Source organism: Humulus lupulus, chromosome 8 (genome assembly GCF_963169125.1).
Source record: "Humulus lupulus chromosome 8, drHumLupu1.1, whole genome shotgun sequence".
NCBI lineage: Eukaryota > Viridiplantae > Streptophyta > Magnoliopsida > Rosales > Cannabaceae > Humulus > Humulus lupulus.
The window spans coordinates 40,459,911-40,531,999 of NC_084800.1; the positions used below are offsets into that span (position 1 = coordinate 40,459,911).

The 72,089-nt window shown below is 37.7% G+C and overlaps 2 protein-coding genes across 2 annotated transcripts; one reads left to right on the top strand and one right to left on the bottom strand.

Annotated features, from left to right (window-relative positions):
• Nucleotides 1-12,949: 12,949 nt before the first annotated feature.
• Nucleotides 12,950-14,796, bottom strand: LOC133796931 (probable receptor-like protein kinase At5g20050). Its single transcript, XM_062234635.1, has one exon. It carries the CDS (start codon nucleotides 14,549-14,551, stop codon nucleotides 13,130-13,132), a length of 1,422 nt encoding a protein of 473 aa, XP_062090619.1. The 5' UTR covers nucleotides 14,552-14,796; the 3' UTR covers nucleotides 12,950-13,129.
• A 10,765-nt stretch (nucleotides 14,797-25,561) lies between these two features.
• Nucleotides 25,562-27,081, top strand: LOC133793727 (uncharacterized). Its single transcript, XM_062231022.1, has 2 exons — nucleotides 25,562-26,612; nucleotides 26,695-27,081. Exons 1-2 carry the CDS (start codon nucleotides 26,514-26,516, stop codon nucleotides 27,043-27,045), a joined length of 450 nt encoding a protein of 149 aa, XP_062087006.1. The 5' UTR covers nucleotides 25,562-26,513; the 3' UTR covers nucleotides 27,046-27,081.
• Nucleotides 27,082-72,089: the final 45,008 nt, after the last annotated feature.

Here is a 72,089-nt window from a genome sequence, read left to right on the forward strand (position 1 = left end):
ATCCATAAAAGCAGCAGGGGCATTAGTCAACCCAAATGACATAACTAGAAACTCATAATGCCCATACCTGGTACGAAAAGCAGTCTTCAGTATATCTCCCTCCTTGACCCTCAACTGATGATAACCAGAACGAAGGTTGAAGAGGCGACCTGGGAGCTGGAGTCAGATATGCAGAGTCAGTATCCCGAGCTGTTCAGGTAAATTTCGGGGACGAAATTTCAGTAAGGAGGGGATAGTTGTAATGCCCTGAATTCTCCGATGTATTTAACGGCGTGAACAGTAGGCCAGGAGGGCCGTACTTGCTTAATTATGTTATTAATTGATTAAATGCATGTATATGTTGATTATATTATGATATGATGTGAAATGCATGCATATGTGTCCATATTTCTTTATACAGGGGTGTGATGGTAATTTGACCCGTTGAGGGTAAATTGATTATTTATTCACATGTTGGTGATATAATTTGAGACCACATTATAATGTGGGTTTGTTCGAGCTATTTGGCATGAGACGATCAAGGAATGTTAAATATCGGTTTGGTCATAACGGGCTTAAGCTCGGGGCTCGGGGTGAGTCTCGGGGTGCTTTTAATGTTTAGAGTGTTACCGGGTATTAAAGGGTAACGGAATGTGAAATATTGGTGTTTGAGAATATTGAGATTAGCGGGAATTGGGAAGCGTTAATTATCATTGACGGTGTAGGTGGAAAATGTCAAAATTGCCCTTGAGTGGTTTTAGAGACTTTTAAAGACCTAGGGGCATTATGGTCTTTTGGTATATGGATATATATGATGTATGGAAGGCTGTAAAACAGAACCCAAAACAGAGTTCCCTTCTTGTCCTTCCCGTACCTTCTTCTTGCTTCTTCTTCCTTGTGAGTTTTGTGAACTTGTTGAAGGTTTGAGCTTGGGAGCTAAGCCTTGATACTTTGGGAGAGTGTTCCACAGTGGAAGAGCACCATAATGCCCCTAGGTCTTTAAAAGTCTCTAAAACCACTCAAGGGCAATTTTGACATTTTCCACCTACACCGTCAATGATAATTAACGCTTCCCAATTCCCGCTAATCTCAATATTCTCAAACACCAATATTTCACATTTCGTTACCCTTTAATACCCGGTAACACTCTAAACATTAAAAGCACCCCGAGACTCACCCCGAGCCCCGAGCTTAAGCCCGTTATGACCAAACCGATATTTAACATTCCTTGATCGTCTCATGCCAAATAGCTCGAACAAACCCACATTATAATGTGGTCTCAAATTATATCACCAACATGTGAATAGATAATCAATTTACCCTCAACAGATCAAATTACCATCACACCCCTGTGTAAAGAAATATGGACACATATGCATGCATTTCACATCATATCATAATATAATCAACATATACATGCATTTAATCAATTAATAACATAATTAAGCAAGTACGGCCCTCCCGGCCTACTGTTCACGCCGTTAAATACATCGGAGAATTCGGGGCATTACAACTCAATCTCCACACTGGCTCCGTCCCTGGTGCCAGTTCTATAACGAACTCAATCTCCCTGTGTGGTGGCAACCCTGGCAAATCCTCTGGAAACACATCCAGAAACTCACATACAACTCTAGTATCCTCTGGTCTCACTGGCATGACCTGAGTGGTGTCAACCACACTGGCTAAGAATCCAATGCAACCTCTCTGCAGTAGATCCCTGGCCCTCAACACAAAAATCATGGGAACACGGGGTCCATGCAAAGTACCAGCAAACACAAAAGGATCCTCACCTTCAGGCTCAAAGGTGACTGTAGCGCCCCGGATTCTCTGTTATGGTTTATGGCTGGATTAGTAGGCCGGGAGGGCCATAATTGTTTAATTATGCCATTAAATGTGTTTATGCATGTATATGTGAATTATATTATGATATGATGTTATATGCGTGCATGTGGGTCCACATTTAAATAATTATGCTATTTTGATAATTTGGCCCATTGAGGGTGAATTTGTGTGTTTGGGTGCATAACTTGATTTGTGAATGAGATCCCATTATTATGGAGATATATTCGAGCTATTCGGCATGAGACGGTCATATATAATGGATTAGCGGTTTTACCATAATGGGGTCAATTTTGGGGTAATAGAAATGTTCACTTGATGATAAATTGGGAATATTTGAGATCAGGGTGAAATTTTGGAGGTTTTGACTATAGTGTCCCCGGGGGTGTTTTCGGGACCCCGAGCACCAGGTTTTATTTGAGGTTACTTAAGCTTGAAGTAGTTGTCAGATAGAACGTACATTAAGAAAACCTCTCGTTCTTCCTTTTGTTAGCCCGTTTTACCGTTTGAGCATATTCGAGGATATCTCGTGTTCTGGGAGTCGGAATCAAGCGAGGATTGAGGCGTAGCGATCCTAGGAAAGATTAGAAGCTTCTTAACCGAAGGATTTGACGGAAAACAACCCAATCGAAGGTAATCAAGGTTTAAGTTTTGAGTTTTCTGAGTTTCTAAGCTTTGAATTGATTTTGTGAATTGTCGAGTTTCCGATTCGTTTGAACCTTGGGTTTTGATGCATGGGGAAGCTTGGGAACTTTGTTTTGATGATTGGGGAATGTTTAGGTATGATTTTGGAGGCTTTGGAGTGATAAAATCGCGGTTGTGAATGGCCCAGGGTGGAGAGCCGCGGCCCTGTTCTTGAGGTGCCGCGGCCCTTCTTTGAAGAAGCAGGTGGAGGCTTTGTGCCTGCTGGGCGCCGCGACCCTAGTTGGGGGGCACCGCGGCCCTTGCCTCTGGGAACCCTGGGGGCCGCAGCCCAAGGTGCCAGGGCCGCAGCCCTTGCCCTGTTTTCGCCCCGTTTGCTCGTTTTGACCCCGGGAACTTAGTTTTAGGCCTCGGGAGTGTTCCTACTACTTGGATTAGTTGGGATTGATCTTCCGGAGGCTAGATATTGGTGTGGGAACCTATGTTGATCATTATTATTAATGATGTCTCATGTTTGGTTTTAATTAGGTGACCGTTAAAGGATTAAAGGTTGATCGTTCTCGCGGGCCGTTCTTTTAATCTTTCTAGCTCGAATCTGAGGTAAGAAAATAGTGTATGAATACAGCTGCACCATGTATAGGTATACGACATGCATGGTTTGATATTAAGGCATGTTGATTGATATATGTGGACATGGATTGCATATTAAATGCTAGTGAACGCTAATTACCTGTTTGAGACACTGACTAGTCAGGGACCGACTCTAAAGTCGACGATCACGCATTGGATGGCTCTATGGCATTAATGCGGGACCGGCCCTAGGGTCGATGAACATATAAACGCTTGCCTGGTCTACGACCAGATGATTATAGCCAAGGTATATGACCCCGGTGACCGTTTGTCACAAGGCTAAGGGACGTTGTCCATAGATTCGACTCTAGAGTCGTGAGGAAGGTTATGTTGGTGACTAATCACCTTGCACCTGTCCTAAGAAAACTTATGAATGAAACACTTATCGATTAAGCCCTGGTGACCCTATCGTGACATGGCTAGAGGGAGCGATGCTCATTATTGTGATTTTTGGCTATTGTCACCTATTTGTTGGACTGATAGTCCTGAATGGTTACTATGACCGTTGTTGATATTATATCGTGCTTTACTGTGTTTTCTTGCTGGGCCTTGGCTCATGGGTGCTATGTGGTGCAGGTAAAGGAAAGGAAAAGCTTGGCCAGCCTTGAGTGGAGAGCTTGGGCGGTGTGATGTACATACAGGGCCGCTTGACCGCCACGGTCAAGGAGTTCTCAGAGGGACTAGGGGTTTACCCTATTTTTGCCGCTTAGGCCGGCGGAGATTGTATATATGGAACTGTAGCAACTCTTTTGTATTACAAACTACTTGTAAACATTTTAAAAGGCTCATGAGCAGTTTATTTACTTAATGAAAATTGCCCTTTCCTTTTTACTGGTTTTGCACCTTAACCTGTTAACGACACCTAGATCACGTTTTTAACCAAAGGACTCGGGTAGCGGGTCGAATTTCCGGTTCACCGTTCACCGTAACTGTTCTGGGGTAGCCAGGGCGTTACAGTGACCATCTTCCTTCTGCAGTCAATAGTTGCCCCATACTTTGCCAACCAATCCATACCCAGTATCATATCAAAGTCAGTCATAACTAACTCTATCAGGTCCACTGACAACTCTCTGCCCTCTACTGTCACTGGCAAAGATCTGACCCATCTTCTGGACACCACTAACTCTCCAGTGGGTAACAAGGTACCAAACCCCACAGCATAAAAATCACAAGGTCTACACAACCTATCAATAATGCTACTAGCAACAAAGGAATGTGTAGCACCAGAATCAATTAACACATGATAAGGGGTCCTTGCACTAAGAAGCTGACCTGTAACAACTGAGGGGGAAGCCTCAGCTTCTGCTTGAGTCAACGTGAACACTCGAGCTAGGGCCGAGCTGTCCACCTTTCTGGGTTCTTCTTTCCCTATCTGAGGGCAATCTTTCTTAAGGTGACCCACTACTCCACACAAATAGCAGGCCTTTGCCCTACACTCCCCCAAATGGCGCCTCTTGCACCTAGGGCATTCAGGACAAGCCTTCCAGGCTTCACTGCTCCCAGGACAACCTACTGTAATACCACGAGGTCTCCTGTCAGGACCTGGAACTTGGAAGGTATCAGGAACCTTCCTCTTCTGATCACTGGGGCCAACACCCCTACCAGAACCAACAAATGGAAGAATTGTCCTCCTGAAATCCCTTCTGGCTGCACTGTCATGCCAGATCTTAGTCTCTGCACTCTCAGCTGTGAGTGCCTTCTCCACCACCTGTGCATAAGTAGTGACTCCTGCCACAGTGGTGATGCGGACGTCACGGGCTAACCTGGGCTGTAGCCCCTGGAGGAATCTCTCTCTCCTGGTCCCATCAGTGGGCACCAGCTCTTTGGAAAACTTTGCCAAACGATCAAACTTTAAGGCATATTCAGTTACTGATAAGCTTCCCTGAAATAGCCTCATAAATTCATCGGCCTTCGCCGCTCTTATAGCATCATTATAGTACTTCTCATTAAACAAGGTCTGAAACTCCTCCCAGCTCAGGAGATTAACATTCTTGGTCTGGCCAACCACTTCCCACCAAATCCGGGCATCATCCCGAAACATATAGGCAGCACAGGCCACCCTCTCACTACCAACTACCCTCATAAAGTCAAGAATAATGGTAATCATGCTCATCCATTGTTCAGCTTTGACAGGATCAGCGTTGCCTTCAAAAACTGGAGGTTGTTGTTTCCTGAACCGCTCATAAAGAGGTTCCAATCTGTTCTCAACCCCAGGCAGCTGCCCAATAACTGACACTGACACCGAAGGTGCCTTCTTCAACACTAGCCACCACAGGCACTTGTTGCTGCCTCAGGAGACGAAGCTCCTCTCCCTATTTCAACACTATAGCCTGCAAATCATTAAACAACTGCTGCCAGTTTGCAGGTGCTGGCTGTGGAATCTGGGATTGGTCATTCTCTTGACCCTGGCTGTTGTCATTATTCTGACCCTGACCACTCTGGCCAGCTGTAGTGTCTGTCTGTTCTGGGTTCATTCTGTCACTGATACCTTACTGAAACGAACAATCAATATGGCCAGTCAGGTAGTAATAACTAAACCTCTTGCCGCCTCATGGTCCAAGAACAAGCAGACAATTATCATATTCCATAGTCATTCAATATGCACAAACGGATACATGTTTATGGCACTCAACACTCAGCATGTATCACATAACAGTTCATAATATCTCATGCATACAAGTAAAGCATTTGCACCACATTTAGGCAGTTATGCACATAACTACATAAAGAGTTACCAAACCATAAGTCGAGCTTGACTTCAGTGATGTGTGTACATGCCCAGCCAGTCTACAGGAACCTTAACCTTGGCATTGCTCTGATACCAAGTTGTAACGCCCTGGCTACCCCCAGAACAGTTACGGTGAACGGTGGACCGGAAATTTGACTCGCTACCCGAGTCTTTTGGTCAAAAACGTGCTCTAAGTGTAATTAACAGGTTAAGGCATAAAACCAATAAAAAGGAAATGGAGATTTTCATTACAAACTGCTCTGCAGAGCTAAACAAAACATTTACAAGTGGTTCTCAGTACAAAATGGTCATTACTATTTTAAATTTACAATCCCGCCGACCTAAGCGACAAAAATAGGGTAAACCCCCTAGTTCCTCTGAGAACTCCTTTGCCGTGGTGGTCAAGCGGCCGCATATGTACACATCACCACATCAGCTCTCCACTCAAGGCTAGGTGAGCTTTTCTTTCCCTTTACCTGCACCACATAGCACCCATGAGCCAAAGCCCAGCAAGAAAACATAACACTTTATATAAACATTATCAAATGATTATCATTATAATCACATTGAGCATAAAGCTTTTAAACAAATGAGTGAACATCACATGATTCAAGCGGGAGAGTGGCTGCTAGGTAAGCCACTAGCCTCCAAGTGCTTATCTCAATCATCGACCCTCGGGGTCGGTCTTGCATTAATGCTCTTTGAGTCATTCAATGCTATTAGTCGATTAGATCTAATCTCTGTTGGCTTGCGTGATCCACACTAAGGCCGTTCTAACTAATGAGTCAGCGCTATGTGACCAGTGTCTAGTATCACTGCCGAACCTGACTAATAAGTCACAGCTTCACAGTTGATACTAACACCTTTGCCAATTCTGACTGATGAGTCAGTGCAACGTGACCAGTGCCCAGTACCACTGCCGAACCTGACTAATGAGTCACAACTTCATAGTTGATACTGGCACCTTTGTCAAACCTGACTAATAAGTCAGTACCATGCACAAGTGAGCAACATATGCCCAACATTCTATATTCAATCCATGTCCATATTACACAACCAACATGCCTCACGAGTATCCATGCATGTCACACTTGGGGTGCAGTTTTCTTACCTCTGGTTCGAGCTAGAATGAATAAAAGAACGACCCTGAGAATGATCAACCTTTTGGTCATTTAGCGGTTACCTGGTCATAACCAATTATGGGATTCCATCAATAAAATGAACAATAAAAGGTTCCCAGACCAAAACCTAACCTTCGGGACATCAAACACTACTCAACCGGGTAGTAGGTTCAACCCCGAGGCCTTAGGTTTGAATCCCCATGCTAAAAACACTATTCTGGCCAAAATTGCCCTGTTGGGCCGCGGCTCACCAGAGCCATGCCGCAGCTCACCCTCCTGATAGAAGCGTTTCCACCTCTGAAGCCATCTCAGGCCGCGGCACACCCTAGATAGGCCGCGGCTCATTATGCTAAATTACCCAGAATTCAGCAACGCATCAGCAAACTCCCCTGCGTTTTTCCTCTCAAACCAGCCCTTCAAACCAACTCAAAACCTCTTCCAAACACCCATTTAAACCTCCAAAAATCACCCATAACTCTCCCCCATCATAACCCAACCTAAACATCACAAAAACTCCCCTTGATTCCAACTTTCCACACCAAAATCTAGAGCTGAAATCTTAAAACGAAAACAAAGCATACATGGAAACTAGTGGCTAAAAGCTTACCTCAAGTTCAGGTTATGGTGCTCTTCCACAGTGGAACACTCTCCCAAAGTGCCAAGGCCTAGCTCCTAAGCTCAAATACTCAACAAGATCACAAAAATTCACAAGGAAAATGAAGGAAGGAGAAGGTACGGGAAGGAGAAGAAGAATTGTCTCTGTTTTACTCTGTTTATTCTACAGCCTCCAAACATCATATATATCCAAGCCAAAAGACTAAAATACCCCTAGGTCTTTTAAAGCTTCTAAAGCCACTTCAAGGGTAATTTTGGCACTTTCTATTTACACCGTTAATCATAATTAACGCTTCCCAATTCCCGCTAATCTCAATATACTCAAACACCAATAATCCACATCCCGTTACCCTTTAATGCCCGGTAACACTCTAATCATTAAAACACCCCGAGACTCACCCCGAGCCCCGAGCTTAAGCCTGTTATGACCAAACCGATAATTAACATTCCTTGATCGTCTCATGCCAAATGGCTCGAACAAACCCACATCATAATGTGGTCTCAAGATATATCACCCACATGCGTACAAACAATCAATTTACCCTCAACGGGCCAAATTACCATCACACCCCTGAACTAAGAAATATGGACTCACATGCATGCATTTCACATCACATCATAATATAATCAGCATATACATGCATTTTATCAATTAATAACATAATTAAGCAAGTATGGCCCTCCCGGCCTACTGTTCACGCCGTTAAACACAACGAAGAATTCGGGGCATTACAGAAAGTTTGGTCTTCCCTGAAGCTGACAGGTCCCCGAGAAACACAGAAGTTGGTCTCCTCAACTATGAACAAGAAGTTACGCATGGAGCGTACACTGTTCCTGGGATACAGTGCCGCCACTACACTGACAGATCTTGTCCCCCGAAGCTTCCTCGTAGACCGTAACACCCAGACTGAAGCAACTATTTGTCGCGAGTCTTATAATGTGATCATGTTTGGGCTGGCCCAATGGGCCTTGGTTAATATATGTTGTATATTTCAATCCTTTGTATTATGGCTCCATTAGCGAGCAAACTATGATTACATCTCTATTGGGCCAGGATTAGTCCAGCCCAAGCCCATTGCACAAGACTGCCTATAAATAGTGCCAGTTGTGCACAGTAGTGGGGATCCCCAGGTTTTGCTTGTAAGAGATTATTCTGCTCAAACTTGCAGAAAACTCCATTGTCAAAAGCTCTCTAAGCTCTAATACAACTGACTCGTGGACTAAGGCTCATTAACGCCCCAACCACGTAAAAACGTTGCTTGCATTTTCCAAATCTTTTCTCTTTAAGCTCTTTTATCTTTCATAATTCTAGTTGCCCAAATTTTTCTATTCTAGTTATGAGTTTCTAATCTTTTTAAGATTATTAAGGTGATGATGAAACAATATGTAACTAGATAGTATTTATGTTGTATGTTGATTTCCCATTTTGTGCAATAAATTTTATGGATTTTCTCCTTCAAATATTTTCTTTCATCTTAAATATCTTATATTTTTTATTGTTAGAACATATTTACACTTTGTTCTTCATTAGTGCAAAATCATAATATTATTTGATTAAAGTGTGTTATTAAATTGTGCACATCAAATGCTTAGAAAAAAAATATTATGTTTTGCCTTATAAATAATATTCATCGATTTATTTGTTATTTCATTAATTTGATTTACATTAAATACTTTGAAATTATAATTTTAAAAGTGAAGATAAATCCTACAATTCCATGATAATTTGTGCTTAAATAGAATATCTAATTTGAATAAGTGATAGTTGAATAATTTCTACTATTAATAAAACTTGAGAATCAATGTACTTATAAATATTATTGAACTTATATTTTATGGATTATAATACCTTAATAATCTTCTTTTGCCATTTTGATTTCTATTATTAATTTATTTTTATATATTGTCTTTAATTTCTTCATTATTATCTTTTATTTTATTTTCATTATACAAAAATCTCATCAATCTTTGGAGCTATGTTATAATTTATTAATTTTGGTTTAAAACAACTTTTTTTTTTATTTTAGACAACTTCTTTGGGTTCGATCTCATGCTTACACGAACATTATACTTCATATACGATTCGTGCCCTTGCGAATTATAAATATTTAAAACATACTTGTTTTGAGTCAAATCAACGCCCGATTACACTACAATATCCATTGCTCCCAAAAACCGCGGTCTATTAAGGAAAAAAAAAACTATGAAGAAAGCCAAAGTTTTTAGTAGTGATTCTCAAAAGCACTCATGCCTTAAAGCTCTGCTTTTCAAGCTAACTATGCTTCTCTTTCGAGTTGGGGTCTTTCTCATCTTGGTCACACCCAACTTCCTTATTCTTGATTTGTTTTAGGGTTAATAGAAATTATTTATTTGTGTGGTAATAATTATTATATCTACATGTTTACTAAAATCAAGAATGAGAGAGTTTGGGGGGGCGGGGGGGCTCACATTGTTGACTTTGTTTCGTCCATGATAATCTACACAAAACTGTATTTTTAATATATATAAATTGGTCAAAACAGTATGAAGACTATCAAATTATAGTAGTTCAACACAAAAAAGTGACCTACGTGTAACGCCCCACGTCACTATAGCTGCTTCCTGGAATGATGACTGCCCCTGCAAACCAACACGAGTCTTTCCAGCGTGCTTTGTCATCACTCACACGCTTCTTGGGAAAACTTCCCAGGAGGTCACCCATCATGAGTCTACTCCAGGTCAAGCACGCTTAACTTTGGAGTTCTCAAGTAATGGGCTACCGAAAAAAATATGCATCTTGTTGGCATAGGTAGTATCCATCAATCCATTTACGCCCACTTCAACTTTGTAGTTCCATACTTACACAGTCTTAGAATCATCACACTTGACCTTCCCCAAGCAATGTGGGATTGCACAGCTTTTACCCCGTCTTTTCCCCTGCAGATCACGGGATTCTGACTGTCACACTACGTCTACTGGAGGATGTTTTTGCAACGTTTTGTCTCTCTTCTCCATTCTCACTACTCTCCTTATTTATAGGGTCTCATGACTCCCCTTATTTATAGGGTGACCACAGCTGCTTACATTCCCTTAAATCAGGGGTTCAGTTACCCAATTTATTCTAATAAACACTACAACAATATAAGAGTTTTATTAATTCATTTGGGGGGAGACATTAGAAGTGGAGTCATTGTAAGTGAGCTTTCAATGTCTCACATTAGGAGACGTGACAGACATCCCACGTCTCCCAGTAGAAGACGTTGAAAGGTGTCCAAAAGGGGGGATTTTCAACGTCTCCCATTGGAAGACGTGAGATGTCTCCCACGTCTCCCAATGAGAGGTTGAATGTATTTCTATTTTTTATATATCAAAAATTAATTATTTAATTTTTTAAAAATATATTATTTACATTACTATCGAGCAAATTGAAATTGAATTTATTAATAAAATAAATTTATATAGAAAACCAATACACCAAGAACAACAACAAGAACTCATTAACACTAAGATTCAAATCTATCTCTCTCTTCCCTCTCATTCTGGTTCTCTCTCTCTCTTCCCTCTCATTCTCGATCTCACGCTCACCTATCTTTCTCGATTACTTTCTTTTTTTTTTTTGCTAAAAAAATTAAGTTAACAAATTTTGATAAAGTTTATGTTTTAATTCAATTTTTTTCTTAAAAAGATTTTTCTTTTTAAACTATTAATTTTTATTAATTTAATATATTTTTTATTTCAAAATTAATTTTAAAAATAATTATGAGTTGGACCAATAAAAAACGACACGTGTATGTCCAATCAACTCATTGACAGACTTAACGGAGGACCATTAACGAAATTACTATTTTAGTAAGTTTGGGTACCTTACCCGCTAAAAAAAAAGATTGGGTATATGCCGGTTACAAACCCCAAACATTGGGTACTTATGCTGCAAATATCCCAAAATAAAATATACACACAAAAAAGCACTTATTGTCCAAAATATACAAAACACATCATAAATTTTTAATATACAAAATAGAAAAAAAAAATTGAGAACAAGACCCAAATAGAAAACGAGAAGAGTTAGCGACTTCGATGGGGTGGCTCACGACTGCGACGGTGGGGTAGCTCACGACTTTGACGACTCATGGCTTTGGTGGGGATGAGCGGAGGCAGGGAAGAATCATAGCTTCAATGGTGCTGAAGGCTAGCGACTTTGGCAAGGATGGGAGGTGGCAGCGTCGTAGTTTCATGGCTTCAACAAGAACAAAAAGAGGCGTGGATGGTGGTCGTTGTGGTAGTCGAAGTCGTGGTGGTGGGTGGTAATCTGAAAGAGAAAGAGCTAGAAGGAGAGATGAATGAAGTTTGAGAGAGATAGAGAAAGAGAAAAGAAGAGGAGGCGACTAGGTATTAAGGAAAAAGAGAGAGAATGAAAGTTATGAGAGGGATTTAATAATAATAATAATAATAATAATAATAATAATGTAGGGAATAGGAAATTTGTGGGAGAGAAGATGCATGTTGTCATTGGTTTTTTTTTAATTGACTTTTTACTTTTTATGTACTTCTAACATTTCCAAGTGAGAGATGTGAGACACGTGTCACGTCTCGCGGTAAAAAACATTACTTGGAAGTCCTTCCTATACACATAAATACTTGAAATTGAATAACAAATCATAAGTCAAATTGATCAATCATTTAAGAAATTGAAAGTTGATTGGTTTGATTTATCACTTTGATTGAATCTTTCACCTGCCGAGCTAAATTTGCCCAAGTTTTCCTCCACTCGCACATAATTTTATAGAGATGCCTTGGGCATAATTTTACCATTTTGCTTGAGTTTTAGTGTCTCCCCTTACGAGTTGATCCTCAACTCATCTGTGAGCTGGTGGTTTGTGGAATTTGAGTTAACACCTATAAATAAATATTTTTCTTCTCAATCACCTAATTAAGGAATATCATTACCCTAAATGATTTTTCTTCTTTTTTATTTTATTTTTATATAATTCAAAATTAAAAGATAATTTTATCCTTTAAAAATTTATCTCACCAAATACTTTATATTATTCTCTTATTAAAAAATACAATTTAGTACGTAAGCAAAGTTAGTTTTAGATTTTTTTGAACTAGAGGTGCTGTAAGCACAAACTTAAATCGTCCTCAATTAGTATATCCATGGAAACAGGACCATCCTAGCTAGTAGATCGGTTTCAAAATTTTGTATATGTTATATTAATTAGGTTTACTTATTTGTACTTTAATATTATTTCCAATCGATTATGCAATTGATTTTTTTCTTCGAAAATATTTATTTTGTGGACTTGGGAATAGAAAATAAAATTAGTATTAATCAATCAGTTAAAGTCCACCACTTGTAGTGAACAATGATAACAATAAATAAAAATTTAATTAAGTCAACTGGATTTGGTTCAGATTCACCGGCCAACTGCCAAACTTATCATATTATTGGCTCAATGAAATAATTATCCAAGACCAATAGATAATTGAATGAAATTTAGAAATAGCTGGAACAATGAAAAAAAAAAGCCATTTATATTTTCAGAAAAAGAAAAATAAATATGTTCTTTTTATAAAAGAAAATAATTGAAAGCACCTACCGCCCACAAGATAACACTGACATTGCGGAGGAGTAGATTGACGACGTCGTATTATGATTACTTTTATCACGTACACTAAAAGCAGCTAGATGCGGTGCCGTTGGATCATCATCATCGATGGACAACAAGTCAACGACCACCATTTTCGTATCTGGCGGTTCTTCCACCGCCACTCTGCCCTCTAACATCTCCAATACTTGGGCCATACTGGGCCGCACCCTGGCCCGTTCTTGTATGCACCACAAGGCCACATAAGCCAATCTCATCAGCTCCTTCTCATCCACGCCGCGGCCGCCGTTCTCCGCCATCAGTCGCCGGTCAACAACTTCCATAATCTTCCCTTGCCTCATCTTCTCGTTCAAAATCTTGGGGAAGTACTCCCATTTTTTACTGCCAGACGAATTTTCTTTTTTCCTACCAACGGCGGGACGACTAACGGTGTTCCTACGACCACCGATCATCTCTATTAAAACCATTCCGTAGCTATAAACATCGGACTTTTCCGATATCCCATGTTCGAGGATCCACTCTGGAGCTAGGTAACCTCTTGTTCCTCGTATTGTCGTCAAGATTTGACTCTCGTCCTTCCCCATAAGCCTAGAGAGCCCAAAATCAGCGACGATTGCGTGAAAACTCTCGTCCAGTAGAATATTCTCCGGCTTCACGTCGAGATGCAAAACCCTAGATCGGCAGTCGTGGTGGAGGTAGGCCAGCGCTTTCGCCACATCTCGGGCAACTCTGTACCTTAAGTCCCAACACAGGCAACCTACTCGGCGGTTGGAGCGGCGGTTAATATTTCTATTTGGGTGGTTAGTGCCTTCCTCCCGGGGCGGGAAGATCCAACCGTCCAAGGATCCATTGGCAATGAAATCGTAGACTAGGTACCGAGGCCCACGGCCGGGGACTGTGCAGTAGCCGAGGAGGCGGACTAAGTTTACGTGTTGGACGCTAGCGATGGCGGCGACTTCGGACCGGAACTCCTTCTCGCCGCGATCGACCTTATCGCTGCCACCGCTGTCGATGCATTTGACCGCGACGGCAGTGCCGTCGGCGAGGATGCCTTTGAAGACTGTCGCGGAGCCGCCTCTACCTAGCAATGCCTGAAAATTATCGGTGGCTTCTTCAATCTCCTTGAACCGAAATTTGGTGGGGACCCCGGCGACTTTACGGAGGAAACTGTACTCGATCCGGAGCTCTCGACCTTCGGTGACGTGTTTCGATTCTAGCTGCTTCCGACTTCGGTTGTAATTGTGTCTGATTATGAGCCATATAAAGACAGCAATAATTACGGAAATACCAGCGCCGCAGATGAGAAAGAAGGCCTTGGATAAATGGAGAGCGATTCCAGTTACGATGATCAAGATGAGTACAGAGAGCACTGTTGAAACAGCTACTATGTTAGCTGCCTTGTCCTCCATTAAAGCTACTCATTCTTGTTTCATCAAGGTATAGATAGAGAGAGATCAGAGGTAGAAGAAGCTAAAAAGAAAAACACTTGTTTTGTATAATAGTCATATTTTTTTCTTTTCTTTTTTCTCTCTCTCTCTTTTTGAAATGGTCATTAAATTATAGTTAAATCAAGTTAGATATGTCCTTCTTCGAGTTAGTTTTTTCTCCTTCCTTTTTCTCGGAAATTAAGTGTGGCATAACGTGCATTAAAATATATGACACTTAAGCTAATTAAGAATTTAGTATACAGATCGGCCAAGAGTTGAAAAACAAGGCAGTGACTGATTTTAATATATATGGAATCAAAAGAAGAAACATTCAAGAAACATAACCTAATATATCTTCGGATCCAGTCCGTTTCTATAAACACATATGTACTTTTTTTAATTAGTTTTTTTTATTTATTTTTAAACGTATTTCAAATTAATCAAATCTCTTATTTTGGACTTTTATATGGTCAATGATTCTGGAGCATATGAGTACATTTCATTTATTGTTGACAACGAAGAGAAATCCTTTTCCAATGACTCCAAAACTAAATGTCGCGCGCTCATTTATATATTATAATATTTGTTTGAAGGAGTTTTTATATCATAATTACTTACAATTAAAATTTAAGAATTTTCCTGTTCTTATTTTTACATTTGTTTATATCTATCGACAATATTATATATACAAAAAAAAATATATATTGCTTCCAGTATTTATATATATATATAAATAATTGAGATATATACCATTTAAAAGAAAAATTCAAAAGAAAAATTCTCCATCTACCTAGTCTTCATGGACCTAGTCATTTACCATTTAAATACAAATATCCCATACTATGTTACTATGTATATATGCATATACCACTGAATTTGTTTGCCTTAATTATTATCCACACTCAAAATGGATTTCTAAACTCATTATATATAGTATACATATATGATTCAAATGAATACTTAATGAGTTATATTAATTATATTCCGATGCTTATTAATTGAGAATTGAAGATCCGTTATTTCTAAGAAACTAATAATTATAAGAACATGATCAACCCTGCCTGAGCTCAATATTTAAATATATATTAATTAGTTGAAGGTGCTTATAGTCAACAATCAAACAAGTTTTTGAAAAAGAAAGAAAGGAAGAGAGAGAATACCATCAAATTAAGGATTGCAAATTGCAGAGTAGAAAATTGGATAAATTAGACCTTAAAAATGATTAACCTATATTAGGCGTTACTTCAGCATGTATGTATGTAATATAGACATATATTATTATAATAAAACCCTGCTTAATCGACACGCTTTGGGTGGACCACTTGTGAAGAATATTGTGAAAATTCAATACTACTGAGGTAACTGATAAAACTACTATTTATTCAATTGAGAAAAGTCTTGAAGAGATATAATTTGAAAGCAATAAATTTGAAATCTGGGTCTTACTTTAAAAAATAATAGAAAAAAGAAAGCAATAAATTCTGGTTCATGACCATAAATGAGAAGGAACCAATGAGTGTACTATAGCAGAAGTAATTATATATATTGAAGATAAATGCTAAAGGCTAGCCAGCTCTATCAAAGGCCCATACAATCCCCACATTATTGTTTTTTATAATTTTTATTTAGTACAATAGTTTGAATTAGAGACGCACCAAGTTATATACACAAATATAAGTATATAGACAAAAAATATATAATAAAAAAAGTATAATTGATAAAATCTAAATATTAAAATAGTTGTATATTTTTTTATTGTTATATATATTTTTATAATGTAATTAAATTATTTACAACTATAATTAAATACATTATTAAAAAGCTACATGTATAAAATAGTTTTATTATCTCAATTAAGTTACTTTACAGTTTTTTATTTAATTATATAATTAAAATATTAAGTTGCACAATTTATTAAATATTTTAAAGTATACCAATTAAATAATATTTTACTTGTGTCTAGTTAGTAATTTTTATGTTTAAAACTAAGACAACTAAACAAAATTTAAAATAAATATAATTTTTTTTTATAGCATTAATATTTATGAAGTCATCTGTGTGTGTGTTTTTTTTTTTAGTAAATTATATATATTTTAAGTTACTTGTGTGTACTTAAAAAGTAAATTATTTGATATTGTTATTTGTGGTGTTTTGAGAACTTAAATACTAATAAAATTGAATCTTATAATATTAAATTCTCAGATATATACTAGTTGTTAGTTACTAGTTGTTAGTTATTTCTAGTAGTATATATCTTGCAAAAGAAGATTTGTTTAATCCCTCGTAGTGGTCAATCTTTGAGTAACTCTTTCTGCTATAAGTAGTTTATCTATTATATGTGTTTGTAAACATTTTTTTCACTTATCATTAATATTGATACTGCAAGTAGTTTACCGACTTTAGCTTGGCTGCTTTAATTAGTCATAAATTTTAGGTAGGTTGAACCATATCAAAATTCTATATATAATTAACATTATTAATTCGTTAGTACGTTTTGTTAAGTGTACAAGCAGGTTATGCCACCTTAGAACTTTAATTATGAACATAAACAAACAATATATTGTTTGCTTTAATTAGCCTTTAGGTATAGAACAATGCATTATTTAAATATGTCTTCGCTAAAAGTGAATAGCATTTTTTTTCTTCTTCAAGTTTTTAAATCTTTCAAATTAATCGATCCGGTTACATTATTTTTGGGGAAGATATCTAGATGGCCAATGCGTCTTCCACACAATAGAAACAATTGTAATAGTTTAACTCTTATTTGATTTTTTTTTTGTAGTTGTTGTTGTATTTTTCATTATTATTTGATTTTGGTTCTTTTCCGTTGCTAAAATATTATTGTTATGATATTTTTTTCTTCATAAAATGCTACTATATAAACATATAAATTGCTATTAATTCAATATTTTTGGTGTAGCCTGTAATTCTAAAAGCTTGTTACGATGAAAGTAAGACCGGGACAAGTATATATAGGCACCAGACTTTTAAGAAGTGCCAAATAAGCTTGATAATATCACTAACATAATAGAATTCTACAAGAGAATATATAGTAGTGTTGGTTAAAATAAGATTGATGACATAGCAGGAACGAAGAATTAACTTCAAAAATAACACCTTTCTTCTTCAAGCCTAAATCTAATAACAACGTTTTCAAAGTGGAGCTCAATATAATAAAGTTCAGCTTCAACTTTCACCAACATTCAGCAGTCTTAAATATGCTTAAGCTTGCTAAATGGTAGCACTTTAATGCACAGATCAACAAGGTTTTTTTTTAACCATTTCCAACTCTATTATTGATCATTCCTCAATTTTCTCCCTGAACTAGGTCCTTTTGGGATAGCTTTTTAAAAACTTAAAAGTTTTTATTTTTGGAGAAGTTGGGATACAATGGTGTTGGAGATAATAGAAGCTCCAGCTATAAGCTAAAGCTATCAAACCATAATAGTTTTTTCCAAAAATTATTTTTTGAAAAAACGATTAACTTATTTATTATATATTACTCAAAATAAAAATATTTAAAATAAATTAATATTATAATAAAATAAATATTATTTAATTATTAAATATATCACTACTATAAAAAATATTTTTCTCAGCAATTTTTTTTCCTTAATACCACTACAACAATTACAAGCATTAGCGGCAGGTTTATTAGCGGCGGACTGAGTTCGCCTGTACTGCATATACTATTAGCGGCGGACTACGGGGGTCCGCCGCTAATAAGATTCGAGCATTTAACAATTAATAAAATATATATTAGCGGCGGACTTTACCACTATTTGCGGCGGATAGTCCGTCGCTAATACACGTAATAAAAAGCCCGGGAATATTTTAAGTTTTATTAGAGGCGGGATATTAGCGGCGGACTACCCGCCGCTAATAATATTAGCGGCGGGTAATCACTTAATTTAGCGACGGGCAACCCGCTGCTAATACTATTATTAGCGGCGGACTCAATTAAATAGCGGCGGGGTCCGCCGCTAATACTTTCGCAGATTTAAACCGCAACGTCTCCTTCTCCGAACTCCCACAAACCCATTTTTCCTCCTCCATCATCGTCTCCATCGTCTTCTTCGTCGTCTCCTCCACATCAGGTTCGTCGCAGACTCGGCCTCTCAGTGGCAACGTGGGTAAAGACAGAGGTGCATTCGGTGGCAGCGTGGGCAAGGTCACGGACCCGTACGGCTTTGTCTGGCTTTTTTCTTCTCCACCCAAGAAGCAGAGCACTGGGTATTTTACTATTCATATTTATTATTTTTTTCTGGGGTTTTTTTTTTTGTTTTGTGGATTATAGAGAATGAAATTTTCTGGGTTTTTTTTTCTTGTTTGAGAAAAGCTTTCGTTTCTGTTGAGAATGGTTGGCCCTCTGTTGTTGCCTTTTCACTTTAGTATATATTACATAACAAGAAAAATAATAGAACTCTTTCGGCTCTTTTTTTTTTTTCTTTTTTCCCTCTTATAAAATTTGAGGATTTTTATTTAAATATATGTTTATCATATTTGTCAGAGGAAAAATTATATTTGTTTATATCTGCGAGTTTAAAGCACAACACATTAAAACGTTTTTTTTAATCGAAGCATATTATGCACAGAGGCAAGATCTTGCTTCCTAATTAACCACATTACATTTGCCATTGTTTGTATCTTAGTTATTTGATCTTGGACTCAATAGGGAGTAGGGACAGTATGATACTCGGTGTCACTGTCAGCCTTGTTGGTTTGCTTTATTTCTCTATTATTTTCTCGTAACATTAGAATTACTGTAGTTGATATTGGAATTGGGATGTTTTTAATTTGCTTTGTCAAAATTGCGGGTTAGAATAGTATTATTCAATACTAGCTGATTTTTGTCTTAAGTTCTTTACTCTATTCCAATATAGAGTATAGAATTGTATTGTGTAATTATTTTTTGTGGTTAATGAAGAAATAGCCTTTTCTTATACCTAAATTGCTTAAAAATTACTAATATATATATATATGTATGTTTTGCAGGGAGAGCTTGCTTCATTTCCGTCCGGCCAAAGGTAATTTTTGACTCCTTTTGTCTTTCATTGGTGTAATGTAGTTATTTTTCGTTCATGGCCTTTTTTTTCTGAATGGTTATATGGGTCGATTTTAGAGACTTTGTATGTTTCCATAAAGTATTCTGGTTATTTTGGATACGACTAGTGTGTCTATATAATCATTATTTTTATTTTGATAAAAGCATAGTTATTTGTAAAATAATAATTAATTTGTAAAATTATTATTATTATTACAAATTAAAAAATTATGAATAAATAATAATTTATTTATAATTATTTTTTATTAATTTAATTAATTAAATAATAAAAAATAATTAAATAATAAAAAATAATTAAATAGGTATAAATTACATAAATATAGAATTTGATAATTATATTTCATAAAAGTATAAAAAATTAAGAATAAATAATTATATAAATAATAATTTAATTTTTTATTAATTTTTAATAATTTAATGAATTAAATAATAAAAGTTTGATATAATATTTTCTAAATAAATAATTTAATTTAATTTGTTTATTGAATAATATTGTTTAATATAAATTACATGAATATAGAAATTGATAATAATATTTAATAAAAGTATAAAAAATTAAGAATAAATAATAATTTATTTTTAATTATTTTTTATTAATTTAATTAATTAAATAATAAAAGTTTGATATAATATTATCTAATAAAATTATATAATTTAATTTGTTTATTGAATAATATTATCTAATATTAAATAGTTATAAATTACATGAATATAGAAATTGATAATAATATTTAATAAAAGTATAAAAAATTAAGAATAAATAATTATATTAATAATAATTTAATTTTTGATTAATTTTTAATAATTTAATGATTTAAATAATAAAAGTTTGATATAATATTATCTAAATAAATAATTTAATTTAATTTGTTTATTGAATAATATTGTTTAATATAAATTACATGAATATAGAAATTGATAATAATATTTAATAAAAGTATAAAAAATTAAGAATAAATAATAATTTATTTTTAATTATTTTTTATTAATTTAATTAATTAAATAATAAAAGTTTGATATAATATTATCTAATTAAATTATATAATTTAATTTGTTTATTGTATAATATTATCTAATAAAACATCATAAAATAGCATAAAATATTATAATATTGCATAAGATTTCAAAAATGATAACAAATCTCCTTTGTTATCAATTTCTATTCTTGTCGAGTTTTTATTTCATATATTTGGTTTGAATTTTTTTCGTGTATCTTTTGGTATTAATTTTTTTTTATCAGGACAGCGACACACCCACGACCCCGACACACACACGACCTTGGCACACCCTCAACAGGTGTGGATATATTTTTTGTAATTAATATCTTTTGTATTTTTTGAATAATTTATTTTGTATTTGTTTAGTGTCTAATATTTGAGTTTTGAGTCCTTTAGTTAGTATCCGTGGTATGTAAATCTCGACATCTATTGTTAAGATATATGTTTGTTCTTACTTTATTTTTTAATCTTGGTATGTAAATAATTATAGGACTGTTTTGGTTAAAAACAAAATTTAAGTGATAATTTAAATTAATTTATAAAATATAATAATAGATGATTTAGTATTAAGTAAAATATAGTGTTTTTGTTAATATTGAATAAAGAGGAACTTGATCAATCAGATTATTAGCACCCATATTTTCTTTATCACCATTTTCTTAATTATATAATATTAATTAAACTAAGTGTTAGAAAAATATACAAATTCAATTAAAATTAATTTAAATTTTAAAATATTTTTTTAATGTTTGAATCATTTTTAAATTTTAGTAATAAATTTTGAATTATTTTTTATTTTAAAAAAATTTGTAATTATTTTTTAAATTAAAATTGAAACAAACTAATTATTTCACGTCCGTGTTACTCCATTGTCATTATTGGCGGCCATACCAATTTTTTTGAACTACTTATTAATTTTTGTCAAAAAAAAAAAGTATTTAGTCAAATAAGTGAAAGCTTATATACTACTAATTAACTTTCACCGCAACTTGATATTTTTAATAGGGAAACTAATTTTGTTTAGATTGTGAAATTTTTTTAAACAAATTTAAGATAGTTTTTTTAATAAAAAAAGTGAGTATAGAAAAAAAAAAAAACAATAAGTGCATATTATCATGTTATTTTGTTCTTTTTCTCCTTTTTGCTTGAACATATGTTATTATTATTATTATAATTTGTAAAAATAGAACAAAAAAATTAATTAGTAGTTAATTTATTTCCTTAGTCTCGGTATGTTTGTGATTGATGGTTGTTGACTACAACCATCAATTACATGGATATCGGCACATAAATGATAAGTTTAAAATATTATTAATAAAATTTATCTAATTATTTAAAAATATAAATTAGTCTTAAAGTCAAATAATAATTAATTTATAAAATTATTATTATTATTACAAATTAAAAAAAAATGAATAAATAATAATTTATAAATTACATGAATATAGAAATTGATAATTATATTTAATAAAAGTTTAAAAAATTAAGAATAAATAATAATTTATTTTTTAATTAATTTATAATAATTTAATTAATTAAATAATAAAAGTTAGATATAATATTTAATAAAATTTTAATAAATAATAAATTAGTTTAGGAAAAAAAATTAATTTGTTTATAAATAACATGATCAAATAAAACATCATAAAATAGCATAAGATATTATAATATTGCATAAGATTTCAAAAATGATAACAAATCTCCTTTGTTATCCATTTCTATTCACATTACTAAAACTCACACTCTTATAACACTTTAGATGGCGATTGACAAGACTTGGACAACATTGAGAAATCGTGGTTGTCAAGAATATTGGAATGGTCTACAAGCTTTTTTGAGGATGGCGTCGGAACATAAAGATTCTGATGGAAGAATTAGGTGCCCGTGTGTGAGATGCAATAATAATAGATTTGAATCTTTAGATGTAGTTCGGGCACACGTATTCGATAGGGGTTTTCATCAAGCTTATGATAAGTGGATTTTTCATGGTGAGGTGGAAGAAATTGTTGCTGATGAGGTGGTTGATGAGAATGAAGACAATGAGATGATTCAAGTTGTGGAAGACTTCCTTTTACCGACAACTGAGGAAGCAGAAAGGGATCCCGGTGGGAGTCAGTATTATGACGAGTTATTTGAGGAGATTGAAGCGGAGTTGTATCCTGGCTGTGATTGGATTTCATCCCTGAACTTTTTAGCAAAGTTATTGCATCTAAAAGTTAGAGGGAAGATGCCTAACAACATATTTGATGAATTGCTGAAGTTGTTAAAGCTTGCATTTCCTAAGGAGAACAAAATCCCCGGATCGTACTACGAGGCGAAAAAGAGATTGAAAAAATTAGGGTTGGGATACGAGTCCATTCATGTGTGTCAGTATGATTGCTGCTTATTTTACAATGAGCATGCATCTAAAGAGACATGTCCAGTATGCGGAAGTAGTAGATGGATTACTTCTGAAATGACGAAAGGAAAAAAAGTGCCACACAAGGTGATGCGTTACTTTCCGTTGACCCCTCGGTTGAAAAGATTATACAGTTCAAGGATTACAGCAAAGCACATGATATGGCATCACGCCGGGAAATCAAAAGATGAAGGGGTGATGCAACACCCGGTGGACGGCTCTGCGTGGAAGGACTTTGATGCCAAGCATCCTGATTTTTCAAGGGATCCCAAAAATGTTCGTCTGGGCTTAGCTGCTGATGGATTTAATCCATTTGGCAACATGAATCTTGCATACAGTATGTGGCCTGTGGTGTTGGCAAACTATAATCTGCCACCTTGGTTGTGCATGAAAGACAATTATTTCATGTTGACCCTCCTTATTCCTGGGCCAAAATCACCCGGTAAGGACATGGATGTATTTCTGAGACCATTGGTGGATGAGTTGAAGGATCTGTGGGTTAACGGAGTTGATACAAGAGATAGTACGACCAACAGGATGTTCAAGATGCGGGCAGCCCTTTTGTGGACAGTGAACGATTTTCCAGCTCGCAGTAGTTTGTCTGGATGGAGTGGTCAGGGATACAAAGCTTGTCCTACGTGTAATGCGGACACAACTTCCATCCGAGTGATCGGTAAGACATCTTACGTTGGTCATAGAAGATTCTTGCCAAGTACTCATCGAATGAGAAGAGACAAAGAGTTCGATGGAGAAGTTGAGAGAAGACGTCCTCCGAGACGGTTACTTGTGAGGATATACTAGAACAAGTTAATGCTCTTGCAGCGCAAGTTCCAGGAAAACATGTCCAGTTTGGGGGTGTGAAACGTAAAAGAGGAGTAGATGAAGGTAATTGGAGGAAAAAAAGTATTTTTTACGAGCTTGAGTATTGGTGTACAAACAAATTAAAACACAATATAGATGTCATGCATGTTGAGAAGAATGTGTGTGATAGTCTCCTTGGCACCATCTTAGACAGTGATAAATCTAAGGACACCACTAATGCCAGACATGATTTGAAAAAGATGGGTGTGAGAGAATCATTGCGGATTTATGCAGATGAGAATGGGAAGCTGATGAAGCCGCACGCTCCTTATGTGTTAACTCCAGCGCAGAGGCAATAGTTTTGTCAGTTTATAAAAGGAGTTAGATTTCCAGATGGCTTTTGTTCAAATTTGAAGAAGAAAGTGTCCGAGAATGATACAAATATTCTTGGGTTGAAGTCACACGATTGTCATGTGATAATGCAACGATTACTTTCTCTCGGTGTTCGCAAGTTTCTTCCAAAATCTATATCGACCACTATTGCAGAATTGTGCAATTTCTTCAGGCAAATATGTTCGAGGACTTTAAATGTTAAAGATATGGAGGAAGCCCAAAATGATCTTATTCAGATATTGTGCAAGATGGAGTTGATTTTTCCTCCAGCTTTTTTTGACATAATGATTCATTTGGTATTACATTTGCCAGAAGAAGCAATATTGGGTGGTCCGGTATTTATGAGGTGGATGTATCCTTTTGAAAGGTACATGAAAAAATTAAAGAATTATATGGGAAATAAAGCTCGCCCTGAATGGTCGATCGCCGAAGGCTATGTTGCAGACGAGGCTTTGACCTTTTGTTCAATGTATTTCAAAGGCATTGAAACAAGATTTAACCGTCTTGATCGAAATGAAGATGCAACTTATATCCCACGAAATCTTGCAGTTTTCCAATCTCAATGTCGTCCACTCACAAAGGGAACTTTGAAGACTCTCGATCATAAGACTCGTGAAATAGCTGAGTGGTTCATACTTGAGAATTCTCCTGAAATTGAGCCTTATTTAGAGTAAGTTTATTCTCGTATAAATTAGAACATGTGTGGTTATTATCAGTTTTTTGTTATCAAGAATCGTAACACTATTCTAATTAACAGGGAACACCTACAAGAGATTAAACAAAAATACCCAGATGGTGATCATGATCGTTTGCATAGGAAAAATTTCTGTTCGTGGTTTCATAAAAAGGTAGCTTTGAACTTTGAACTTTGAACAGTGATTTTATTAATGATATATTTTGTGAATCTAATATCATTCTATATATTTAGATATATGACCTGCACAAGCTTGAGTCTTTGGATAACGGTGATGAACTGTTAGCTTTAGCATCTGGGTCAGATCATTTGTCAACATTTTACCAAGGTTGTATAGTCAATGGTGTTCGATTTATTGCACACGATCGAGACAAAAAGCGCACCACACAGAATAGTGGAGTGTCTGCTGCCGGAACAGAAGGTTTTAATTTTTACGGCACGCTTGAAGAAGTGGTGATACTTTCTTTCACTGGTGCATATTCAGTGGCATTATTTCGGTGCAAATGGTTTAATACAAATCCAAGAATGAAGAAAACAGTCATTGAAAATAATGTCACCAGTATAAACGTCAATGGTGAATGGTACAAAGATGAGCCGTACATACTTGCTACTCAAGCTAAGCAAGTTTTCTATCTTGATGATTTACTTAGAGGTCGTGATTGGAAAGTTGTAGAAGATGTGAATCATCGACAGATTTGGGACATTAAGGACAATTCTGATGAGGTTAATGATGTTATTGATGTTGTACATGAAACAAGTTCATCAAATTTTTTGTTGACTGTGGACCTCGGAGAGTTGATTATGCAATCTGATCAACCTGCTGCTTATGTTGGAGCTGATGAAGATGGTGACGACGAAGCTGATATGTCAGAACATGAGGACGTTGCAGATGCAGAAGATGAATTGGTTGTTGAACTTTGTGAAGATGAAAATGTGTCTCCGAGTACTGATGGAAATGATAGTGATTACTCTGTTTAGTTTTTTTCTATTTGTGTAACAGAACTATGTATTTAAATATAATGAAGTGTTTTTTTTTGTAATTATAATATAAGATATTTGAGCTTTGTGAAGATGAAAATGTATCTCCGATTACTGATGGAAATGATAGTGATTACTCTGTTTAGTTTTTTCTATTTGTGTAACAGAACTATATATTTAAATATAATGAAGTTTTTTTTTGTAATTATTATTATTATGAATTCAATGTGATATACTTCTATTTAATGCTAATTACTAACTAATAAATTTTAAACTGAAGTATAATGTCAGCTGATATAGCTACTTATCATGGCGGAGATGGTGGGGGTCAAGACCCGCCAGATCCTTCTAGGGTACCAACATCTTGCGAGTCAGGTTAAATATTGCATATCAAAATTATTTTTAGAAATTATATTGTTAGATAAATATAACATCAATACTAATACTGATTATTGTTAATAAATTTTAAAGCCCCGTCGACGAGAAGAAAATGTCGTGGCCCTGCTAGTAATAATGTTCTTGAAGAACGAAGGAAAAAAGCTGGGAAACCATTGGATCTAGAGCTTGATCCTGTGACCAACAAAGTGGTTGGGCAGGAGGATCAAGCTTTTATTCGCATGTTGGGAACTCTAGTTTCCATGTTGTGTCCGGGGCATTATTTGGATTTTGCTGATGTACCTCAACAGTTTAAGGATCAAGTGCTTGATCGTATGAGGGTAAAAAAATTACAAATCTTGTACTTTTCATTATTTAATTCCATTATTTACAAGTTATCTAATATTTTTTTTCCTAATGCAGTATTACTATAATATAGACGGTCATCCACAACGTGAGTCAGTTCTGGCAACTCTCAACAAGGAGATGGGGGAAAGATATCGCGAGAGAAAGAACTATAGACATAGACACTTCAAAAATCATTATGCTGGACCAGAAGATTTGGAGAATGTCCTCTCTAAGCCACCTAACCATTGCACTAAGGAGGCTTGGCAGCTTATTTGTGAAATGTTTTTGAGCGAAAGATTTTTGGCTCGTTCCGCTAAAAATCAAGCAAACAGAAGACAAATGAAGTATGTAACAACACAAGGCACAAAGTCGTTGGCAGCTAAGCGTCACGAATATGTAAGTGAAGATGTTAATTTAATTTTATAAAATAACACATTCTGAAACATTTTGTTTACATTTGTATAGGAGAACCCGCATGCGCATGTTGTTGATACTTGGAGGGATGCTCATATGAGAAAATTGACAAAATCTTTTGTCAATGAGGCAGCTCAACAAGATTATGTAAGTGAATAGTATTGTTTTCTTGTTTCTAATATTTATAATGTTTCTAATTTTTGTTTATAATGTTATCTTTATACAGGAAAAAATGGCGGCTGAGGTTGAGAAGTCACAGAATGAGAGGCAAAGTCAACAGCAGAGTGAGGCATCTCTAAATGTATCTGGTGTTGATTCGTCCCCGGTCGATCAATATGAGATACTAAGTAAAGTACTCGGGGAGAGATCTGACTACCAAAGAGGAGTGGATTATAGGGCGTAAGGGAAGGCAAAAAGGACATCCTCTAGCTCTACAGATCAAAGTCAGTCCCAAGCAAATACTGCTGCTTCGCCTAATGAAGATATGAGAGTTATGGCTTTGCTGGTGAAGGCAATTCGTGAGACGTTTGAGACTTCGACAACTGTGCATCCCAGTAAACTGTATAACCCAATGTTTGACAGTTTTCTGCAGAGGCATTTGCCACCACAATCCGAAGGTGCTTCGTCTTCTCAGTCTCCGTCACAGCAGTATCAGCCTCCGTCACAGCAGTATCAGCCTCATTCACAGCAGTATCAGCCTCCTTCACAGCAGTATCAGCCTCCTTCACATCAGCAGTATCAACCTCCTTCACAGCATCAGTTCCAGCCTCCTTCACAGTATCCGCCGCAGCAGCTGTACCAGCCTCATCCAATGTATCCGCCACATATGTCGTCGCAACAACCTCCTCAGTATCAAAACCAATACATTTTTGGACCCCATTCTCAGTCTCCTCCACAATATTTTAGTTTTACCGATTTTCCAGGAGGATCGATGCAGCCTCCACCACAGCCACAGCCTCGAGATCTGTTTGGGGACCTCACGCTTGGACGATCATCACAACCACCATATATTCCTTCACCGCCACCGCCACCGCCGCCACAACCACCGCCACCGCCATCGTCACAGCCATCGTCCTCACAGCCAGACCAAAATGTTGAAGATGAGGACAATTTCAATATTAATCTTAATGACTTTCTTTAGTTACTAGTTTATATATTTGGACTGAATTAATACTTTATTTATTTTTAATGACTATAGTGATATTTACTAGGTTGATAAATATTAAAACTATTTATATTAATTTTAATGTTAGTTATGTTTAAATTAATTTAATGTTTATTTTTATTAAATTATATTATAAATTATTTTTAAAAATAATTAAATTTAATAAATAGTAATTTATTAATTTATTTAAAATTTAATTTAAAAAAAATTATAAATACAATAATAGCGGCGGACCCCGCGGCTAATATTAATCCCTCGGACATAGTTATTAGCGGCGGGTTCCGCTGCTAATGTCCGCTGCTAATAATTGCTTATTAGCGGCGGGTGTGTCAGTCCGCCGCTAATAATCATTATTAGCGACACTTTTTTAGGCGCGGGGTATTAGCGGCGGACGTGGCATTTATTAGCGGCGGAGTCCCCCGCCGCTAATAATTAAATTTGTTGTAGTGTACACTGCGGATTTTGGAAGTAGCAAGAACCGTAATGTTTGAGATCGCGAAAAAAATTAATAAACAAACCACAGAGAAAAATGTTATTTTTCTCTGAGAAAGAAATTATTTCTCCACGGTTTAGTTAACAAAATTGCGGAGAAATCATTTATTTTTTTTAATTTTTTGGACGTGCTTCTTTATATATATTTTATGATCCGTTTATATTATCTAATTTTATTAATTATTATTATATACCCAAATATTATTATATTTTCAATTCTGTTTATATTACCTAATTTTTCAAATCCGTTTATAAACCCAAATTTTATATAATAATATAAAATACCTAATTTGATAAATTACTATCTAATGAAAAGATAACATATTATTATATACATTCACATATCATACAAGTAGTTTATATATACATAATAAGAACATACACATATTATTTAACATTTAAGTCAATAAGTTAGCAAGTTACATACATAAGAAAAATTAGACTTCATAAATAAATGACATTATTCTTGCTGACCAATTGCTTTGTAGAGGTAGTAGATCGTCTTTGACATTGTATTCCTTTTTGTCAAACCACTGCAAAATTGAAAAATAAATATAGATTAGAAGATTAAATACTATATCTAGTTTTTCTTAAGGAAAAAAGAGTATAAAATATAACATGTTTTCTCCTTGATAACTTCTGCAGGATTCGGTACATTTACAAGATCATAAATGTATCTTAGTACATAATAACCACATTCTTGAATTTCAGGTTGTTTTGGACAAGAATCTCTCATCAATTTTGTAAATGTGCCAATGTACCTATAATACTTTCGTATACTCATTTCAAAAAGATCTAAACGACTAGTTAAACCATCTTTAGTTTTACCAGGAATATCAAGTAATGTACCTATAATACTTTCGCACACATTTTTTTCTATATACATGACATCCAAACAATGTCGAACAAGTAAATCATTCTAGTAAGGGACACAAAAAAAAATTGATTTCCTTTAGAAACATCTATTTACTTTCTTATTTTTCTTCATTTTTCCATACTTGAAATCAATTTTCTCTACTTCTTTAAGAATTTGTTGCCCCGAAAGTAGCAAAGGAGCAACACCTTGTTCTTTATCACAATCAAATGTTTTTTTCTCCTATAACGATGATTTAGGGGCAAGTATCGTCTATGACTCCTATAACACATTTTATGCCCATTCGACAGACGAAGAACCCTTGTGTTAGTGCAACATATTGGACATCCCTAGTAACCTTTTGTGCTTAACCCTGATAGATTACCCTAAGTCGGGAAATCATTAACAATCCATAACAAAATAACTTTTAAGTTAAAGACTTCTTTCTTAAAATCTTCATATGCCTCAACACTATTTTCATACAAATATTTCAAATCATCAATTAATGGTGCCAAATAAACATCTATATCGTGCCCCGGTTGTTTTGGTCCTGAAATCATTAACGTGAGCATCAAAAAATTTCTTCTAATCACTAACCACGGAGGAAGATTGTAAATAACAAGGAAGATAGGCCATGAACTATGCCTACTACTTAGAGATTTATGTGGATTTACACCATCGACAGCTAGACCTAGATGAAGATGTCTGGCTTCAATTTTAAATAATGGATTTCAGTTATTAACTTTTTTCCAAGCTTGCGAATCTGCAGGATGTTGGAGTTTACCATCTTTCACTTGCCTATAGTCTTATGCCATATTAAGTTTTCAGAGTGTTCTGCACTTCGATATAATCGCTTAAGCCGCAGAATCAAAGGCAAGTATCACGTCACTTTCTGAGGAATAAGTTTCCTATACTCCTTACTCTTGTGATAACTCTACAAAATAGAGTTATTTTACTACATTTTTTGTAATGCCCCGAATCCTCCGATGTGGTTTAATGGCTGGATTAGTAGGCCGGGAGGACCATAATTGTTTAATTATGCCATTAAATGATAATATGCATGTTTATATGAATTATATTATAATATGATGTTATATGCATGCATGTGGGTCCACATTTGAATATTATGATATTTTGATAATTTGGCCCGTTGAGGGTATATTTGTATATTTGGGTGCATATTGTGATTTGTGAATGTGATCTCATTATTATGGAGATATATTCGAGTTATTCGGCATGAGGCGATCCTATATAATGGATTAGCGGTTTTGTCATAACAGGGTCAATTATTGGGTAATAGGAATGTTATTTGATGATAAATTGAGAGTTATTGAGATCATGATGGAATTCTGGAAGTTTTGACTATAATGTCCCCGGGGGTGTTTTTAGGACCCCGAGCACTAGGTTTTATTTGAGGTTACTTAAGCTTAAAGTAGCTTGTCAGATAGAACGTACGTTAGAAAACCTCTCGTTCTTCCCCGTTAGTTCATTTTTACCATTCGAAGCCTTTTCGAAGATATCTCGAGTTCTAGGAGTCGGAATCAAGCGAGGATCGAGGCGTAGCGATCCTAGGAAAGATTGGAAGCTTCTTGACCGAATGATTTGACGAGAAACAACCCAATCGAAGGTAATCTAAGTTTAAAGTTTTGAGCTTTTAGAGTTTCTAAGCTTTGAATTGGACTTTGTAAATCGTTGAGTTTTTGGCTTGATTGAACCTTGGGGATTGAACCTTGGGTTTTGATGCACTACAAGAAATTCGGCCTTTACCTACCAATTTTATTTGTGGGTAAAAATGGTGCATTGGTAGGTAAATCCCTTTACCTACCAATTTTGACCAATAACCTATTGGTAGATAATAGTTAGTCGAGAAAGGTATTATTACCTACGAAAATGAGTCAACGTCATTGACCTAGTGTTTGACGTGGCATTATACGTGGAAAGTGATGTGGCACTCCACGTGGCAATTATGTATCAGGAAAGCTGACATGGAAAATGACGTGTCTTCCACCGTGGCAGGTGATGCGACAGATGATGTGGCACGTAACAGTAGCTTATTGGGCCACGTGGCAGTGTATCAGGGTCGGACATTTACCTACACTTAAATATGTGTAGGCAATAATTTAATTTATTGGTAGGTATTAAGTTCTCACATTTACCTACATTTAAGTATGTGTAGGCAATAGTAAAATTTATTGGTAGGTAGTATTGAATTATTATTTTGGAAAATATTTAAAATTAATTATTTATAGATGATAAATTAATTTAATTAATTAAAAAACAAATAACTTTTATAAAATTAAATAAACATATATTATAAAATGTTCAAACAAACAAACATAAAAGATAAAATGTCCATAATAATTTATCTTTAAAGTTTTGAATTAAAAACATAAAAAAAACTAAGAATCATCTTGTTTCTCTAGCATTGAAGGGATGGAAGAATTTCTTACATTTGCATCAGAACATTGATCTGACGGAGGCGGTGGCATCATATTGTTTTTCCTTAGTATTTCTACAACAATACTTAGTTGGTCATTTGTAGAATCAAGTCGGTTGTTTGCTTCATCAAGGCGTTGGGCTAGCTCATCATATGTTGGCTTATTTGACTCAGTTGGATTGTGTTGGGAAGTAGAAGTTGTACTTGAAAAAGATCGACCCCAACCTTTCAAGTGTGCATAAGAGCGTCCAAGAATACGCTTCATAATGCTTTATAAAACATTAAAATTAAAAATTATTAAGGGCATTTACATGACTTGGTATACCAAAAATTAAAAATTATAAAACATTAATGCTTTATTTGATTACTTTATGAAGACTTTTTTTAATAGAAAAAAATATGAGTACATTAAGTTTATCAATTGTTGGAAAAATATTTCATTGATAAGATAAACTTAAGGAACATGAGACAATTAAAGATAAACTTACTAAATATTCAATAATAAGCTTAAGATAATATATAAACTTTTGTACAATCTGAATATTTATACTTCTCATTATTCAAAACTTAATACAATATTACATCATTATAGTAAGTTAATACAAATAAAATATCCCCACTTTGATCATCACAAAGATTTCAGAAATTTATATAATATGAATTATTAAGGGCATTTACATGACTTGGTATACCAACATATATATATATATATATATATATATATGGGCACAAGAAGCCACATAATCACCAAAAATAACAATAACAATCATAATCATTTTTAAACATCATTGGCCAAAAAACAAATTAAAACAAGACAGATAAAAAATATATATATAAATCAAGACACATCCAAAAAAAGATGCAGATTTTGAACATAGCAAACAAGGTAGATAGATTTCCAATTTAATCTCCAATTTTTTTATAAGAAAAAAAAACTAGCAAAATTAATAACTAAGTACCTAAAAAATTACTAACTAAATAGACAAAGATACAAAATTTATACAAGTATAAATAAATGTTCAAAATTTTATTCAGAAACAAAAAACCAGATTTATATACACAAAGTAAGGTAAAAAACATTTCTGAAAAAAGAAATAAGTGTTGCAAGTGACAGTTCATAACTCTCTGAGCATAAACAAAACCCCAACACAAATAACAGTTCAAAGACTAAGGACAATTAAAAAAAATGAACTAGAATATAACAATGAAAACATAAACCAAATTACAACAATAACACATAACTGAAAAACTCTAACTAAAATCACAGCTAAATAACAGTGAAACAACTCAGACCTGAAACACAGTATTCATCAAAACATAATTTTCTCAAAGCATAACAATGAAAACATAAACCAGATTACAACAATGACACATAACTAAAAGACTCTAAACAAAATCACAACTAAATAACAGTGAAACAACTCAGACCCGAAACACACCCGAAACACAGTAATCATCAAAACATAATTTTCTCAAAGCATAACATTCACAAAGCCTAAGACAATAACAAAGCCTTACAACAAAAATAACAAAGCCTCAGAAAAATGAATCATCATTAATCTTTCAGATCAGTGGGGATTTATACCTCAAAGCCACCAAGCCAATTTGTCCGAAACTTAAAGCCACCAACAACCAAACTTCCAAAAATTTTACAGCCACCAATCCAGCGTAAAAGCCACCAGAAAAATCTCAGAGCCAGGCCAATCCACCCAATTTGAAATAATCAAAGCCTCTAAAGGAACCAAAATCAAACCTTAAACAAAAAATTAGAGACATTACCAACAGTAATTTCAAAGGAATTAGACAAATTTGAAAATAAAAAACTACCCAAACAGAACTGACCAACAAAGATGGAGGCGGCTCAGAGAACTCAACAAAGATGCAGGCGGCTCAGTGAACTCAACAACGATGGAGGCAACTCAAATAACTCAACAACAATGGCAGTGGCTCAGATAAATGAACAACGATGGTGGCGGCTCAGGGGTTCGAAGGATGAGTGTGGTGGCTCAGAGATTCGAAGAAAAATGTCAGCGGCTCAGAGCAAGCGTCGATGACCATGGACAGAGGTCCGAAAATGGGAGAGAGATGTTGAGAGGGAGTATGAAAATGGAGAAGAGGTCGTGAGTGAGGGAGGCGACAGATGAGAGATCTGGTGAGAGGGAGTCAAAAATGGAGGGAGTCGAAAATGGAGAATAAAGCATAGAACAGAGGGAGGCGGCAGATGAGAGAGTGAGAGTTAGATAAATGTTAGGGTTAGATAGATTTTAGGATTTTATAAAAAATATATTAAATTAAAAATAATATTAATTAAATTTTAATTTATATAATTTATTTTTTAAAAATATATATATATTAGTGACACGTGCCACGTAGTGATACGCCCACCTGTATTCGTCAGGTGACAAGTCACCATATGCATCACATGTCAGTAGCCACATCACCTTTTTTTTTAATTAGGTAAAAATGGGAGGGAAAAATAGGCGGGAATCGTTGAAACATTTCCCTCCAAAAATAATTGTAGGTAAGTCTAATACCTACCAATACTAATGGTAGGTAATAATAAATTTTATAGCCCCATACGTTTTCTTAAGGAATCTCCTACCAATAGTCGCTATGAAAATATAATTGTAGGTAAAACAATTCTTTAGCTACCAATAAATATATGTAGGTAAAAAATTGGTAGGTAAATGCCGAATTTCTTGTAGTGATGGTTTTGGACCATTGGGAAGCTTGGGAACTTTGCTTTGATGATTGGGGAATGTTTAGGTATGATTTTGCAGGCTTTGGAATGTTGAAAACGTGTTTGGGAATGGCCACTTTATGCCTCTAAATATGCAACAAACAAAGGAACAGCATGGTACCAAAACCAATCAGCACAACTCAGAAATAACAACTAGAAAAATGACCTGCCACTCCTGAGGAGCTAGTCTCAGTCCCAGACTCTGTCTGCTCTGGAATAAACACTCGAGCTGGAGTCGAGCTGTCTATCCTCCTTTGCTCATGCTCCCTTAGCCTTGGGCAGTCCTTCTTGAGATGTCCAACCATGCCACAAGCAAAACATGACCTTGCTCGGCATTCTCCCAGATGATGCCTCTTACACCGAGCGCACTCTGGGTAAGGCTTCCAGCTTTTCTTCTTGCTTGCTCCAACAAGTGGAGGTACCACTCTCTGAGCTCCATGTCTCGTGGCACTCTTTTCCTCATTTCTGATGCTCTCAACAACACGAGCCATCTCTACCACCTGAGCATAGGTAGAGACTTCATGCACTGGGGCAACTCTGATGCCCTGAGCTATAAGAGGATTCAATCCTTGAACAAAATTTTCTTTCCGAGCCACATCTGTGGGTACCATGTCTAAAGCAAACTTGGTCAACCCATTAAATCTGTTAACATAATCGGTTACTGATGCTTTTCCCTGAACGAGATTCAGAAACTCATTCATCTTGGCAGTCTTGGCCACATCACAGTAATACTTTTCATTAAACAGCTGCCTAAATTCTTTCCAATCCATCACAGCTGTGTCTCGTGTCTGGGATATCACTTCCCACCATGTCTGGGCATCATCCCACAGTACAAATGTAGCACAGACCACCCTATCGTGACCTACCAGCCCCATACTATCAAGAATGGAACTGATCATGCCCATCCATTGCTCAGCTCTGAATGGATCTAGGCCTCCCTCAAAAACTGGAGGGTAATATTCCTGGAATCTTCCACAGAGAAATTCCCATCTGCTCTCAACCCTAGGCTGAGCCAAACCTGGTGCCACTCCTGGCACAACATAGGAAGAGGTGCTCCCCAACAGATTCTGCTGTTGCCTCAAACACCTGATCTCTTCCTCATGCCTCTGCAATCTTGATTGCAAATATGTGACTATCTGTTGAAAACTCTGAGGGGTAGATGAAGAACTCAACCCCTGGCTGAAATTCCCAGCCTCTAAATAACCACCACCAGGCCTCATTATCTGCCTTGGCTATAAACCTACTCTGCAGTCAATAACTTGACCCATTAGACACTATGAGCATATCATGAGCTTTCCCCACGGGATCAATCTTACCACACCATATTCACAAATCACTGCAGTGCTATAAACATTCCCATGGTATTCATACCTCAATCAAAGTCCCTGCTCTTCCATCATCCACACCATGCCTCAACTCAAGCATGCAAATATCACAATTATGTAACCGTGGAGCAGGAAATCAAATGATCATGTTCATAAACATATTCATGGAGCATACAATCAAACAGTCAAGAGCCAAGCTCTATTAGAATCTCATGCTCCCTAATGCAATGTGCAAGTAAAGCATTCACAATCTATTTAAGCAGCTAAGCACATAACTACAAAAATAGTTACCATTCCTTGAGTGAAGCTATCTTCAGTGATGAGTGTACATGCCCAGCTCGTCTTCAGGAACACATAAACCATGGCATGCTCTGATACCAAAATTTTAACGCCCCAACTCCAGGGACCGCTACAGTGCACATTGCAAACAGTGCTAAACTCGCTAATCGAGTCGTTTGGCCATAAACGTGTAACTAAGTATGATTAGCGGTTTAGGGGTTAAAAACTTTGGTTAAGGTATAACGTTTCACTAGAACGTTTAATATATACATTGGGATCCCAAAAATATAATTTCAGAGTTTATTACAAGAAAGTGTTTACAACAGGCCGTTCTAAGCGGCAAAACAGGGTTCAGCCCTAGTTCCACTTTCAAACCTCGCCCAAGTATTGGTCGAGCAGCTGCATATGTACACGTCATCACCTAAGCTCTCCAACTCAAGGATGGTCCAACTTTCTCTTGCCTTTACCTGCACCACAAAGCACCCGTGAGCCGAAGCCCAGCAAGAAAACTCATATGCTCATAAACAGTCATATCATGATATCAAATCATATCTGGCATGCCTAGCATTCATAGCTATTTTCAGCATGCAAGTGAATTCAAACAGATGCTGGGGTATCCAGGACAAGAAGTCCTGGCCTTCTGATTGGAGGACAATCAAGTCAATCCTAATCAGTTGAGTGTCGTAACACTAGAGGTTCCGATAAACCATGCTGAGTGACCAACAAGCAAGTCACTAGGGGCCCCTGTGCCCAAGCCATGCATATGATGATTAAAATGATCACACAGAGCTCATAGCCCTGATCATACGAGTGAATATCACTTGAGGTTCTAGTAAACCATACTGAGTGACTGACAACCAAGTCACTAGGGACCCAGTGCCCATTTCCCGCAATGGCTCTACATGGCTAGCCCTTGGCTAGATAAATGCTTGTTTATATTCATCGAACTTGAGGTCGGTCATGCATTAATGCTCTTTGAGTCATTCAATGCAGAGGGTCGATTAGGTCTAATCGACATAACTTAGGGTTGTCATGACTAGTGAGTTAGCACAATGTGACCAGTGCCCAATACCACTGCCGAACCTGACTAGTGAGTCACGGCTTCACAATTGATACTAACACCTTTGCCAATTCTGACTAGTGAGTCAGCCCTGTGTGACCAGTGCCCAGTACCACTGCCGAACCTGACTAATGAGTCACAGCTTCACAGTTGATACTAGCACCTTTGCCAAATCTGACTAGTTAGTCAGTGCGTGACCAGTGCCCAGCACCACTGCCGAACCTGATTAGTGAGTCACGGCTTCACAGTTGGTACTAGCACCTTTGCCAAACCTGACTAATTAGTCAGTGCCATGCACAAGTAAGCAATGCTATCAATGTGTATCATATGCCAATTATCGAAGAACAGGGCATTTAGCATGCTCACTAAACAGTTGATACATAATTATGATCATGCACAAACATAGAGACGCAAGCTCTGACCAATCTCATACCCATCATTCATGGCGTGCCCTAATCACATGTTTCTCGTGCCTCACATGCATCACACTTAATCATCCAGCGTGCCTCAGTAATAATCATATGCAAATGGGCAAGATTGCCAAGCATTCATTATATCCATGTTTACATTTAAACATCCAACATGCATCAATCATAGCCATGCATGTCACAAATGGGGTGCAGTTTTCTTACCTTGGGTTCGAGCAAGAATTAGAAAAATAACGACCCTTGAGAACGATCAATACTTTGGTCCTTTAGCGGTCACCTAATCATAACCAAATATGGAATCCCATCAATAAAATAAATCATGGAAAGGTTTATAATCTAAAACCTCACTCCCGGGATCCATCCCACACTCTTGGGACTCTCAATCTACCCAAACGGGGTAAAGGAACCAACCCCCGAGCCTTAAAAGTCCTCCCGAGCCCTAAAATATGCTTGCTGGAAAGTGCACTAGCGCTGGGGCGCTGCCCCAAAATCAGAGAGCACCAGAAACGGCTCTGCCTAGCGCTGGGGCGCCAGGAATGGCGCTGGGGCACCACCAGCAGACCAGAAACTCTTCTGGTCTTCTCCTCTGCGATTTCCCTTGAGAAACAAACCTCCAAATCAATCCCAAACATCATCAAAACATCAAACTCAACCCCCAAACCCCATCTACACAACACCTGTAACGCCCCAACTCCTGGGACCGTTACGGTGTGCCTTGTAAACAGTGCTAAACTCGCTAATCGAGTCGTTTGGCCAAAATCGTGAACTAAGTATGATTAGCGGTTTAGGGATTAAACATTTTGGTTAAGACGTAACGTTTCACTAGAACGTTTAATATATATATACTTTGGGATCCCAAAAATATAATTTCAGAGTCTATTATAGAAAAATATTTACAACAGGCCATTCTATGCGGCAAAACAGGGTTCAACCCTAGTTCCACTTTAAACCTCGGCCGTGGCGGACGAGCAGCTGCATATGTACATGTCATCACCTAAGCTCTCCAACTCAAGGATGGTCTAGCTTCCTCTTGCCTTTACCTGCACCACGTAGCACCCGTGAGCCAAAGCCCAGCAAGAAGACACAATAGAGCATGATATAATATCAACAACGATCATAATAACCATTCGGGACTATCAGTCCAAGCAAATAGGTGACAATAGCCAAATGTCACAATAATGAGCATCGCTCCTTCTAGCCTTGTGACGATAGGGTCACCAGGGCTTAACCGATAAGTGATCTTTTCATAAGTTTGATTAGGACAGGTGCATGGTGTATGGTCACCAACATAACCTTCCTCCCGACTCTAGAGTCGTGCTATGGACAGCGTCCCTTAGCCATGTGACAAACAGTCACCGGGGTCATATACCTTGGCTATAAACATCTGGTCATAGACTAGGCAAGCGCTTATAAGTTCTTTGACCTTAGGGTCGGTCCCGCATTAATGCCATGGAGCTATTCAACACGTGATCATCGACCTTAGGGTCGGTCTAGCATTAGTGCCATAGAGCCACTCAATGCATGATTCTCGACTTTAGAGTCGGTCCAGCATTAATGCCATGGAGCCATTCAATGCATGATCATCGACCTTAGGGTCGGCCTAGCATTAATGCTATAGAGCCATTCAATGCGTAATTCTCGACTTTAGAGTCGGTCCCTGACTAGTCAGTGTCATTCACAAGTAAGTCATGCCACCAATCGTATACCACATGCTCAATATCCATAAACAAGGTATTTAGCATGCTTACTAAACAGATACCAGTACAATTAGGACCATGCACAACCACAGAGGCTCAAGCTCTGAACAATATCATACCCAGTATACAAAGCATGTCCTAATCACATGTTTCTCATGCATCATATGCAATATATCCAGCAATCCAACATGCACCAATAACAGCCATGCATGTCACGTTTAATAGTCAACAACCATGCATCAAGAATAGCCATGCATGGCATACATAATAATCAACCGACATGCATCATAATAGCCATGCATGTCACATATACCTAGGGTGCAGTTTTCTTACCTCAAAATCGAGCTAGAATGATTTAAAGAACGACCCTTGAGAACGATCAACCTTTAGTCCTTTAGCGGTCACCTAGTCATAACCAAATATAAGATACCATCAATAAAAATGGTCAACATAAGTTTCCAAACCAATATCTAGCCTCTGGGACATCAATCCCCACTTAACCGGGTACTAGGATTAACCCCGAGGCCTTAAGCTAGCATCCCTAGGCCAAAAACCCATTTTTGGCCAAATCTGCCTTGATGGGCCGCGGCTCACCATAGCCATGCCGTAGCTCATCCCCCTGACAGAGGCATAATTGCCTCAGAAACCACCGTAGGCCACGGCACACAAAAGCCAAGCCGCGGCTCAATACCCTGACAGCCCAAAAACCAGCAACGCACCAGCAAACTCCCCTGCGTTTTTCCTCTTAAACCAGCCCTTCAAATCAACTCAAAACCTCTTCCAAATACTCATTTAAACCTCCAAACATCACCCATAACTCCCCCTCATCAAAACCCAAGTTCCCAAACTCAAGAACTTCCATTAATTCACAACTAACACATCAAAATCCTCAACTGAAAACTTAATAGAAAAAACAGGGTATACCATGAAACTCATGGCTGGAACTCACCTCAAACTTGATTTCGAATCCCCTTTCATGGCTGAAACAAGTTCCTAGGCTCCCACCTTTGATCTCCTAGCTTAACTCCTCAATTTGGCCTCTCAAAATTCAAAGGGAAGTGAAGGGTGGAACATGTACGGGAGGGAGAGAAAGAGATGAGGTTGATGCTCTGTTTTACACTTTTCCACAGCCTTCCAAACTAAATGAGCTGATATAAATCCTTAAGGTCAAAAGACCATAATGCCCCTAGGCCAATTTAAAAGCTTCTAAACACTCCCAAGGGTAAATTCGTCATTTCCAACCTATACCGTTAATTATAATTAACGCTCTCCAATTCCCGCTATTCTCAACATTCTCAAATGCCAATAAATCACATCCCATCACCCTAAAATCCCTGGTAACGCTATAATCATTAAATTCACCCCGAGACTCACCCCGAGCCCCAAACTTAAACCCGTTATGACTAGACCGAACACTTACATCTCATGATCGTCTCATGTCGGTAGCTCGAACCAGTCCACCTTATAAGGTGGCTATATTAATTAATCACAATCACGCATCCAAAATATACAATTACGCCCACAGTGGCCAAATTACCAAATTTCCCTCATAATTAACATATGAGCCCATATGCATGCATTCACCATCATATAATAATATAATCCACGTAAACATGCATATAATCATTAAATACTATAATAAATCAATTATGGCCCTCCCAGCCTCCTAATCAAGGTCCTAAACCTTATTAGGAAATTTGGGGCATTACAACACCCTCATCAAAACCCAAGCAATCTTACACAAGAACTTCCATGAATTCTCACTACTAACATCTCAAATTTCCCAACTGAAAACTAACTTGAAAAACAGAGTAAAGCTTAAGTTCTTGGGTGAAAACTTACCTCAAGTTGGATTTGAGTCCTCTTCAATGATTGAACTAAGTTCCTAATCTCTCACCTTTGATCTCCTAGCTTGGTTCTTCAAGTTGGCTTCAAAAATTCCAAAGAATGAAAGAGGAGAAATGGTGTACGGGAGGGAGAAAAGGATGAGGATGATGATGCTCTATTTTTCTTTCTATTTTCTACAGCCATCTAATTGATATATATCCTAGGGGTGAAAAGACCATTTTTCCCCTAGGTCAAATTAAAGCTTCTAAACACTCCTAAGGGTAAAACCGTCCTTTCCCGCCTATCTCGTTAACTATAATTAATACCCTCCATTTCCCGTTATTCTCAAAATGATCAAATACCAATAAATCATATCCCATTACCCTTTTATTCCCGGTAATGTTCTAATCATCAAAATGGCCCCGAGACTCACCCCGAGCCTTGCACTTAATCCCGTTATGACTAGACCGAAAACTTGCATTCCCATGATCGTCTTTTGCCGAATGGATCGAACCAATCCACATATAATGTGGTAAAATTATAATTCACCCATATGCATAAAATTACTCAATCACGCCCCCAACGGACAAATTACCAAAATGCCCTTGCAATTAAAATATGAGCCCATATGCATGCATTCACCATCATATAATAATATAATTCACATGAACATGCATATAATCATTAAATACCATAATAAATCAATTATGGCCCTCCCGGCCTCCTAATCAAGGTCCTAAACCTTATTAGAAAATTTGAGGCATTACAAAATATACAAGAAATAGCTCAATGGGGGATCTTTTGATCTTTTTTCGAATCCTTTTTTCTGATCTGAGAAGAAGAGAATTGTATTCCTATTATCCATCGTCTGTATTGTTTATCCTTTTAAGGTTTGTGAAACTCAAGATCCCTAGTTCTTTGATCACGCTTGTGAAGCTCAACATTAATAATAGTATCAAGTGGACGTAGGTCATTACCAATCTTTGGGGCCGAACCACTATAATTCTTGGTGTTCTTTACTTTCCATTAGATTGTATTCTCAAGCATCGTACTATTTTCCTGTCGTATTTTTGACTACGTGTCGTTGGCTAATTTGAGGGTCAAAATTCTAGTGCTTTCATTGAGAGCTTGTGAAAGAATCTAATGGAAAAAACTTCCAAGAAGATCGGACAGGCTGCTGCTGCTGCATCATCCCAGCCTCCTCCCCCAAATGTGGCTGAAGACGAACCTCATTTGGAGTTTGATGAGGAGGAGTTAGATTCTGAAACCTTGAAGGAAACGCTAGGGGCGTTGCAAGATGAGTTGGCCAATCTGAGGGCCAATCAAGAGAATGCGGTAGAGATAATGGCGTCGCAGCAAAGGGAAATAGAGTGCCAGCGTCAGGAGCTGAGCGAGCGGCAGGGTGAGATGGACCGTCGACAGAGGGATGCCATGGCAGCCCTTGAAGCAGCCATCCAGCTGGCTAGGAATCAGGTTGCACCAGCCCCTAGCCAGATCAGCAACCAAACGGGCCACCTCAAAGGGGTCCCAATCCTAGTCCTCCGCTCCAACCAGTAAGCCCTCAGAGGCTGGAGCAGCCACCTATGGCTCAGGATGATGTCCCACCTAAGGATCCTGAGCAGCAGCCTCCGTCTCAGGCTGGTCGAGGCAATCCCCCGCGCTCGAGGCAGAATAGGGTCGGGCAACCGCCCCGCAGACCTAAACGCCCAGGGGATGAAGAGCCACATCCACCGAGCAGAGGGCAACGTCCTTCTGCCAACAGGAGGAACTCAGAGACAGGCTCTGCGGTCAAGGGCCCCCCACGGCATAACAATGCACGGGGACCCACCGACCAGCGCAGGCCTCCCCCTAACGTTCGGGAAATGGCAGCCCAAGGAGGCAACATAGGGAATATTCGGTCGCACCATAGCTAGCCACGATTCAGAGATGGCCACGGCTACAAAGAAGCCGACTCTGGCAGAGGAAATGCTTGTCGGAGGAACGAAGAGAGAGGTGGAAGCAAGAGCCCCCCACCTAGAGAAGACCGACCAGCGGGTCATAACGTTGGGGGGCAGCCTAGGCAGAATAACGTCTTTAGTCGGCTTGGAGCTAGCTAGCAACGGCGAAGAGACGATGATTTGAGGGACGTACTTAACGACCGTCTAGAAAGGCACGATGAGTACATTCCCCTGGCACCAGAGGCCCCAGCAATCCCAGAAGTTGTTCACGGTTAGATTGATGCCCTGAACCAGGCGGTGCAGCATCTAGTTGGGGGGCGAACATCCCACATTGAGTACGATCGGAGGAGAGGCACCCCCTTCGTACAGAGGATTGCTGTGGCTGAAACCCCCAGTAAGTTCAAGATGCCAACATTGCCAAATTTCAACGGGTATGGAGACACGGTATCTCACGTTAATAAGTTTGAGATACAAATGGATATACAAAAGGTGTCAGAAGATGCCTGCTGCTGCATCTTCCCGGCAACAGTGTCTGACACTGCCCAGGAGTGGTTCTTTAAGTTCCCTCCTGCCAGTATAGTATCATGGGAAATGTTCGTAAAGGAGTTTTACAGACAGTTCTTTGCGGGTCATGTGCACCCCACTGAGGCGAACCAACTGGTTGAGATACGCCAGAAAGAGGGGGAGCCCTTGAAGGAATATGTTCAATGCTTCATGCGAGCTACAGTTGGAGCCAAGACTGTGGGCGATGAAGGTAAGACGATGGCCCTAACTGCTGAGGTTAGGCGCCATTCACCCCTATGGAGCAACCTTAGAAAGAATAGGGTAAGAAGCACCCAAGAATTCTTAGATCGAGCTGATCGGTACATCAAGCTCGAGGACGCGATTGCCAACGAAGGGAAATCGCCAACGAAAGACAAGGGGCCCAAGGAAAAAGCCACCAAAGCCGCCAATGGGTCCGAAAAACCCAATGACAACGGAAAAGGCAACGGGAATGGCAATGGTAGAAATGGTGGGAAGTGGGCGAACAACGAACCCTCGACCTCCGAGAGTAAGCGCCCCAAAGGTAATCGGTATGAACCGAGATTGACTAACAACACTGCCCTTGTTGAAAGTCGAGTTGAGGTCTACCAGGCGACCAGCTCAAGCGTTCCCTATAAACGACCCGCACCTATAAGGAAAGATATCTCCAAGAGAGATGCAACAAAGTTCTGCCGTTTTCACAACGATTACGGGAACGACACTAACGAGTGTAACCAGCTGAAGGAAGAAATTGAGTTACTGATAAGGCAGGTACATTTAAGATGATTTGTACAAGCCACGGGAGGTTCTCAGCGAGAGGCTCAAGGTGGCAACGAGTCGGCGCTTGCACGCCAACGCTCGCCACCTTTACAGCCAGCTCATGTGTCAGGTACCCTACTCACCATCTATGGAGGCCCACATCTTGTAGGAGATAGTGGGAAAGCATGGGAATGATATGCTCGAACCCTGCGCCATGACCAGGACATCGAGATGATGAGTGTTGAGGATCGAGCACCAAAAAAGGCTCGAACAGAGGAGGAACTGATCACCTTCTCTGACGAAGACGCCCAACACGTATGATTCCCACCCTCTGATCCGCTGGTCGTGGACGTACAGATCGCAAACATGATGGTGAAAAGGGTGTTGGTCAATACAGGAAGTTCGGTCAACATCTTATACAAGTCCTCGCTGGAAAGGATGAAGTTGTCTGTAAAAGACCTGGAGCCATGCAACCAAACCATTTATGGTTTTTCCGGAGAAGGGCTCGCCCCAACAGGGTTGATTAGACTCCCATTCACAGCAGGCACTGCACCTGCCAACAGGACATTACTCAATACTTTTATAGTAGTTGATTGTCCTTCGGCGTACAACACTGTGATAGGGAGACCAATTTTGGTCGACCTACGAGCTGTCACCTCTATATGGCACCTCACTATGAAATTCCCAACGGACGCAAGGATAGGATGCGTGTTGGGAAACCAGAGGGAAGCGAGGGAGTGCTACAACGCCTCGATCACCAAGGAAAAGTAGGGTGTATCGAGAGAAGCCACTGGAAAGGAGTTGCAAATGGCTACTGATGTTCAGGCCCGCTCGGATGATAATCTCACCAAATAGGGCGTTGCCCAAAGGAGGATAGGGACTTGGATCCTCGCTTTGGGGATTTTGAAGAAGAAGTGGGACCCATCGAGGACCTTGAAGAGGTCCAAATCGATGAGGAAAATTCAACCAGAGTTGTGAAAGTCGGTAAAAACTTAGTGACAACAACAAAACAAGCACTGGTGGAGTTCTTAAGGAGGAACCAGGGGATCTTTTCCTGTTCGCACAAAGACATGGTCGGGAGAGATCCTGCAGTCATCAGCCATGTCCTGAACATCGACAAAAGCTTTCCACCACTGCAACAAAAAAGAAAGTTGCGCGACAAAGATAGATCAAAGGCCTTGAAAAAGGAAGTTGAAAATCTGAAGGTGAATGAGTTCATCAGGGTGGCGTTTTATCCATCGTGGGTCTCTAATCCCGTACTAGTGCCCAAGACGAATGGCAAGTGGCGTACGTGCGTGGATTTTACAGACCTAAATAAAGCCTGCCCCAAAGATTGTTTCCCACTCCCGAGGATCGACCAGCTGGTCGATGCCACTGCAGGGCATGAGATCCTCTCATTCATGGATGCATACTCCAAGTATAATCAAATTAGTATGCATCCCCCTGATGAGAATCATACTAGCTTTCAGACTGATACAGGGCTCTACTGTTACAAGATGATGCCCTTCGGTTTAAAAAACGCTGGTGTGACTTACCAGAGACTCGTCAACCACATGTTCAAGGAGTTGATTGGCATGAACATGGAGGTCTATGTCGACGACATGCTGGTCAAATCAAAGAAAATAGAAGGACATATAAGGGATTTGCAGGAATGCTTCAACATCCTGAATAAATATCGGATGAAGTTAAATCCCCTTAAATGTTCCTTCGGAGTAGGATCAGGGAAGTTCTTGGGATTTATAGTTAACTCAAGAGGAATTGAAGCCAATCCCGAGAAAATAAAAGCCCTGATCGAGATGAAATCGTCAGTAAAGATTAAAGATGTTGAAAGCCTAACCGGGAGGATTGCTGCTCTCAGCAGATTCATTTCAAAATCGACAGACAAGTTCGTCCCATTTTTCAATCTACTCAGAGGCAATAAGAAAATTGAATGGACAGATCAGTGCGAACAAGCCTTTCAGGCACTAAAAACACATATGGCGCAACCACCCATCCTGTCAAAGCCGGTCGATAAAGAAACTTTGTTCATCTACTTGGCAGTCACGGAATACGCTGCTAGTGTTGTTTTAGTAAGAGAAGAAGAAGGCGTGCAAAAGGTTGTCTGCTACATAAGCAAAAGGCTGATTGGAGCAGAACAGCAATACCTGCCCATCGAGTAACTAGCCTACTGCCTAGTTTTGGCCTCTAGGAAGCTGCGGCCTTACTTCCAAGCTCATCCAATTACGATCTTGACCGACCAGCCTCTTCGAAAAGTCCTGTAAAAGCTAGAGGCTGTAGGTAGACTGCTAAAACGGGGCAATCGAACTCGGGCAGTTTGACATATCTTACTTGCCGCGAGCGGCGATAAAAGGACCAGCCTTGGCTGACTTCATCGCGGAATTCACTGAACTTGCGAATGGCGAGCAGACTGAAGAGCCTAGCAAGCCTGAGTGTCAAATCCAAGCACCCTCGTGGAAATTGTTCACAAAGGGTTTATCCAACGAATCCCACGCTGAGGCAGGAGTAATACTGATAACGCCGGAAGGGCATCGGTTTCACTGTTCAATCAGATTTGACTTCACTACTTCTAACAATGAGGCCGGATATGAAGCACTACTTGCTGGATTGCGGTGATTAGAGGTGAAAAGTGCACCTTTATTGATTTTAAATGCCAAAATAAATTAAGTTTTGATTATTATTTTCATTTAATTAATATGATATATTTTATGGAAGAAAATATTTGATCATGATTTAATTTATTGTTATTTTGTAGGAATTAATTGGTATTTTGGCATAAAGAAAAAGAAAGAATAAAGAAAGAGTTAAATCTGAAAAACAAAAGGGAATGTGGCATTTTTGAAGTGAAGGAGCCCATTTTTTCGGCCCAAGCCCAGTAGCAAGCTCTCTATTCTCTTTGCCCAGCCGCCACATGTCACCGCCACAGCCCGCCACGCGTCCTACTGCCAGCCAATCATAGCGCGCCACGTGTCCAGACACCCATTACCTCCTTTCAGCCTTTGACCCACATAACTCCTCACGGCTTCACTCCTTCCCAGCCTCCAAGGCCCAAAGCACCTCCAAGGCCCAGTTCACCAAAGCCAAGTCTTCCTTCAGCTATGAGCCCAACCTCCTTCAGCATCTTAGCTCCAGCGTAGCCCTCCAAGCTCAGTCCGAAACTGTTGACCCAGCCAGCTGCGCCACGTGTCTTCTTCCCATTGGCTGCGCCTGGTCAAAGCCCACATCTGCCACAGCCACTTTCAACCCATATTTTGTGGGTATTGGGCCTTGCAAAATTGCCATTTTGAGCTTTAAAGCTCATCTTTTTTTGGTGTTTTTGAAAAAGGGCATTTGACCATACACCAAAATAACTAGGTTAATATTTATAATAAGATTTGATTTTTCAAAATCATATTTTATTATTAATATTTCAGATTTATTTTGTAAACCCCAAATTGTTGTTTAATTTCTTTTTAGTCCTTTTCTCCATCTATAAATAGGGACACTTTCTTCACATTTTCTATGTAATTTTTAGGTAGCAAAACTCTACCAAATTTTAGTCTCATTTCTCATATTTTCTCTCTAGAATTTCATGAGAATGTCTAGCATAATAGGCTAACCTTCTTAGGAAGGTTAGGATGATCCTATATGCACTATGACTTTATTTGGTATTTTTGATTCACTATGTGCCTAAAGTTTATATATTTGAGTGATTTATTTTCTTTCATCTCCACTTCTTCATCTCTATTCCTTCATTTTGTTATCTATATGTATGTTTACTAATAGTATATAGATTTTGTCAAGCACTTTCTATGTATTATCAAATTAGTGAAAATAATATAGATAGCATATTTATCATTTTCTCCATCTCATTCATATATATTTACTTTTAGTAAATCTATATAGAATTAGTCATGCTATTTCTATGTATTTTATAAATAGTAAAAGTAATATTTGTGTTAGGTTTTATGTCCAATCTTTTATTGCATTATTGCCAATGGTATAATGTCATTTTTAGATTTCTCATAAGATTTATCTCATCTTTTCATGATAAAGAATAATAATCACTTGAATACATTTTTGTTAAATATATTTGTGCTTCAATGTTAAATCTTCCAAATGAATAGTTGGGATGTGAACTATCCATTTGTGTAATTTTTGTGAATCAAATATCTAAATAAATAAGTATGCATATTGGTGATTCTTGATCCTTCCTACTTGTTACCTATTGTTACATCACATTTTAATCTATCTTTATTTCTAATATTTAAATTTCAAAAACAACAAAAATATCACTTGTTTTATTTTCTTCATATTATTTATCTCTAACATTTATTTATTGATTAACTTGTTTCTTTACCTCCTTGTGGAATCGACCGTCCATCTATACTATGACTACCGCTAAGTAGAAGTCACGTTTGGGCATTAAACATGCGGTTAGCCAAGGATATGAACATAAAAGTGCTTGACATCTATAGTGATTCTCAGCTGGTGGTGAATCAGGTCCTGGGAGAGTACCAGGCGTGAGGTTTGAAGATGGCTGCCCATCTGAACAAAACGAAGAATCTGTTAACCCATTTCGACAGATACAGTCTCCAGCAGGTACCTCGCGATCAGAATTCCAACGCGGACGCTTTGGAAAAATTGGCAAGTGCGAAGGATGCTGATACTCTGAACATAGTGCCAGTCAAGCGACTATCAGTACCAAGCATCCAAGCAGCAGAAACCACTCTGGTAATCCAGATGGCGAATACGTGGATGGCACCGTATATAAAGTATCTGTCAAGCGGCGTGCTACCAGCGGACAGAAACAAAGCCAGGACCCTTCAGTGGCAAGCTGCTAGGTATATCCTGGTCGATGGAATCCTGTAACGAAAGGAATACTCACTTCCACCCCTTAGATGTATTACAAAGGAGAAAGCCAAAGAGTTGATGAAAGAGGTGCACGAAGGTTTTTGTGGGGACCACGCTAGGGGGCAAAGTCTGTAAAAAAAGATCCTGAGGCAAGGATATTTCTGGCCAACCATGAATGAAGACTCAATGGAGTTCCTGCGGAGATGTGAAAAGTGTCAGAGATTTTCCAAAATCCCACGAGCAGCCCCCAACGAGTTAAAGCAAATGCAGAGTCCACGACCCTTCGCAGTTTGGGGAATAGATCTAATCGGATCTTTGCCTACAGGGAAATGTGGTGTAAAGTATGCAGTGGTTGCCGTCGATTACTTCACCAAATGGGCTGAGGCTGAGCCACTCGCAACCATAACAACCAAGAAAGTGCTTGACTTCATAGTCAAGAACATCGTTTGTCGATATGGATTGCCAAGAAAAATCGTCTTGGATAACGACACCCAATTTGACAGTGATCTATTCACGGACAAACGACATGGTATTATCAAAAGCTTTTCTTCAGTCGCTCATCCCCAAGCGAATGGGCAGGTCGAAGCAGTTAATAAAACCTTAAAAGATACCCTGAAGAAAAGACTTGAAGAAGCTAAGGGGGCATGGCCAAAGCAGTTGCCTAAAGTTCTTTGGTCGTATAAGACTTCCCACCGAACAACAAGAGATCATACCCCATTTTCCTTGGCATACGGGTATGAAGCTATGTTGCCTGTCGAGTTGTATCCACCCTCACACCGCAGATTAACCTACGACCAAGACTCTAATAGCCAACTATTGACGGAATCCCTGGACTCAATCGATGAGAAGCGTGAACAAGCCCAACTCCGAGTAGCTGCGTACCAGCAGAAGCTCGCATGGTATTTTAACTCTAAAGTGCGAGAAACAAAATTCAATATTGGAGATCTTGTACTCCAAAGAGTTTTTCTAAACACCCGCGACCAAGTTGCTGGAGTACTCGGGCCTAATTGGGAAGGGCCATACCAGATCGATGAGGTCCTTCACCCAGGCACTTATAAACTTGCACGCTTAAACAGAGATATCGTTCTTCGCTATTGGAATGGAGAACACCTGCGCAAGTATTATTAATGAACAATTCTTCTTAAAGAATTGGCTTGTATTAATTTTACTTTTTACAAGTTTTGAAAAAGGGTTGGTCATTTTATGTGACTGATTGCTTATAAGTGTAAGATCTTATTGATCATTCGTACATACATATTTAGTCCATTTATTACGAGAAATAAAAGGGACTGTGCGCAGCCAGTCATTTCTTACCAATTATTGTATTTATTACAAGTATTTGCTCATTACGTGTGTTGTTTTGCTGTATTATAATTCTAATCATATTGCTATGAGCAGTAATGTTCAAACAGGTTCTGGTCAGGGCAAGTGACCAAGGACCTAAAGCTCCTCGATCACTTGGGGGGAATATAAGGTACAAGTAAGCAAATCATATCATTAAAAGGTATGTAAACACATGAGCAGAATAAGTGAAATCATGCTAGGGTACTTAGAGTATTTTTCAAAATTTTGTTATTTTGTTAAATCAAACCAAAGTGCTATGCTAAGTTCGGTCATGCGAAAAGATGTTATAATAAGATGCAAATATATTATAATTTCAAAATGTATCCTTTTACAACGCGAGCAGTCACTGCTCGGATGTAATTGTTCAAATAAAAGTAAAGGCTGCCCATGTAGCAATAAAAAATATATTGTCTTTACATCACGACCCGTAGGTCGTGTAGTTAAAAAGATAAAAATAAAAACAGAAAAAGACTAAGGAGCTGGTGGATCTTGAGGAGCTGAAGGATCTTGAGGAGGGTTCTGATCGACGACGTTTGCAGCCTCATTGTCTGCCCCATTCATCCCAGTGGCCAGCGAGATCTCAGGGGAAGCAGGAATCCTCGCTCTTTCTTCCTCTGCTAGTCGAGCAGCACAGCGAGCGAGCTCGACGTTTCTTGCATTCTCAGGAAGGTAATTGAAGTTGGCACCCTGGTTGTGCTTCCAGAAATCGTAGAAGCATCGGAGAGTGGCATTCTTGTACCTTTCCAAGTTGCTGGCATTGGCTTTCTCAAGCTCCTCAATCCGGCCCTCCAAGATTGTATTCTCCTGTCTACTCGCAGTCAAGTCCTCCTCGATTTGTTTAGCCGCGCGGTAATTGACGCGGTTAGACTCCTTGAACTGGTCCCTCTGCTCGATGGCTTTGTCTAGAGACTTTTGCTTCTCCCTCAACTCCTCAGCCAGTTTCTTCTCCTCCTCAAGCACCATTGCAAGCTGTTCGGCATATTTCGCTTTGGCAACTTTGAGTTCATCAGCGTGCCATTGCTCCAAAGATTTGGCCTGCTCGGTAACAGCACCCGAGCGGAGACGGTCGACAGTAAGGGTCAGCATTGCCTGCGGTCAGAGCAGAAGTTAGACTAACTGTAGAATATAGAAGGGTTGTCTCCGTAGAAAAATATGACTTACACTGGTAAACTCGTTCAAGGCGCGGTTTAGGATCAGGTCAACGTCCATCGCCTCTGTCGCGGCCATCGCCTCTCGGCAGCAGTCGTGCTTTACAATTTTCGCGACCCTGTCCTTGACCGATTTGAAGGCGTGACTAGTTATGTCACCCCTAGTCGAAGCAGGACCGACCTATTGAGTCTGGTCGGTTGGGGCCGCTGGAGATGGAGTCGATCTGGCTGGAGCAGGGGGAGTCTGCTGCTCGCGAGGAGGGGGTGGAGTTGCATTGGCTAAGGGCCTGTCCTCCGGGAGGCCTGCATTGCGAGGCCTCTTAGCCTGAGGCGCTTTGCTGATTTCCCCAGGATGCCTCTTGCTTGCCTTCTTTTTGCTCGGGGGAGCCGCGGGAGTCTCGGGATTGCTGTAAATGTCGAACACGTTCACGGAGTCCATGTCTGGAAAAGAAGCAAAATGTCGAACAATGACATAGCATAAATGACTAAGTATATTACATCAGGAAAAGAAATAAAGAAAGATTGCAAAGTCAAATACCCGAGCTATTATTACTGGTCGCTATACTATAGACTCTATTAGTCACACAGTCACTCTCTGGCATGAAGAAGTCTGGACCTAAATTTGGAGCATATTTAAAATTGCTGTCCCCGTCGAATAGGTGATAGGGAATTGGCAAGCTATCTAAAAGTGAAATAATTGTACCATTCTCGTCTGAAGACTCGTCCAAGTGTTCGACAGGCTCGGTGGCCTTCTTTTTCCCCTTCCCCAAGGGGGCAGAGGGCCTCTCTGCTGGAGGAGTGCCAACAGGTTCCCTGATCGTGACCTCAGTTTGTCTCCTTCGTGGAGGTGACATTGGTGGTTGCTGCTCGGGTTCTTCCTCGGCTGTGGCACTCCCTGCTGTTGACTCCCTCATGTCCTGGTGAGGGGCCAAGAGGCCAACCAGCCTAAGGTTATCCTCTGTGACCAGATGTTTGACACTTTTTTATACGTCAGTCATGCTGGCCAAGAGGGCTGATCTCAACTCCATGTCTGGAGTTGGGTCTGGTCGTAGCCATGGGCATGGAAGACATTAAAAGTTTAAGAGAATGTGGAGGAGAACACTAAATAAAGAGTAACTGCCAGTGATACAAAGGTTTTACCTCATTGAGCAAAGGCTAGATTGTCCACGATCATGTCGGTCGTGAGGAAGTAGTCCTGGTAGTACCTTCCCACATTCGATTTATGGGTGGTGTCAGTCAGGAAAGTGCACCCAGTTTCCTGATGACAGAAATGAAAAAACCCTGTCCCTTCTTGGTTGGGGTTGGACTTGAGGTCAAACAAGTAGTTAACCTCATGAGGGGTTGGCACGGGCCATTTTTTGTGGCTGTACAAGATATAGAGTGCTGCAAGCATTCTATATCCATTTGGGATTATTTTAAAAGGGGCAACTCCGAAATAGTTGGCCACCCCTTGGAAAAATGAATGGAGAGGCAAGGTAGCCCCTGCCTCAATGTGGAACCTCGACCAGGCGCTGAAGGCGCCTCCGGGCAGGTTCGCCCGTTGGTCTTGGTTAGGTCGGACTAAGATCACCCCCGTGAGACCATACTTCCTGATGTAGTTGGCGATCATCCTGATCGTCACTCGGCTGTCAGGTACTAAATACCACTCAACATCTAGCTGAATGGCATGTCGGGGCTGAGCGTGTGTTTGGATATTAGGGTCAGGAATATTTTCAGCTCGACCACTGGTTGAGGGAGTTTCAGCCAGAGGAGCAGGCTAATGTGAAGGATTGGGGGTTTTCTTTTTTTGGGCTTTGGTTTTAGCACGAGCCATATTTTGAGTAAGGACAGGTGGAGTGTTTGAAGTGACACGAGAAAATGGAATGTCAAGTATAAGTGATGATGGTTGCTCCTCGTCCTCAAGCAGTTGAGCCAATAAGTCGTCGTTGATAGGTCTTTCTCCTCCCCACGGATCTTGCATGTAAGCTGCGAACAGAGAAAGGAGGAGATAAGATGCACAGCTTGAGAGCTTATGTTGAAAGTTGGAATAACGTTGCTCGCATCTACGACCAGCAGCATTCTAACAGAAATACTAAGTTCTATGCGAGCAGTTTGAAAAACAGATTGAAAAGCGGAAATAAAAAGTTTTTGGAAAAAAAAGCTTTTTCGACTCCGAAGGGGCGGGAAAAACCTAGTTTTTCAACTAGTCTAAAAATCGAATTTTTACTTCGATTTTACGCCCTAACTTACGATCTTGACTATCAAACTGGCTCCTAACTCCTACAAAGCAAAACTACGCTACCCTATCAAGCATTAATCGGTATACACACAATCCTCATGCATTTCTACCCAAGAACACGAAAAATTTCAGAACTCAAAACAGGCATGTGACAGTATGCATGGCATGTTAGAGAGCATGAAAGTTGAAGAAAATTTCCTAGATGAAGATTGGAGGTTCTGAAATGAAGCAACTGTGGGCGTGCGAACAGAGGATCTTTAGAACAAGCGATGGATGTCCTTCAAAGTTTTTGAGCTCTGGGTTAAGTTCTTGAGGGTTCTTGGCAAGAAAATGGCAAGTAAAAAGAGAAAAGGTAAATTCGGGGATTATTTATTGTGGCTAAAATATGATAAAAATGGGTAATCATGAGTTACCTTTTTCAAGGCATGAGGGAGTGTAATAGCCGTCAGAAGGATTACTTGGAAACTGAAAAAGCATGATTGGACGTGATTAGGTCACCTTTTTCGAGGAAGCACGAGTGTCTCTAATAGATTTCGTGGGGCATACGAAATGTTAGTTTCCTAAGTTTACTTATTGCTGGTCGTAATAAATAAACTTGGGGGGCAAGTGTTTATCCAAAAACAACTGTGGATGACGTGGCAAGAATTTTCAACACGTGGCAGAAATACTGCCCGCCTATCAACCAGAGATAGTTCCGTATGCGGAGTTCAAGTTTTATATACAACCAGCCTGGTCGTATACTCCGTTTATTTATGTGTAAATTTGTATAGTTGTAATGATATCCGAGAATATCTCTTCATTATAACCTGAATATCTGTTTATTAAGGAAAGATATGATTAATTGACTCATGTAACCCTCCTTGAGTCTATAAATATACAAGAAATAGCTCAAGGGGGGATCTTTTGATCTTTTTTCGAATCCTTTTTTCTGATCTGAGAAGAAGAGAATTGTATTGCTATTATCCATCGTCTGTATTGTTTCTCCTTCTAAGGTTTGTGAAACTCAAGAACCATAGTTCTTTGATCACGCCTTTGAAGCTCAACATTAATAATAGTATCAAGTGGACGTAGGTCATTACCAATCTTTGGGGCCGAACCACTATAATTCTTGGTGTTCTTTACTTTCTATTAGATTGTATTCTCAAGCATCGTACTATTTTCCTGTCGTATATTTAACTCCGTGTCATTGGTTAATTTGATGGTCAACAATCTTAAATATTATGTATTTTTTATTGTTAGCACATATTTACATTTTGTTTTTCATTAGTGCTAAATCATAAAATTCTTTGATTAAGGTGTGCCATTAAATTGAGCACATTCAAGCTTAGAACAAAAATATTATGTTTTGCCTTATAAGTAATGTTTTTTTTTTCCCATTAGATTGATTCACACTAAATATTTTGAAATTATAATTTTAAAAGTGAAGATAAATCCTATATTTATATGAGAACTTGAGCTTACATGGAAAATCTAGTTTGAAGAAATGATAGTTTGATTAATTTTTCTATTATTAAAACTTGGGAATCAATATATTTATAAATATTATTAAGCTTATATTTTATGGATTATATTATCTTAATAATCTTCTGATTACAACTTGTTTACAATTCTATCTTGTTTGTTTTTTTTTCTCTTAAAATATCTTTATTTTTAATCTTTTATTTTATTTTCTTGACATTAAATCTTATCAATCTTTGGAGCTAGGTTAGAATTTATTTAATTTTGGTTTAAAATAGTCTTTTTATTTTTTTATTTTAGACAACTCCTTTGGGTTCAACCTCTTGCTTACACGAACACTATACTTCATATGCGATTCATGCGCTTGCGAGTTATAAATATTTAAAACATACTATCATCATTATAATTCGAATCTTAACTACATCGACTAGTTGTAATATACAGACACAATAATATATATTAGGGATATTTGCGGCATAAGTACCCAAAGTTTTGGGTTTGTACCCGGCGTAGACCCAATCTTTTTTTTTTCGCGGGAAAAGTACCCAATGTTAGTAAAATAGCTATTTCGTTAATCTCCGTCCATTACATTTCGTTAGGTGCTCACTAGACCAACACGTGTCACTTTGTGATTGGTCCAACTTAAAATTATTTTTTAACATATTTTAAAATAGAAATTAATTAAAAAAATATATTTTAAAATTAAAAATTAAAAAATATCTAAATTAATTAAAAAAATCATTTATTTACAAACTTATATCTATCAAAAGTTATAAATTATATATTAAAACAAAACACAAAAATCAATTAAACAAATGAAAACTTTCAGCCAACACAGATTCAAAGCAAAACAAACAAGAACCTAATCAGTAAAGATCAATATGCTTGAGGAAGCTTGCTCTTGCGCCACTTCCAGTAGTCAGCTCAAATGAATTGAGTTCTTATTTTCCAACAAGGTACACGCTTAAGAGAAATCACAAATGAAAGCCTCAATTAGAGAAATAAAAAAAATCCAAAATCACAAATTACAAATAACAAATTACAACAATTTTTTTTTCTCTCCACCAAAAACCCAAAACCCATCTCGGAACACCCCCAAAACACAATATTGGTCTTAGAAACAAAATCCAATCAATGAATCACAATAATACAATCTGGGCAATCTGGGTTTTGAGATAAAATTTTGAGGAAAAAAAAAATACCTAAAACAACATCAAAATGAGTCAAATTCATAACCAATCAAAGTTGGAGGTTAACGTTAGGGATTTAATCCCAAATAATACCAGTGCTTCAAAACCTAACCTTCATTTGTCGTGCTAAGAAGCTTTGATCTTATGAACTCGTTGTCCCCAATAGCTTGAATCTAATGAAGGTGTCGTCGGCACAGTCGAAGGTCTTTGTTGGCCACGTCGCACCGAGGTCTCTGTCGCTCATGTTCCTTGCATCTTGGATACGTCGAAGGTTTCCATTGCCTAAGTCTTGTCGCCTAGATTTGTCGTCTCAAGCAGCATCTGCAGAAAGAAGCGTAAGAAGAAGAGAATGGTGATGACAAAAAAAGAGTCGAGGAAGATAAAGATGAAGAAGAAGGGGTTTTTTTATTTTGATTTTAGTTTTATTTGTTTTGTTAAATAAATTTAAAAATTTTCAAGTTTTTTTGCTAGTATTCCAAGTTTTTTCAATATATTTATATTTTTTTAATTCCTAATATTTAAAAAGTGTATTTTTAATTAATTTTTTATTTTAAAATCTGTTAAAATCAATTTTAAAAAATAATTTTAAGCTGGTCCAATCACGAAGTGACGCGTGTTGGTCCAGTCAGCACCTAACAGAGTGTAACAAATGGAGATTAACGAAATAACTATTTTACTAACATTGGGGACCTTCCGCGCAAAAAAAAAAGATTGGGTCTATGCCGCGTACAAACACAAAACTTTGGGTACTTATACCGCAAATATCCCTATATATTATGTAATATAATATATTTTTTTTACGATCACTTTAATAGTCTATCATCAAAAATATATTTAATTTAAACATGTAAGTTTGTTAAAATAAAATAAATATGACATCCTGATACAACTTTTCCAAAAAAATATATTTTAAAATCTGTAATTCATCAAACATTCAACAACTTTTTTCTACAGTAAAGTTGTAGCTTTTTTCCCATCACCACAACTACAACTACTTTTTTCTGAAGCACAAAACTAGCCCCTAGCATAGTCTAGTGTCAACATGTTCTCTTTTTCTCATGGCTTACACGTTTACGCCATAAATGTATAAAGGACTGATGACTGTACGAGAACACAATCCCTTTTTGTTTGAGTAGCCTAATAAGTTCATGAAGTAAACCTTGTATCCCTATAGCTTAAATGATCCTACTGTATATGGCCATATGTAAGTGACTTTCTTATGTCTTGATTTGAGGAAGAATACGAGTCTACCTCTTAACTAATATATTCCTTCAGGTCTCTCTTCTTGTAGATTAAACTATAACTCATGGTTCCTTTCAAGTACCTCATTAACCACTTCAACGTTTTTTGTCAACAAATTATGAGGCGATAATCGTTTGTTCTTCTTCTTCTTCAATTTCAATGTTTATAATTAACTTTCTTATCTATTGATTTCCTTTCTCAACTTTCTTATCTATTGTTGAAACTGAGTGTGGCCACGTTTTTAATGTAGCCACCAAATTGCTTCTTAAAATATAATTTATTTGTGAGGAAATTTGACATGTATAAATTTTATTTTTTTCAAACTTTTTCATAGCTAAGTCATAATAAGGATATTTTTCATTTCAACAATAAGTGTGATCATATATCATTTCAAGAATAATTTAAACGAGTTGTGCTTATTGCTACTGTTAACGATTTCAATCCTATTTAGTACTTTCAAACCTTCTTTTGAGGAATTGCTATAATAAAAAGTTCTATTTGCACCGAGACATTTTTTCCTTTTCAATATTTTATGTTGGTAAAATTGAAAAAATTTGAAAAGGCTTCATTGCCAAATTGATTATTATTAATTTGACATATTTGGCCCGATCCATCTACACAACTTGTCTCTCTCTATCATCACACTATTATTGTTTTTTCTTTTTCTTTTTTTAAAAAAAAAAAAAAAAAGCAATTTCCAAGTGCAAAACAAAATAATATTTTCACTGAGTACAGATGTATTTCACATGCACCCAAAGTTACATGAGTATATATAACAAGAAGGAAAAAAAAAATTAAATGAGTGACCCCTACCAAAAGAGGAAAACAAAACTCAGGAATAAATTTGTTAAGGAATTATTGGTAACATTATATTAGTGATGTGTTTCAAAAGGAATTAAAGAAAGAAAAAGAAAAATCTCAAACTCAAAGAGTATCTCTATACATGATTTGATCAAGAGAACAGAAATTATTAAGCCATGGACATGTTAGAAAGTCGACTGGGAGTTGACCGGAAATTCAACCAGCGAAGCGTCATGCGGCGTTTCGGCGGGGTCAGCGCCCTCTTTATCAAGACCTCGCCGGCTGGCACGGGGAATCCGCCGCGACGGTAGCATCGGACAAAATTACGAGCTGATTGGCTAATACTCGTAGCACCGGAAAACGTACGTTCCATGCGAGACCTAGGAGCAGGAGCCGCATTATTAGCACTTTTTTGCCTGATAAGACTGTGTCTTATCCTCTCCATCTTGGCTCCAGCAATGTGAAGCTTTTCTCCGATTTGCTTCTGAGACAATCTTTGCATGTTGTAAGACCAATGAAGAATATTTTGAGGTGGCCAGAGAGCAAGTACTGATAATGTATGTGTTTAATGCCTTTCGAAATGAGAACTAATAATGTTAATGGTTTGGTTAGGGGTGTGCGCCTCTCTTTTATATACGACTATATGTGAGCTGTTTTGTGGTGTTGCCAAGACTAGTTTTAGAGACTTTCATAAAGGTTGTGCTTGACTTTTGAATTGTTGACCAAAAAAGTTATTATATTTTGCGTAAAAGGAAAAAAGAAAACGAAAATCATTTAGTCGGAGTAGAATTATCAGAGCCGCATGGTTTGACCGGGCAACTGAACTAATTAACCACTCGGCAAACGGGAAGTTTGAAAATGGAATTCTTCTTCCTCTTATTTATATAAATATATATATAAATCATTTCATTATTTATATTGGTTCATACGCATTCCTTGACACTCAACAGTACTACTACTCCATTATTTAAGATGATCCACAATTACTTTTCCTTAAATTATTTAGGTTTTATTTTTCTTTCCTTAAATTATAATTAATAAGTAGAATTTCAAGCATTTACATTTAGTTACATTTTTTTTATATAATAATGAAATTAATTGGAAAATTTTAATTTATATTGTACAAGTATTTTGTTTATAAGATATATATGATGACATTCATTTACACACAAATTTTTCATTTTCGATTCGAAACTAAGTAAAGATTATTTCTTTGCAATGAATTAATATAATTATTTTTCATTTATCTTCTAGTTATTTGTTGAAAAAAAAATGGACGAAATACCTTATATAGTTTCAATTTTTCATACGTAATTTTTTTCTTCTCACTAATTCTAAAATTTTGCCTTGTACAATGATGACGTGTAAGTGGTGGTAGATAGATCTAATTTATTAAAGGTTATTTAGGATTTTTACCACCGAACTATTACCACTACCGTATCGTGCCTCCTAATTTTTTCAGGTTGTTAAAAATTCTCCCTGAAATATTAAAGAAGGACTTCCGTTAACTTTCAACACAGAATGCTGACATGACTCTTTACATGCTGATGTGTCTTGGCCATGTCAGTGCCATGTGTGTAATTTTATTGTTTTTAAATATGGTTTTTTATGTTTTTTAATGTATAAAAAATAGTTTAATTTATTAATTATATTTTTTAGTATTTAATTCATTAATTTTTAATATGATTATAGATTTTTTAATTTTAAAATTACACACATGGCGCTGACATGACCAAGATACATCAGCATATAAATAGCCATGTCAGCCTTTTGTTAGCCACATGTGTTGAAAGTTAACGGAAGTTCTTCTTTACATTACTGTGAATATTTCGGGAGGAATTTTTAACGGCCTGAAAAAATTAGGGGGCACGATACGATAGTGGTAATAGTTCCGGGTAAAAATCCTAAATAGCCTTTATTAAATAATGTTATGGTGCAGATCGCCCTAACCTCCCCAAGTAGTAATTTTTGTTGTAATGAGACTTAGCCACTACTTAACTAGTACTTTTATATGTTGACTTTTCAAATATATTCAGTATATAATATATGTGGGAGTGTTTAAGGTGGAACTCCTAAAAAGTTCACTGGATGAATTTATACTATTTTTTATATATAGATAAGTTGTTATTTAATTTTTTATATAACGTTGTATATATATTATAATTATTAAAGATCTTCCATAATTTTATAGAAAATATTTGGTAATTTAGAATGTTGAAATTAATATTAAAGCACAATTTTTAAAGTGCGCATAAAATACAAAATAGACACACGTGAAACAAGCTATTTAAATCATAATTTCGGCACCCTAAATTATTCAGAATTTCTTGAATATTTGTGTGGGGTCCCCTATAACTATAATGTACACCACCATATAAAAAAATTTGGGTTACAACTTATCCATGTGACGAAAATAAAAAAAGTTCCTGTCGGGTAGGTACAAAATAAATTACCTCCTGTAATAGCCCCAATATAAATATATCATTTATGTAGACTTTGGTTTATGTGTTAGGTAGAAATTGTTATATTATTTTATAATATAATATAATATTATATTATAATATAATATTATATTATAATAAAATATTTTCGATTAAATAAATGTGACAAAGAGTGTCACATATTGTAACATATAATAGAGAGTTATATTATTTAGATATATGAAAAATATCCAAATATGTAACATATTTGGTGTTATAAATTCAACTACAAATTTGTAACTTCCAAATATTATCATTTATTGTGTAAATTTGATGTTACACGATATTGAGATAAATTTCATAAAGCCATATGTGAAATGACTGTTAGAGATATGATTTTAACCCCAATAATGTATTTTGGGGGTTACAAAATCATTTGGGAGGATTTGGAATCGTTTGGAAAAACAGCACAAATTTTTTTGCTCAAATGGTCAGTGGCTGCGACCACTGAATGTTGGTGGCCGCGGCCTATGGGACAGAGAGCAGTGGCTGCGGCCGCAGATGTATTTCTAACCAATTTTTAAGTTTTTTCAATCTTTGTTGAACGACTCAAAAAACCCAAATAACTCTCAAATCTCATGTTTAATTACATAATAATCCAATTAATCATTGGTAACAACCACGGGGGTTGGTGGAATTTGAAATTCAAATGGTGTCTCTAAACTCTATAAATAGGAGCCTATTGCTCACTTGAAAGACACAAACTTTTCTATCCATTAGAGCACTTGGCTAGAAATACCTTGAGGCTTGATAATTCCATAAAGCATTTCCTATAATCTGTGAGAGATCCCTTAGTGCTTGAGTTAGGGGTGTTGACCACGATTTTGGCCAACGACGAGTAGACGTCAAAACTACAATGAATCTTCAAGAGAAAAATAAGACACAAATAATTTTATAGTGGTCCAGCCCCAATTTATTGGTAATAGCCTAATCCACTTGGAGTTGTGATATATATCCTACACTTAAGATCAGATGAACTTGAGTCAACTGAGTTTCTTAAGTGTAAGTAGAAAAATACATAGTTTCTCTCTCTAAACTCTCTTAGAAAATGCCCCAAGAATACTCTAAGTAACAGTCTCAAAGTCTCCAAACTAGAGAGTTTTTCCCAGTCTAAAAAAAATCAGATCCCCTAAAATGATGTCATGAGCCATTTATTTATAGGCCCAGGATCGTACAGATCGAAATTCCTCATAATCGGGATATTTATGTTATTCTCACAATATTTAATTAATAATAACATTTAAAATACAACAATATGTGACTTCTTTGGGATAAACTGAGAGATTCCCGCGTAGGTACGACTAATTCTAGTCGAAGCCGTTACTGGAACTTCGCTTGCATAACGATGATCTGTCTAGTCGGCCAACTTCATTCCTTGAAGAAAGACTGGTCGGCCAAAACACTCGACTGGTCGGCCAAAACAGCTGACTGGTCGGCCATGCACTCCACCGGTCGGCCAAATACTTCACTGGTCGGTCATGCACTCCACCGGTCGGCCAAACACCTAACTGGTCGGCCATGCACTCCATCGGTCGGCCAAATACTTCATCGGTCGGCTATGCACTCCACCGGTCGGCCAAATACTTCATTGGTCAGCCATGCACTCCACCGGTCGACCAAACACCTAACTGGTCGACCATGCACTCCACCGGTTGGCCAAATACTTCACCAGCCGCCCATGCACTCCACCGGTCGGCCAAATACTTCACTGGTCGGCCATGCACTCCACCGGTCGGCCAAATACTTAATTGGTTAGCCAAGACAGATGACTGGTCAGTAAAAAATCTTCACCGGTCGGACATAAATTCTATCAGATCGGTCAGATCACTTTATCACAACTCCGAAGAGCTAACACATTTATTGACTATTAATGTGCCATTTTACTGACCGTGCATTGCCACTTGTCAGTTCTGATTGCCACATCATCAAACTGAACTTATGATTGTTATCCCCATTTCCTGCCTTGGGCCCGGGACGGTGGTCCCGGCCCATAGTCTGGGCAGTTAGATTTGGGCCCGGCCCAGGCCCGGTTAGCAGGGGAATGACCGAGAGCGATGACCCAAGTGTGGGTCCAGACCCGGACGGTGGCCAGGAAAGATGATCCAGGACGATCGTCAGGAAGATGCATAGCTAGTTGGGGTTATGGTCAAGGTGTACGCAAAACGGTCCCGGAGCCTGGTAAATGATCCGGGCCTACAGTAAACGAAGAGGGACAGAGGTAAACGAACCCGGGTCAAGTCCTCCAGGTTGGCAGGAAAAGGCATCCATGACCCTGAAGCCGCCCCATGACGCGTGGGGGTTGTCCCCACTTTTCACCAGCGGAAAAGGCCACCTCGGGATTGCACGCCGCCGGTTTAGACCTGCGCTGCCAGTACACTGGCTGACTTTGTCCCCTGAATCTGCCTCGTAACTCGGAATGCCCAGACCGAAAGCCCCATTTTGTCGGGCGAAATATAGTTCTTGGGCTGCCCCATTGGGCCTTGATAATTCTTAGTCTTTTTGTATTTTTATCTTTTGTATTGGGCTTTCGACAGAGAAGCCAAGCTCAGTGCTCCTGAGAGCCTATAAATACAGGTGACAGAGCACTGGAGAGGAGAGAGCTCTAAGACTTGTATACAGTTATTATGTCGAAACACAGAGAGAAACTCCATTGTAAAAGGCTTTCCAAGCTCTAATACAACTGTCTCGTGGACTAAGGCTCATTAATGCCCCAACCACGTAAAAATCCTGTTTTTATCTTCTAAATTCCATATCGTTAATATTGCTTACTTTTCATTAATATAGTTTCTGAAAATCTTGGTAAACAATGGGGATAACAAGGGGGAAATAAGCTTTTGGACAAAGGTTTCAAACCTTGTTCAAGTTGGTGATCCCCAAACTCTTCACTTTTGTAGTGTGAGTGAGAGTTGTTTATCTTTTGTTTCTTGTTCCTTTCCTTTATTTTTTTGCTTTTCATCTTTATATTATTCTTCTCTATTTACTTGTATTTCTTGTTTAAGAGTTGTAATCTTTTGCTTAGAGTTGTATTTCACTATTCTCTTATTCTTCTTCTTCTTTTGTTCATTTGTATTTTCAGTTTTAGAGTTGTAACACTTTATTTAATCAATCCTTATCTATTGTAATATTTTTGCATAGAGTTGTAATTTTCTTACCATTTCCATTGAGACAAATACTATTTTTCCTAATAGAAATTATGTTAGTTTTAAGGAGTAATTGAAGAAGTCATTTGAGTGCTTTTACTTTATTTTGTACAGATTTAGGTTTGTTTTCTTCTTATTCCAGGTGTTTATGGTCAAGTAGATAATGTTGAGTGATTTTTTCGTCAATTACTAAATTAAAAGAAAAGCTTAAGAAAGAAGAAGAACACCAAATTTTGCGTGGTGTAAGTTATTAATTAACTCTAGTCAACGAGTCACTTGTATTGAAGGTGAAGAACTTGGAAAGTTCAAGTTATCTTGATATTTATACAGCATATATGCTCACTCTGAATAATGAGATCTCTTCACAAGGTGTGCCCTAGCCATATTTATAGGTGGCTAGGGTAATTAAGCTCATTAACTAGAGTTGATTACAATTATTCCTCTCTTAACGAGGTTAGTTACTAAAAAAATAAAGACATTCAATATTTAATAATGTAACACCCTGGTTACCCCAGAACAGTTACGGTGAACTGTGGACCAGAAATTTGACTCGCTACCCGAGTCCTTTGGTAAAAAACGTGCTCTAAGTGTAATTAACAGGTTAAGGTATAAAAACAATAAAAAGGGAAATGGATATTTTCATTACAAACTGCTCTGCAGAGCTAAAAAAAAACGTTTACAAGTCGCTTTCAGTACAAAATGGTCATTACTGTTTTAAATTTACAATCCCGCCGACCTAAGCGGCAAAAATAGGGTAAACCCCCTAGTTCCTCTGAGAACTCCTTGGCCGTGGTGGTCAAGCGGCCGCATATGTACACATCACCACCTAAGCTCTCCACTCAAGGCTAGGTGAGCTTTTCTTTTCCTTTACCTGCACCACATAGCACCCATGAGCCAAAGCCCAGCAAGAAAACATAACACTATACATAAGCATTATCAAACGATTATCATTATAATCACACTGAGCATAAAGCTTTCAAACAAATGAGTGAACATCACATGAGGTCCTGATAAACCATACTGAGTGACTTACAAGCAAGCCACTAATTCAAATGGAAGAGTGGCTGCTAGGTAAGCCAATAGCCTTCAACAGGTTCTGGTAAACCATACTGAGTGACTGACAAGCATGTCACTGTTTCAAGTGGAAGAGTGGCTACTAGGTAAGCCACTAGCCTCCAAGCGCTTATTTCATTCATCGACCCTCGGGGTCGGTCTGGCATTAATGCTCTTTGAGTCATTCAATGCTGATAGTCGATTAGATCTAATTTTTATTGGCTTGTGTTAACACGCTAAGGCCGTCCTGACTAATGAGTCAGCTCAATGTGACCAGTGCCCAGTACCACTGCCGAACTTGACTAATAAGTCACAGCTTCACAGTTGATACTAGCACCTTTGCCAAATCTAGTTAATGAGTAAGTACCATGCACAAGTGAGCAACATATGCTAAACATTCTATATTCAATCCAAGTCCATATTTAGACAACCAGCATGCCTCATGAATATCCATGCATGTCACACTTGGGGTGCAGTTTTCTTACCTCTGGTTCGAACTAGAATGAATAAAAGAACGACCCCTGAGAACGATCAACCTTTTGGTCTTTTAGCGGTTACCTAGTCATAACCAAATACGGGATTCCATCAATAAAATGAATAATAAAAGGTTCCCAAACCAAAACCTAACCTCTGAGACTTCAAACACTACTCAACCGGGTAGTAGGTTCAACCCCGAGGCCTTAGCCTTGAATCCCTAAGCTAAAAACACTAATCTGACCAAAATTGCCCTGTTGGACCGTGGCCCTCCCCAGCTGCGCCGCGGCGCGCCCCCAAACAGAGGCGGCCACATCCTGACAGGCACCATGGGCCGCGGCTCACCTATGCCAAGCCGCGACTCAATATGCAAAATAGCCCAGAATTCAGCACGCACCAGCAAACCTCCTCCTGCGTTTTCCCTTGGAACTAGCCCTTCAAACCAACCCAAAACACCAACCTAACACCCAATTTATCCTCTAAACATCACCCATAACTCTCCCTCATCAAAACCCAAGCTAAACTTCAACCTAACTCCCTTTAATTCCAACTATCCACGAAATGATCACAAGCTGAAAACTCAAAACTAAAACAGAGATAAACCAGAAAGTTATGGCTGAAACTCACCTCAAATTCGAAATCAAACCCTCTTCAATGGCTGAACCAAGTCTACAACCTTAGCCCCTTGATTTCCTAGCTTGATTCCATACTTTGAGCTCAAAAACTCCAAAGAAGAAAAGAGAGAAATGGATGTACGGGAAAGGAAGTTCTTGCTCTGTTTTTGTTCTGTTTCTACAGCCATCTAAAACTTCACATATATCCAAACCAAATGACCTAAATACCCCTAGGTCATTTAAGGCTTCTAAAATCATTTCAAGGGTAAAATTGGCACTTTCTACTTATCCCGTTAATCATAATTAAGGCTTTCCAATTCCCTCTAATCTCAATATTCTCAAACACCAATAATTCACATCCCGTTACCCTTTAACGCCTGGTAACATTCTAATCATTAAAACACCCCGAGACTCACCCCGAGCCCCGAGCTTAAGCCTGTTATGACCAAACCGATAATTAACATACCATGATCGTCTCATGCCGAATAGCTCGAACAAACCCACATCATAATGTGGTCTCAAAATATATCACCAACATGCATCCAAATAAACAATTTACCCTCAACGGGTCAAATTACCATCACACCCCTGTAATTAGAAATATGGACTCACATGCATGCATTTCACATCATATTATAATATAATCAACATATACATGCATTTTATCAATTAATAACATAATTAAGCAAGTATGGCCCTCCCGGCCTACTATTCACACCGTTAAAACATATTAGGAAATTCAGGGCATTACAACTATCCCCTCCTTACTGAAATTTCGTCCTCGAAATTTACCTGGACAACTCGGGATACTGACTCCTCATATCTGACTCCAGCTCCCAGGTCGCCTCCTCGATCTTGCTGTTCCTCCACAATACCTTAACCAAAGGTATTGTCTTATTTCTGAGGACCTTGTCGTTTCTGTCAAGTATTTGAACTGGCTGCTCCTCAAAGGAGAGATCTGGCTCAAGCTCTAGATCTTCATAACTCAGAATATGACCCACATCAGATACATATCTCCGAAGAGCTGATACATGGGATACATTATGCACGGCAGACAACGCCGAAGGAAAAGACAATCTGTAAGCCACCTGACCAATCCTCTCCAAGATCTCAAATGGACCTACAAACCTAGGACTCAACTTTCCTTTCTTCCCAAACCTTCTCACCCCTTTCCATGGTGAGACTCTGAGGAAAACATAGTCTCCTACCTGGAACTCCACGTTCCTGTGTTTGGGATCTGCATAGCTCTTCTATCTACTCTGAGAAGCAAGCATTCGAGCTCTAATCTTCTCAATAGCCTCACTGGTCCTCTGGACTGCATCATGACCTAAGTATCTCCTTTCTCCTGTCTCATCCCAGTGGATGGGAGATCTGTACTTCCTACCATACAGCATCTCATAAGGTGCTACCCCAATGGTAGATTGGTAACTGTTGTTGTAGGAGAATTCTATCAAAGGCAGATACTTACTCCAAGATCCACCGAAATCCAGCACACATGCTCTCAGCATGTCTTATAATATCTGGATCGTCCTCTCAGATTGTCCATCTGTCTGAGGATGATAAGCTTTATTGAATTTAACCTTTTGCTCCCATGGCTTTCTGCAAACTCCCCCAGAACTTGGAAGTAAAAGTGGGGTCCCGATCTGACACGATCGACCTAGGTGCACCATGGAGTCGCACGATCTCTCTCACATAGAGATCTGCATACTGATCAACTGTATATTTAATCCTCACTGGCAGAAAGTGAGCTGACTTGGTGTAGCGATCCACTATCACCCAAATGGAGTCATTCTGACCAGTAGTCCTGGGTAAGCCCACCACAAAATCCATCGTGATGTCTTCCCACTTCCACTCTGGAATATCCAGAGCCTGCAGTGACCCTGCCGACCTCTGATGCTCAGCCTTGACCTGTTGACATATGTAACGTCCCTAAGGTAAGGTACGTTCGCCACATACTCGTAATTCTAGAGTTTACGAGTATGTTAGGCACTTGACTAAAAGGATTAAATAAAATGATACGAAGAAATACAGAAAAAATTTAAAACTTTTATATAAACTTATTAGTAGAAATTATTACACGTATAAATACTTTAAATTTAAGGCAGCCATATGAAAACTCTAAACCATTATTGCATTGCTACTGAGTCCGTGCTCCACAAGTTGCTCAACAGCTAAAGCCACACCTGGAAAAATGTTGGAAAATAACATAATGAGCTAACGCTCAGTAAGCAAATCTCATGCATACACATACACATGAATGTCGTGAGTTTGTAGTGCACATATACTAATATGCTGACTTATATACTTATGCATTTCATTTATTGCTCAAGCACTTTCAAACTTTACTTTTATGCTCTTTCTTTTAGTTTCACATTTTTATGGGCCCAATATCACTTGTGCACACTGTTTGATTCAGACAATGCCTGCAGGGCTTGTTACACATATCATATAGAATCCCATGGGTTCTCCTCCGGCTAGCCATCATTCCGGCTAGCCATCATCTCAGCTAGGCTCATCATAACACTCATTTCATCGTTGCCATAGCTGCCATACTTATTACACATATGGAGGAGAAAGACGGAAACATGGCAAACATATCTGAATGGTCAACTCTGACCTAGCCCACACTAGTGGGCAGCCACTATAAGTCTTATAGACTTCCGTCTTCTTTACTGAACTTACTTGATTGCTTTATCAAAACAGTGGCACCCTTTTTAAACATCTTATTATCACTTTGCTTAAGCCTTGTGTCATTAAAATGTTTAACTTTACATAAGAATTTTCAAGGCATTTCATAACTTTTCTCATATTCATATGCATGGTCTTATATCACATAATAATGTATCACATAACTGTACATGCCATGCATACATGCTGATGCTGAAATGCCAATGTTCATGTTCATGATTCGTGTTGATGGTATTCAATCAAGGCATTGTATCACATCTCATATAACTCAAAACATCTTTGGTCATAATACATGAAGCTTTGGGTTGGTGGCGTTGTTATACCTTAACGTAGAGCTATGGCTCAGGTCTAAGGTTTCCAGCCTAAAAACTTAAACGCTTCATATATCATAACATATAACAAATCATGAACATAGAGTAATCCACATATCCATCAACATAAGAACACATACTTGCACATAATTCATATCATTCTTAACCAAGTAAGACATCTTTCACATATCACAGAATTCATCAATTACATATCACACAACACCCTTATGGTGTTCATATAACCATTTTTCACATACTTATCATATGCATCATCATCATACCATACTTAACTCATCAGATGTACACAATCAATGTAGTCATGCATCTTACACTTAAGCACAAAAGGTGAGATTTACTTACCTTAGGTCCTTAGCTTATTTTAAAATTCCTCACCAAGAGTCAATCAATCAAATCCATACAAATCCTATTCAAGGCACATCATTTATTAAATTCTATCAAAATCATAAATATACACTATTGATAGTGTATATTAATAATACCAGAAACTATATAAATGATAATAATAATTATTATCAACGTAATGCAAATAACTCTTCATATAAAACCATGCTTTAAACCTTGCTCATAAGATAATGTACTCTTATGATAATAATAATAATAATCCCAATAAAAATAATAATTATCGTCTATAATTAAACTTATTTCGATATTAATAACAAAATACTTCAATAGCAATACGTATATGGATGTATATATTCAAATAGTCATTTTATAAAAGAAATCATATTTTTAACATAAAGTTGTAATAATCAATATAATGATAATAATATAAATATAAATATTTATATTATTATTAATTAGTCATAATATCAATTCCAGTGATATAATAAATATACTTTCTCCAAAATTCACTGGTCTTACAAATATCAATAACTGTAAGAAACTAATATTTGATATTATTTTAATATTCAAATATTAACAAAATATTAATATATAAGAATAATGGTTAAATAATAGGTTTACTATAAATCACACTTTTCATATATATATATATATATGAATCTGTATTCTTGATTTACTTAACAAAATAATAACAATAATAATTAAAATTACTTAATCATAATAATTTCCATATTAATATAAAATCAATTAAATATGTATTTTTATACTTTATTTAATATCTAATATTTTCTAGAAAATTGGACAGCACAACGACTATAAAGTGGACAATTCCAAAATCAAAACCTGTATCAAAAATATATATAATCCCAGACAGCCAGTAAATTACAGAAAATATTCCATATATCAATAATATATAATTATATACTATAAATACACATAATAACAATTACTCTAATCAATCACAATTAAATCACAATATATAGGTCAAAGAAATTATACCAAAGTGATTGGGTTCCACAACAAGTCAAACGATGATTTTCTGAGACTCAAAACATACTTCAAAACCTCGAACACTAAGTTTCGACCATCGGTCTACGGTGGATTGCGGTGGCTCGTGGTGGGCCCACCACCCAACTATGGTAGATGTAGGAACAAGTTATTGGGTTTTGAAGCCCACAACACAAGGAGCACGATGGTGGTGACGGATCGGCAAACGGATGCTCGAGGTGGCCGAATCGCAACTTTGAAGTCGCAGGGTGGCCGAACTTAAATCGAGTGGTTGAGGCGTTTAATCGGAGAGTGAGCTCTAGATTCCCGCGTGGGTCGATAGTTCGGAGGCCTCTGAATCCAACGGTCCGGCGCGTGGCTAAAAGTGGTGGCCGGAAAGTACTCCTGCGTCGTCGGCAACAGTAGCACGCAGAGAGAGAGAGAGAGAGGCTCGGGTAAAAAGAAAGGCTGAAGCCTTTTATTTTATTTTATTTATTTATTTTTTTTTTAAAATTACACTTGGACCCAAAATACTAAAATTCTTTTCAAATAAGTCCTTTAGCAAAACTTTCTTAATTTTATAAAAATCCCCAATTAAAATTATATGACATTCGGGTCCAATACTTGACTACTCAAGTTTCTCTCTCTTTAATCTCATTAAAAACATAAAATGATATTTTAAACACTATTTTTCCATTACTATTTCTTAAATTTGTAAACTTGTACATTTTATGTATTAAAACTCTGATTTATAATAAAAAAATGTATAATGAAAATGTTGGATATTACAACATATCAAGCACTTAGCCACATACTCTACTACATCTCTCTTCATCCCCGGCCACCAATATAACGATCTCACATCCTAGTACATCTTCATAGTGCCTGGATGCAAAGAGTAAGGTGTAGTATGGGATTCATCTGGAATCTTTCGCCTCAATGCAGTGCCTAACGGAACACATATTCGCCCCTTGTATCTCAACAAGCCTACCTCAGACAGTGTATAATCTCTGGATGCTCTAGCCAGAACATCCTCTCTGATCTTAATCAGCTGTGGATCACTCAACTGACCCTCTTTGATTCTCTCCAACAGCGTAGACTGTAGCGTAATGTTAGCCAACTGGCCCACCAGCAACTCTATACCAGCTCTGGTCATATCATTTACTAACTCTCTCGCTATCAGCCTCATACCAT

Bases quoted from the DNA above. Each gene is read 5' to 3' on its own strand.
- LOC133796931 (XM_062234635.1), bottom strand. From the start codon at position 14,551: ATGGAGGACAAGGCAGCTAACATAGTAGCTGTTTCAACAGTGCTCTCT.
- LOC133793727 (XM_062231022.1), top strand. From the start codon at position 26,514: ATGTTGGGAACTCTAGTTTCCATGTTGTGTCCGGGGCATTATTTGGAT. The intron at 26,613-26,694 runs GTAAAAAAATTA...TTCCTAATGCAG, and splicing joins AAGTGCTTGATCGTATGAGG to TATTACTATAATATAGACGG.